The 60,948-nt window shown below is 39.1% G+C and overlaps 5 protein-coding genes across 8 annotated transcripts in view; 3 read left to right on the top strand and 2 right to left on the bottom strand.

Moving 5' to 3' along the window:
• Positions 1 to 1,567: 1,567 nt before the first annotated feature.
• On the bottom strand, positions 1,568 to 20,459 carry LOC119901920 (FYVE and coiled-coil domain-containing protein 1-like). Of its 2 annotated transcripts, none has more exons than XM_038717697.1 (18): positions 20,381 to 20,459; positions 19,564 to 19,651; positions 19,322 to 19,428; positions 18,205 to 18,330; positions 16,200 to 16,306; positions 15,127 to 15,270; positions 13,553 to 13,649; positions 11,021 to 13,447; positions 10,423 to 10,515; positions 9,953 to 10,071; positions 9,542 to 9,709; positions 9,179 to 9,319; positions 7,853 to 8,061; positions 7,566 to 7,707; positions 6,692 to 6,796; positions 4,804 to 5,014; positions 4,167 to 4,276; positions 1,568 to 4,021 (listed from the first exon to the last, which is right to left on the bottom strand). In XM_038717697.1, the coding sequence occupies exons 2-18, from the start codon at positions 19,622 to 19,624 to the stop codon at positions 3,946 to 3,948; spliced, it is 4,443 nt and encodes a 1,480-aa protein (XP_038573625.1). In that variant the 5' UTR covers positions 19,625 to 19,651; positions 20,381 to 20,459; the 3' UTR covers positions 1,568 to 3,945. The 2 variants fall into 2 exon arrangements, with proteins under 2 accessions (XP_038573625.1, XP_038573626.1); XM_038717698.1 differs by having other exon boundaries at positions 20,257 to 20,395.
• Positions 20,460 to 21,930: 1,471 nt separating this feature from the next.
• Positions 21,931 to 25,160, top strand: xcr1b.1 (chemokine (C motif) receptor 1b, duplicate 1). 3 transcript variants are annotated; one of them, XM_038717710.1, is made up of 2 exons: positions 21,931 to 22,038; positions 22,496 to 25,160. In XM_038717710.1, exon 2 carries the CDS (start codon positions 22,520 to 22,522, stop codon positions 23,570 to 23,572), a length of 1,053 nt encoding a protein of 350 aa, XP_038573638.1. In that variant the 5' UTR covers positions 21,931 to 22,038; positions 22,496 to 22,519; the 3' UTR covers positions 23,573 to 25,160. The 3 variants fall into 3 exon arrangements, with proteins under 3 accessions (XP_038573638.1, XP_038573640.1, XP_038573639.1); XM_038717712.1 differs by having other exon boundaries at positions 21,945 to 22,038; positions 22,516 to 25,160; XM_038717711.1 differs by having other exon boundaries at positions 22,035 to 22,119.
• A 125-nt stretch (positions 25,161 to 25,285) lies between these two features.
• On the top strand, positions 25,286 to 27,329 carry LOC119901925 (chemokine XC receptor 1-like). The gene is made up of 2 exons (XM_038717709.1): positions 25,286 to 25,404; positions 25,573 to 27,329. The coding sequence occupies exons 1-2, from the start codon at positions 25,298 to 25,300 to the stop codon at positions 26,549 to 26,551; spliced, it is 1,086 nt and encodes a 361-aa protein (XP_038573637.1). The 5' UTR covers positions 25,286 to 25,297; the 3' UTR covers positions 26,552 to 27,329.
• Positions 27,330 to 29,387: 2,058 nt separating this feature from the next.
• Positions 29,388 to 31,281, top strand: LOC119901924 (chemokine XC receptor 1-like). The gene is made up of 2 exons (XM_038717707.1): positions 29,388 to 29,476; positions 29,670 to 31,281. Exons 1-2 carry the CDS (start codon positions 29,400 to 29,402, stop codon positions 30,685 to 30,687), a joined length of 1,095 nt encoding a protein of 364 aa, XP_038573635.1. The 5' UTR covers positions 29,388 to 29,399; the 3' UTR covers positions 30,688 to 31,281.
• Positions 31,282 to 58,624: 27,343 nt separating this feature from the next.
• neurod6b (neuronal differentiation 6b) overlaps positions 58,625 to 60,948 on the bottom strand; it is a 3,248-nt gene continuing 924 nt past the window's right edge. The window contains exon 2 of the mRNA XM_038717713.1: positions 58,625 to 60,948. This exon is cut by the window's right edge and continues 343 nt beyond it. Within this exon, the coding sequence (XP_038573641.1) occupies positions 60,282 to 60,948 (667 nt within the window). The 3' untranslated portion in view covers positions 58,625 to 60,281.

Raw genomic sequence — 60,948 nt, 5'->3', positions numbered from 1 at the left:
ATAAACAACCACCCCCACCACAAACACTCAGAAATTCATACATGTGCACAGTCACAGGGCAAATCACCGATTCAGTAAAGGCAGCAGGCAGGAAGAGAGAAAGGCAGGAGAGAGGAGTCATGGAGGAGGAGATGGATGTGACATGATTTACAATGAGATCATTAACCTTGAGAAACAGAATGGCCTCTGCGACATAAACACTATCTCTTAGACAGACACTTTGTAAGAACAATACCTCGTGTGAGCACACACACACACACACGTTTGTGCTTCTATCCCTGTGGGGACACACCCTAACCTTAACCATCACAACTACATGCCTAACCTTAACCTAATTCCAACCTGAACACTTAAAACAAGTCTTAACTCTAAAAAAGCAGTCTCTATTTTTGTTCCCATCGGTTAGTGTGCATAAAAACATGAAACACACAGATATACACAACCACTCAAAACACATGCAGGACAGCAGGCATTTATAGTTTAAGAAAGAGCGCACACACATACGCACACACAAACACAATGTTCATAGCTCAATCCTTAAACTAACAAGACATTAGCTCTGTTTTAAATACACCTGACTAACATACTAAATCTAAGCAGGGTTTGCTTATGTAGTGTATTTACACTGGTAAACTTTATGTTGACTGTATTCTGACTCAAAAAAGATTTTTGAGTTTGTTGTTGATACTATTCACTGCTATACATTATTCTCCCACAATGCACTGTCTAAAGGAGCATGCACATCAAAACAGTGAATGGTCTGTACTTGTATAGTGACTTTCTAGTGTTCCGACCACTCAAAGCGCCCTACACTACATGTCCCATTCACCCCATTCACACACGTTCATACACTGACTGCCATGCAAGCTGCCAACGGCTAATCAGAAACAGAAACTGACTATTCACACACACATTTGGGGTTCAGTATGTAGCCTAAGAATACTTTGACATAGTGGATAGGGAAAGCCATGGATCTGATTAGTGGTTGATACGCTCTCTCTTTAAGCCATAGCTGATCAAACACATTGTGGGTGGTGGTGAAACAGCTCCAGAATAGATCCCTGCTAACAACAAAATAAATGACATCTTTCAAAAAAACATTTTGCTTTGCCTTGTGAACAGTGACTTTCCAAAGTTGCAGTTTGATTGATATGAATTGGCATAATGTATAATTTCTAGTTAGTATGTTGATATTTCTTCAAAAATATTCAGTGTTGTTTTTCTCTTAAGTATGGCCCACTTACAGACGGTAGAGAAGGGACAGATTCCCATGTTGACAACTTGCAAACACTCACATCATAAAGACGGTTGTATTATAACAGGTGCTTGTGTTAGAATTAAGATACTTTGCATTGACAAAACCACACCATATATACCACATATCTGTTTGGCTTTGAGGCACTTCTGTATTTTAAAGTCAGATCCATCGGGGCCTAGAGAAGTGACTTTTTTATTATTGTATTATCAGTGTGTTCGTCTCTATGTTTATCGACAGGTTACAATGAAGACAAAAGTATCACACGCTATGATGTATTGCAGATACAGTAAATTAACCAGCACTCACTAAGAGTTATCACACAATCCTTATTTATTTGTCCACAATCATAAATCCATTCTATTAATCTTTAGTATGTAAATTATATTTCAATAAAACATTTGTCAACAATCATTTACAGGTCAGAGAGTGAGAGGTTCCCTCTGACAAATCCAGCATTAAACGTCTACAATCATCCAAAGAAAAAGAAAAGAAACATTCATCCACTGGTACAAAGGCTCATGGGATACAGACTGCCAAAAAGCCCTTTCAAAAGTGCATCTATTGCAATGCCTTTAAATAGAAACTCCCATTTAACAACAATAAAATAGACAAATATGTTTCCCCAATATATTTGGCAATATGTCACTCTTCTTATTCAGATATGTATAAAAAGTGTCATTTGTATTTTACCTTCTTCTTTCCTCGTATCACATTCAAAATATAAATTACAAAATGGATTCAAAACAGTGGAAGACATTTTATAATTTGTAAATGCTCTGACGGAGAGAAAAGCAGTGTTTCAGTATATTCAAGTCAGTATGTGAATTTATGGTGAAAATGTGTAGTGCACGCAGCTCCAAATATTAAACACCGCATCGGTTGTATCAAGAATCCTAACAAACACAATACAGGCACTACCACATAAACGGTCTTCTTGTTTATTGTGGGCAAAAACTCATGTGTTTCAGCTAAAATCAGTCAGTATATTAATAAATGACCAGTGTGAAGACACTCAAAGTAAATGTCAACATTAAAGCCTTCAAATAAAAAGGTCCATATAAGACAAGTAGAAGTACAAAAGTGATTTTTTGGACTTGTGTTATTTAAAGGCTTTGTGCTGAGATTCAAACTATTTCTGTTTGACACACTGCAGAAGTTATTTAGTAACATCACGCAGCAAGTGTACATCTCTTTCCATCTATAAAAGTGCTCCATAAAAAAAGGAATTCTCATTATAATTGTTTTTTTCCCCAAAACAAATGTTTCTTCATCTAAAGGCTTTATGTATCTTAAGACAAAATGTCACTGAAGCTGATGTCTTCACTATATTTAATGCAAAAATCCTCATTTTGACAAAACATGATGATTCAAGTTAAACTAAATTTTTAAAACACTATAACTTACATTTTGATATGCACTCCCTATATTTTAACCTTGAGTGTTAAGTTGTTATGCTTCATTGTGATTGAAACACATGCTGTCATTTCTGACAAAAATCTTGATGATACTGCAACTGTCTGCAAAATGAGCATGAACTTTGAACTTTGCTTTGGATACAAAAACTATGAGGAGTACATCTCTCCACCAATGAAGGCTAATTCTACAGCATGATATCAATACACCAATTAAAAGTTAGTTCATTAAGAGTTAGTTACATGAAAAGGTTCGCTAATGGTAAGTAAAACAAACTCAGTTAAGGTCAATTAAGGTTACATTTTCAAACTTAAAGTAGTTTAGGCAAATTAAACAGCAACATTAACATAAATCTACTGCTTGTTTCCAGTCATGTCTCATTCATGTAACATTTACATGAACGCTTATGTTACATAAATGCTCTTTAACATCTCTGAGCGTATTAGGCCATTGTGGGTAAAGCTGAATATCAATAAGCAGGGTATAATTAATGGCAATAGTGTATTTTTATGTTTTTCTGCATCAATGTGATGAAGTACCTTGATTTGATTTAATTGCCTAGATGATTCAAAAACAGACATTTCTGTCTGGTTCTTTATACAATTCCTCAATTGATTTTCTGGGATATCAATAAATCATGATAAATATTGATATCACAACATAAAATAACACATACTGTGACAGGATTTTGACCGTGTCTCCCACTCGTATTGGGAATGTACTGTTCAGAGAGCACATTAATCCCATTTTAAAAGCAATTAGTCTTATGAGACGAGGAAAATAAGGAGAACAAACCTTGATTTATCAAACAGTTGCACCTCAGGCTAAAGTAAAAATGTTGCTTTACTTCTGCAAGGGTGCAGAAAAAGTGGCCTACGGGATTTACATCTGTGGGTGAGAAACCTGTATGTGCGCACACAGACACAAACACGCGCATTATTCACGGTCAAGAATCCTCCGAACACCTACAGCAGGAGTGAAGTTTGATACTCTTAATGCTACATTTAAACATCAAGCTTTTATAAAAAGATAGTGCACGCTCACATTCAGTAGTGTAACATTGTTTTACTTAATTGTTTCAGCTTCTGTTCAGCTTTCTCAACGCATCGAATGTGTAACACCTCAAGAAGATGTTTTTTAAAAAAAAGAAATTTTTTAAATGTCATAACCTTTTATTTAGGTTGCTAAACGTCAGTAGCATGAGCATGTGCTTAAAACACCCTGAATGTTTTGAAAGTCAGTTTTACACCTGCTTCTCCTGTTTCTCGTCACGATTAGAGGAGGTCAGTTCCATCGTAGACCACAGGCTTGTCTAGACTCAGATGATACAGCACTTTCTTTGAGATGAATCTGATTAACAGGAAAGACAGAGGAACATTTGCTTTCTGTCTACTTGTGAGGTATATGCAAAAAAGTGGTTTGTGCTGAAGACTTAACAGGGTTATTTTTTTAAACAAATGCACAAAACCCTCACATGAGAAAAAGAGTGACTAACCTGGAGAAAGAGTTGTCAAAAATGAGCGTGTATTCTCCGGGGTTTCTGACTTTCAGTTCACCCTGGATCGTCTCTTTGTGGGAGTTACAGCGAGTCAGTGGGATCAAGACCTGTGGAGCGCAAAGGATAGACATCTATCTACATACATTATGTACATGTCTAAAGGGTTGAGAGAGTGACAAGAGGAGGAACCGATAGGGATCCATAGCATTTCAAGGAATCAGCATCTGTCTGAGAATCCCATTTTGAATTTTTTTAGGCAGCTAAGGTGGAGAAGAAAGACATCTTAGTTACAATATGCACTTCTTTTAATTTATTCAGCACCAAACCAAGGAGATTCTACTGTGTATACAAACATGCCACAAGTTCTCACTTTAACATGATGGACAGTAGATAAATATTTAAGCAAGGGATTCAAATCCTCCCACAAACACTGAATTTCACAGTTGTTTGGTTGAATTTGGTTGTATCAACATTTTGGAACATTTAAGGTGAGGCTTTCTGCCATGTTCAGTCAGAAAAAGGGTTTCTTTGTCGTGGAGTATCATACTCTAAATTGGACCCGGCTAGATGAGCCCATCACTAAGAGAATGTACTGTGTATACATGTTCCCTTTATTTGTATACTGGTGTGTCACCTTGGCCTGCTCCAGTGGAGTCTCTGCACTCTCCTTGAAGACCACACTGAAGTAGATGCTCTTAGGTTCAGAGGTGAACGTCCAAGTGACAGTAGGACCAGGAGTGCTCATAGTGATGGGGACGGTGCTGTAACAGCTGGACTTGATGAAGAGCTCTCGCGAGCTGTCCCCAAACCCTGAGATGTCATCCACCGTGAAGCTGACAGAGAGCCTATAGCAGAGGGAATACAGCAGGATACAAGAAAGTTCACAAAACTGTAAGGCTGCAATGAACAATAGTTTTCATGATCATTTATTAATCTTCTGATTATTTCATGGATTAATTGTTTGATTAATGGCTGGCAGCTACAGGGTTAAAGGCTTGCTTCCCCACGCTCTCCACTTCCAAATAGCATTCTGTGATCTACTCACCTTTGTGTAACACTGTAAATAGTATCAATTAAATATCTATAAAGCAGCCAAGGGATCTGTAAAGGTTGGTAATTTTAATCTGATTCAATTAGCTCCATTTTATTTTGCCACCGCAAAGTCAAAATGTCCCTAAATGTGTGAAATAAATAGTTTGAGGCTGGGAAGAGGGCTCAGCTTTCAGGTCATATATATAACACCTATATTTATTTACTTTATTCATTATACATTAAACTATCATAGAAGTCTAATTAAGGTTCAGTGTGTTAATATTTGTGAGGATCTATTGACAGAAATGCAATATAATATACATAACTCTATATAAAGTCCTTCCATTATGAGTCCTTATGTTTTTATTACCTTAGAATGAGTCATTTCTATCGCCGTGCAGCCCCGCCATGTTTCTACAGTAGCCTAAATGGACAAACTGCTCTAGAGAGCACGTTTTGCCACTATGTTGAATATGTATGATAAAAAAAGAAGAAGAACAAGTAACGTAGTAGTAGTTGTCTGTTTTATTAGAAGTAAGAAGAGATGTGTAATTTTGGACAAATGGAGGACCACTACTACAGTATTATTTAGCACAAGAGCCGACAGAGCGTGTCGGCCACCGTTGCTTCTCCTGCGCACTTGGAATCAGAATCTTTTTTTCCTACTTAAATCTTTATTGCAAAAAGAAGAATCAAGTTGCTATGTTTCTTTGCAATTTGATAATTCCCACAGAAGATTAATTGGCAATTAATTAGTTAATCAGACATTTTCAAGAATAATTATTAGGTGCAGCATGAGACAGTATGATTGTAGCACTGTCATCTTGTTAAGAGCGAACTCCACCAATTTAGCATTACACTCAAATCACACTGTCGGACTAACGATGACCAGTTTAAACTCAAAAATCAAAATTGAGTTCACAGAACCAGAAATATCATATTTTTTATTCCGCGCATTCTTCTTTAGCCCACGACCCTGTACGCAGGATAAGCGGTTGATGATGGATGGATGGCATTCTTCTTCCTTGTCAAAACCTGGCGCCTACATTACACACAATGCAACTCAATGCATCCGTCTCAGATTTAAGTACATTATCCTAGTAGTGGCTAATGTAGCCTCAAGCAGAGATGAGGAGCGGGCTACAGAGGTCTAGTAAGCTCACTTCTTTCTGACTCCACACAGAAGTTACCTGCTGACATGAGGCCTTTAAGCTTTCTCCATACTCACTAAACAAACCTGCTCCAAATTACAACAGAAGAGAAACAGAGGTCCCACAACATGTGCCAAGTAACATTTGGGAACGCTGTCCATGCCACACATGGATTCGTTTCATGTTTCACACTATTCTGGAATTTAGAGCAACGTTTTTACCAGACAAATACACAAGAAACTCCCCAAGAAAGCTTTAAGTCTAACTTGTGATTGCATCCACAACACAACTTAGCACTCAGGGTTTTGCCGTCAAACTTTTACTGCATGTAACACTCACGTGAGTTCTCCAGACTTCAGCAGGCAGATCTCTGCATCCTGTACTGCAGCACTGAGGTCCTCCGTATCTTCTGATGTGATGTCTCCTGCACTGGCACTGCTGTTTCTAGAAAGAGTGATGGATATTTTACATTACACATTTATATCAGTTTGTGGAGAATAATTTTCACTTTCACATTTAGGTGTCACAACATCCACCAAGTGTCCAAGTATATTCACTTTAATGACAACATGTTTACAGTATTGTTCATCTCAGGGTGATGGCTCACACACTACATACATACTACACACAGCACATTAAAGAAAACATAGCATTAAAAGCAAGAATGTATACACATAATGCGCCTATATAATGTAATATATAATAATAAACAATAGAAATGTCATATAAACCTTCACTTTACACAGTATTTACAACAAAACAGAATCTATCCCACTAAAAAAGTAGTCTACTAAAATGAACATGTTATTCATAAACACAATGATTATTTTAAAAAACTGTATAGTTTTTATCATACTGTCCGTATGTAAAAACACTTCTACATCACACAGTCTTTTTTAATAGGGAATGTATGTACAAAACTGTTAAAACTGAAAAGAAAAATGTAATAGAATTATGAGTTAAATTAATTTTCAAAGATCACGCCCCTGAATTTCTTCTCACTGCTGCAAAACTTTCCAGTTTTCTGACTGTATTGGCCTAGAAAATGAAATTGGGATATATTGACCACATTGGTTTGAAGCTGGCACGTTGTTAAGTAGCAGAATCTGTTTCTGTGTTTGATATTAATCTCTCATGTTGTGGGTTATTATCACTGACTCCCAGTGCCACAGTCTAAAATCCCCCTGTAAGTCAATGTGTGCGAGATACTTACAGCTGTGCTGCCCCCTGCTGTCCGTGTCTAGGAGAGCAGGCAGTAGAAAAAGAGAGGGAGTCACTGTCGTTCACCCCGCTCACTTCCTCATCTGTGATGATGTCAAAAACCCCATCATCCAGCTTGCAACCTTCATCTGCTCCTAGAAAATAAACACCAGCTACATGTTCATCATTGCAATTTATACTCTACTCTTACTGTACTGCGTCTGCGGTTGAAACCACACCGCAATCTAAAGCAAGGCATTACTTCAGTGTGTGTGTGTGAGAGAATCTATGGTTTATTACCTGAAAGACTGGTCACAGCTATCCCAGCCTGCAGCAGGCGCCTGAAAGGTGTCCCTGGCGTGCTGCTAGTCCCTTCCTCCTGTGGGTGGCGCTCAACTACTGCGCTGTGCTGATTGTAACAGTCCCTGCAGCAGCGCTCTCTGTTGCCGCCCTGCTGAGTGCTCACTGTGTTACTGCAGCAGTAGTAGCAGAAGGGACGCCCACACAGTCTGGAAACAGACATAATATGATTGAGATTCATAGATTGAGTGATGTTTGCTTATTATTTTGAAATGACACATTATTAAGAGTGTAGAGAGGAATTATTATCTAAGTAAGTAAGTCTTTTTATAGGGCATGTATAGAAGCTCAGTGAAGAAAGGCTCAAACAGATGTACTGTAATGTGAGATCTACATCTTGTTGAAAAGCATTTCTGTTTCTAACCTAATGTTAATTGTTACAGCTGCTTTTTCAATCTTACAGTTTTTTTCCCTCAAATTTTAAGCTCAATCCTCAGATTGAATTCAGAACTGTTTTAAAAGATTTTTCTTTTTTCTCATCTGTGTTTTGTCCTACTCATTTTTAACTGCGTCTTTTACATCGTTGCAAATAACGGCAAACTCGATGCTTCTATGACTTTAAAAATAGCTCTGAAATTAAATGAATTGCTGCTTTCCCACAGAATACCATCAAATGATCCAGCAATCCATTAAGTTACAGGTAGCGATTATACTGCTTCACTATTGAACTGTTTAACTCTCAGACATGTTTGTGAACATGCTCATTGTGCGATTCCTCACATGGATATAATATTTGAACCCACTGCTATAAGCTGACAAACATAAATGTTTTATTATGTCAGTTAATTTGGAGGTGATATACAGCTGGATCTTGAAAATTCATCTGCAAAATGTATTGCAACTCATCACATGTTGTAATTCTAATATAGTTTTTTTACTCAAATACATTGACACTACATAGAGTGAGTTTTTCGAAGACACCACAGTTCCTGAACATGGAGCAGCAAACTGACATTTGTCTTGAGTTATTATGGATACCATTCGGTTTGCTGTAGAAGTTATTTGACTTCACTACTGGGCAACAGTTGGCAAGTCTAAATGTGAAGTGAAATACAGAAGCAAACGGCATTGGCAACTCAGTTCCTTTGAGACTGAAACAATCACAAAGCGAATGTCATTTTGGTGGCAGTGTTTTGGAAAATGTGCTTCAGCAATTGAGAAAACCTGTCATTATACTACTAGTTTAAAAGTAGCATCAGTGATACTAGTTTTACTGGATATCATAGTGATATGTACATTTGTTTATTATACTGAGGACTATCTGACCTGCAGGTGTGCTTACGGAGAAACCAGCTGAACTGACTGTGACAGCCCAGACAGTAGTTGACGTCCCTCTCCGTCTCCTCATCCCTTAGTTTCTGCTCAAACTCCAGGGCATCTGTCTTCTGCCAAAGTGCATCTTTCTCCCTGCATGGAGCACCGTCAGGCGTGTTTGTATATGCAATAAAAGCACAGTGTACTGCAGATTACACCATCTAGGTGGTTTGTTTTTATCCATTTGAAAACACAAACCAAAAGACATCAGGCAATAAATCTAAGAACCATGTCTCCACCCTGCTATGTGCATATTTAAATCTAACAAAAAGACAAAAAAAGAACAACAAAGATAATCTGAGCATGAGTTTATACCTGATGAGTTCTACAAGCCTTTCTTCCAAATTGATTTTGGTGCGGTAAAGATCATCAAGTTCAGCAGCTGTTTTAAGATCAAAGCTCTGTTTGTCCTGTGTGACTCTCCGTAGATTTTCACTCATCTCCTGGTAGGCCCGCTGAGCTGCTGCTAGACCATCCTCTGACCTGCATACATACACGCAGGCTTATTCATGATATGTCGGGAAAAAAAGGGGGATTCTCAGGCGACTCCGATTGTATCCATGCAGTTAAAACAGGAAGAACCCCAAGTATGTCAGATTCCTAGATAAGCCATACTAAATAAAATATAAAGATTCTGATCTTAACACACACACAAGATTAGACACGTTTTTTTTCACAGAGCTCTAATTTGGTCCAGAATGTGTGTTTATGAATACAGTATCTCACCTTGATAAATTCCCTTTCAGATGGCTTATCTCGTCTTCTTTCTGCTGGATGAGATTTTCAGACTCGGCCATCTGGATGTTTTTCTCCTCAATCTGTTGGCAATATCTCTGATTCTCAGCCTGCAATCAGTACAGCAAAGCAAGACATTATTTCTGGTTCTTTGTGAATTATCCCTGTGACCATAATGTTATGATGACTTCAACTGCCGATACACAAAATGCAATTGGAATTTGTTTTTTTTCATTTATAAATCCTAGACAAACATAGAGCTGTACATACATGCAATTTGTCAGAGGCCATGTTTAACAATTTCACTTCCTTGCTCAAAAACACTTTCACTAAACTAACTCAACTCTTCTTTATTTAAAACATTCTTCGACTGCTTTAGTGATTAGACGGCGGCCTGAATAACCCGCTTATGATGGCGTATCAAACTTTTTGGCAGATCTGGATTCAGGGTCTCCTCTCACCTCTAGCTGTTTGAGTTTGACCTCCAGCTTAACCACTTTCTCCTGCTCAGTCCTCAGCTGTAATTTCACTTCCTGTAGCTCTTGATTCACAGTCTGGATGAGAATACAAATCATAATTTCATCAACTTATAACTCAGTCAATATGGTAAAAAGTCAGATACAGTAGCTTAAGCAGATTTCTCTCCACAGATTAGCTTTTACTTACAGCACAAATGTATCTGAATTCAGTGATGGAAACTGCTTATTTAGACTAGAAACTACTTTAAGTTACTTTGACTTTCAGTTTGACTTTACGGGAATGCATTTTTACGGTTGTTATGTTATGGCTTCTCCTTCAGATAGGTATATATTATTCATATATATGTGTTACTTTCCCTCTCTGAAGTCTGAAGTGCATACTACAAAGGCCAATTAGAAACGTGACAGAGAAATCAGGTTACTCCAATCCCTACCTGGATTAAGAAAAACCAAGTTTCTCGTTTATAAGTTCAACAAATCATCTTACGGGAGAAAGCCAAGTGCAACTGAGTTACTTAAGTACATGTAAACGCATCACAGCATACTACATTTTTTTGTGATTCATGTGTTTGTGGCTGACCTGGAGCTGGCTGCCGTGGCTCATGGCTTGGCCGCTAAGCTGGAAGCGGAGGGCCTCAATCTCCCCCTTACTTGTCTCCAGCACAGCTTCAGCCTCATGTTGGTTCTTGCTCAGCTCTTGCTGCAGCTTCTGCTTGGTCGCCAACAAACCCTCCTCATTATGGAGCTCATCGTGGAGTCGCTGGTTCTCCTGACGTAGCTGCTCCATGCAGGTATTCAGCCTCTCTGCCTCCTGAGTCGCCTCCTCCTCCAGCTCTTGCAGCCTTGTTGACAAGCCCTCCCAGCGCAGACGAGCCTCTTCATTCTCGGCGGTTAGCATACACACATGGACGCCGAGTTCAGCTGTTTCGGTGTTGGCTCTGTGGAGCGCCTCCCTAGATTCATTGTTCTCCAGACACAAGGCTTCGTAACGCAGCTTCAGTTTATTGAGCTCCTCTCTGGAGGCCGTCACCTCCGCAGCCAGACCTGCTCGAGCCTGAGCCTCGCCGTCACGCTCACGGATAAGAGCCTCCTCTCGTTCCCGGGATCGAAGAATCTCATCCACATGCCTGCGGTTTAGCTCCTCTACCTGAGCTTTGAGTTGTTCTGCTAAGACACGGAGGTCTTCTCTGGAGGACTCTGTCACCTCGTGCAGTGCCTGAGCCTTCATCCTCTCCTCAGTTCCTGCTAGAAGCTGAGCCCTGAGCTCCACCACCTCTTCTTGGAGCCGGTGCACCTCCCGTAGGTTGAGTTCTAGTTGAGCCTCAGCCATAACTAGCCTGAAAGGGGCCTCTTTGGTTTCTACTGAGGACGTCTGATGCTCATCGTGAAGCTTCTGCATTTTTTCATTACTCTCTGCAGCTCCTTTTTCATCGTTCAGCTCTCCAGTCCTGCTCTCCAGCTCCTCTGCTCTAGCTTGCAGAAGCCCACATTTAACAGTCTGGTCTCTCAGTTTAGCCTCAGTTTCCTGTAGTTTTTCAAGTAACTCTGCTTGGCTTCTTTGGGACACTGTGAGGTTCTTGTCCAACTTTGCAGCTTTGGCAGAGAGCGAGTCCACTTCTTGTTGCGTTCTGGCCAACTGTTTCTTCAAAGAGGACTGAACCTCAAGAAGCTCCCTGTTCTCGTGCTCTAGCTTCCTTAGTTGAGCATCAGATACTTCCTTCTGGACAAGCGCCTTCTGGAAAGTCTCCTCCAAATGCAGGTTTTCATCCAGAAGCTTCTTCTCCCGATCTTCCACACACATGTTGGCGGCCTCAACTCTGCCTGTTAAATGCTTCTCGGATGCCCTCAAAGAAGGTAGCTGGTCTAACAAGGCTGTCCGGCTTTCAGTCAACTCTGTAATGGTCTCCTCACTCTTTTTAACTGTTTGGAGAAGCTTAGCGTTTATTTCCACAAGACTACTGCATTGGGTTTTGTAGTCCTCAAGGTTCTTGGTTTGATCACATGAAACATCCTCATTATCAGCAAGTCTAGAGGTCAGACTTTCATTCTCAATGTTTAGCTTCTCCAACTGCTCCTCTAAATGCTTAATTCTCTCTGAACTAATGGTTAGCTCTTTCTCTCTGCTTTTCAGAGTCTTTCTTACATTGAGGAGCTGGCTCTCGAGTTCCTCATTCTGGCTATTGCTCGTGCTACATCTCTGCTCTTCCTCCTCCCTCTCCTCCTGCAGTCTTTTCCTCAGCTCCTCTGCCTGTCGCTCTCTGCCCTCCAGTGACGCTTGTAGATCCTGAAGCTGGGCTCTCAAATTCCCTGTCTCCTTCTCTTTCAAAGTCAGCGCCCCCTGAATTCGACTGACTGCACTTTGGAGCTCCTCCAACCGTTTGAGCGCCTCCTCATGCTCGTCATGGGCCCCGGCTTTTACTTCAGCCAGCTTGCCCTCACTGTTCCTCAACTCTTCTTCCCTGAGTTTTAGTTCCTGGGACAGACGCTCAGAGTGCCTGGCCCTGTCCTCAGCCTCTCTCTTTGCCTCCAACCTCTCCTCCTCAGCTGTTTTAAGTTTATCCAGGAGTTCCTGGATTTTCCAGGCTGAGTCGCAGTAGCTAGCTGTTTGTTGTCCCTTTTCTTTAAGAGCCTCATCCAACTTAGAGAGAAGCTCCATATTTTTGTTCTCAGCAGCTGTGAGTCTATCTTGAAGTTCACCGTTTATTGCTTCCCTACAAGTTTGAAAGTGATTTGCTCTCTCCTGATTATCAGTATATTGGTTTCTTTCGCCTGCCGGGTGGTCAGAGGACCTCTGAGCTGCTAACAGCTGACCTTGAAGGTCTTTAACCACGCCCTTCAGCTCAGCAGCCTCTCTGTCTAACTCCTGAACCTGTACCAAAAGCTCTTGCTGTCTGAGCTCGGACTGGTCGAGCTCAATGCGGAGGTTCTCTGCGATGCTGCAAGGAGAGGGTTCTCCCAGTTCAATAACACCAGGACTCAAGTCTGGGATTGGGAGAAACTCCTGGGCCTGGTCAATGAATGGAACAAGAGAGCTGTGGTCAGGTGCTTTAAAGTTCAAAACATATTTACTCAAATATTTATACATATAAAATATATATAAGTACGTGTGTACCTGTGAGTGTGAGTAGCTGCTAACAAGACTGTTGATGCTGGAGCAGCGACTGGGAGGCTTCCACAGGTAAGCCGATGAGCCAGTTCCTAACGTTCGCCTTTGACATAATGAGAGAACAAAAATTAGGGTCATTAAAATGTAATAGTAAATGTAAGACAAACATGACACGAAACTGATGAAAAAAAAAAAACTACAACACTTTCAACACAAAAGAGGAACTTAATTTGACAGAAGTGAGTCTTTAGGTGGGTATATAGTAACACCAGGTACAACAAAAACAAAACGTACCAGGAAATTATAGTTACAGTTAGAGTATGTACCTGTGTTAAATTTTAAGCTGGTTGTGGATTTTCAGAGGAATTTGTTTGAAAGAACTGATAAATGACTTAGTGACCGATAACAATTCACTTCAAAGCACAAAAACATTCATTTATTTGTTGGAAACCCATTTTACTTTGTTTGCTGCTGCACAGAAAGACATGTTTAACATTTCTGCATGACCATTGCTTTGTCAAAAGATTATGCTATCAATTCATTGAAATAAATTCAAACTTTTTTAAGCAGTAACTTCACTGAAATATCTTAAGAATTTACACGTCACAATGTCACAATGTACTATTACTACTACATCTCAAAAAGGGCAAGGCTGTCACTAACCTATTTTCAGAGAAAGCCTATTTCTGGAAGTAAATGAAAGCTAGAGTGATATGTTGTCACTTATTTCTCTTGTACAGTGATGAAACTGTTTCCTTTGAGTCACGCAGTCACGATTTGTGTGAAAAAAAAGTGTAATGCACTGTGTGGGTGTGTGTATCAAATAATTTGAGGCTACTCAAAGAAAATGCAAAACAAATATTTGCGTTTAAGTACCAAAAAAACAACTAAAGAATGCATGGGGTGTACACCATAATTATACAGTTTATACTGTCTAATGAAATGCTATACAATAACTCACTTAAGAAATCCTTCATTCATAATCATCGTCATTTTGTGTTTATAACATGTGTGGCAGGTTTCGATTCAACCCTTTTTGGGTAATCTTGTGTTGCTGCACTGCATTTTACTGTAAAATTTAAATAATATTTACAATAATGTAAACAACATAAATTATGCTTTTAAAAATGAGTGACCGCTGCCTGTAGAGTGACTGCAAATTGATGATAATGAAGTGGAAAGATTTGGCAAAGGTGCTGACAGCGACCAACCCTCACACTGTTGGCACATTTACACGCATACACGTCCAAGACACACACAAAAAAAAAGAGCTGTGAATGTGCAGAGTGATCAGATAATTAAGTGTTACTTCAAGTTGTGAAACCCCCAAAACTGCTTTACCACAATTTTGCATTAGCTGCACTAAACTGGAGTGTTATTTCAAATTACTTCAGGTCTCTCTCCAATCAATTTACAAATCATTTACAACCCCAAAGTGGAAGACCTACAGCTTTTATTTCTTTAATAAGTGTCTGTTTTCATCAGAAGAACACCCAGATTCAAGCTTTTTTTTCCTTCAACAAAAGTTAGGAAACTGACAATTGTGAAAAGGTCAGCAATTAATGGTGTACATGGGTTACCTCGCAAAGGAAGGCCAATCGGCATCAAGGTCGTAACCTCTGGCTGCCACATCAAATTGGATTTGATTGAGCTCATAGAGATAGCTGATTATGTCAGCAGTGAGGTGAGACTTGAGGAAAGGACTTCGGGCATAATACCAGTCACTGCATGGGAAGAATACAAATTATAAAAACATAAAACACATACAAGCATCTTTTTTATGCAATAATGTTATACTATTAGTTATGCAAGGTGTTCTAAGTTAATATTGTGCTATATATGTAAAGACAAGATAAGATATGCTTAATCTCATGTAGGGACACAGCACAGCAACAAAACTCGATCCATGGTTTCCAATTCAAAAGACCTGCGTCTGGACAGCATTTTGGATAACAATGGCTTTCACCGGTGCTAACATTATAGCTACTTTTTTTGTCAAATTACTAAGACTAAAACTAAATCAAAATATAAAAGGTGCCACAACGAACACTTTTGATTAATGAGCTGTAGAGGTGCTAATAGGCAGATTTTGTTACCATTGAACACAGCCAGGCTGCTAAGCTAAGTGGCTGCTGGCTGTAGCTTACAATTTATCGTACAAACTGTAGTACTGAGCTTCTTGTCCAACTCTTGGCAAAAAAGCATATTTACTAAAATGTCAAACCATTCCTTTACATACAAAAATTACAACAAAATACAGTCTATGACACACGCATGCGCACACACACACACACCCACCCACCCACCTACACACATTCACACCCACACTCTACTGAGAAACGGACAGAGATAGAGCATCCTGGTTAAATGAAGCAAGAACATAATAGACATTTGGTTGGAAACTCTGAGGAAGTGAGATGTGACTGTAGGTCACTGTGGTTAGGCTGTAAGGCTGTTGCGTTTTCTGATAAAAACAGAAATAAGACATAAATCAGGAAGGGAGAGTCGTACTTCCTAAGAACGGACACCGTCAAACTGTGAAGAAAACACAACATGTCTATGCAACCTGATAGGAACAAAAGTCACAGAATATTACACATATACATTATATGTATGTATGTATGTATGTATGTTTGTGTGTGTGTCCTCTAACCTTGTGATTTTCTCGTTTATAAGACACTGCTGCAGTGTGTCAGCAAGTCGCTGGTGAACGAGCGAGTAGCGGATGAAGGCCCTTCCTTTCCCCAGTGATGTCTTCAACTGAGGACACACAAAATATACATACAGACATTACCCCACTGATGTGTTCTTTTATAGTCTAGTCAGTATCACACAGGTCAAACTATTTAACAAGTGGCTCCTGCTTTCTGGATAATCTCTATTTGTCACAATAGCAGGACATTAACCGTAGATTAATCTCCCCATTATTGTCTCTCTTAGTTTATTAACCTGATTTCAGAAAATAACAAAAACTGTCCATCACATTTTCCCACAGTCCAAAATTATGTTTTCGAATGTCTATTAAAATCCAAAGATATTTGTTTCACAACAATATAAAACAGAGAAAAGCAGAAAATCCTCACTTTAGAGAAACTGCAACCAGGGAATGTATGGGGTTTTTTTTGATGGAGAAATGCCTCATGATAAATAGTTTCTGCTGATCGATAAACTGATTGGTTAATTTCATCTTTGATTGACCCCAATGTAAAAATGTGTTCTTGTGTTAAAATGTGTCCTGGCACTGAACATTTAAGGATTTCTCAGTTTAAAGGTAATCACTGCATAGGCGCTAAATTGACAGTATTTGTATGTAAGCCCAGAGTCTCCAATACATTAGCAGATGGAGGGATTTAAGTCAGACAACAGACCCGCCAGAAGGACACCAGCTGGAGACCGACTTACGTCAGTTACTGACCGACATGGAGAAAGAAGAGTAAAAGTAATATTTTAAGTAAGAGGTATTGAACTAGTAATTTGCAGTCAGCTGGTATTGACTAACAATGTGATTTTTAAAGAAAACCATACTGACTGTTGTAAATCCCTGAGGAAATTTTAAACCACAAATATGTTTTGCTAATGATTGCTAATAAGCCTAAAATCAGACATGTGGTCTTACCATGCTTATAAAGCAGAAACTATTCAGTAATTAGCTCTCTCATGCTAGAATACAGCTTACTTACATGTCGAACATTTGTTGGTTTCAGCTTCTCAAATGTGAAGATTTCTTGCTTTTCTTTCTCATAGATACAAGACGATAGTAAAATGAATATCTTTGAGTTTTGGACTATTGGTCAGACAAAACGAGAAATCAGAAGCTATAAGAACACCTTGGACTCTGACAAATCGTAACAAGCATATTAATCAACTAACTGAGAAAATAATTGTTGGATGAATTGATAATGAAAACAATCATTTGCCCTACACCGCACCCCAACATGCCTCTCTGGCTATATTAATCCACTTCCAAATTCAACTGTTGGATGTGTATTAACAAGCAGCACAATATAAAAATATGTCAGCCATGCACTTTTTTAAATGTACCAAAAGGACATTGGGCTGGCAGACACTGAAGACAAGACATTACAGTTTTGATTCATCATATTTCATCGATTCACATCAGATATTCAGTTACTTACTGACTTTTTGGCAAATTGGCAAAAATAATTAAGATAACTGATTCATTGTTAAGAGAGAACCAAAAAAGTTGAATAACTGCTGGTCGTTGCTCCTCCAATGTGAAGATTCGCTGCTTGTGTACTCTTTAGAGTACACTTTGAAGCGTTTTAAGCACAAAAGACCTCAATATCAGGCACACAAAAGGTTAAACAAGCTACAAATTATACTATACATATATAATTTATAAAGAAATTAATTAAATATAGTCCAAATTAGGACTAATTCAACTACAGTTATTCCAGTATGAATCTCACCCCTGTGACTTCCCAGGATAGAAGGTGAGGAAGAGGAACAGCACAGTACAGTAGGTGCAGGTGTAAGGCAGCAAGTAAATTAGAGTCTTACCGTTCCTGGCCAAGCAGGAGATTAGTGACATTATTGTACAGTCACTGTGTATTTGTGTGTGTGTGCATGTGTTGCCAGCCATGGCAGGGCAGAGGCACAGAGGGTGATTGTGTGTGTGTATTGCAGAGGAGGATTACCTCAGGGATGGATTTAACAAAACGGATGCCATCGTTAGCTCCCTTGATCTTAATCAGGCAGTCGCAGAAGTAATCCCAGTAGTCTTTTCTCTGACCGAGAAACGTTGTCTTCTCTTTCTGGTCAAACTAAGAAACACACACACCTGCTTATTATTGCATTACCTAACACACATTGTACAACAGGTCTGCCTGACAGTGCTGTGTGTAGCTGAGAGTTTGGGTCACATTGCAATCAATGTAATTCCTATGAACTTCCTTCATGTTTCACCTTAGTATTTCTAGAACTGTGGTTCCCAATAAGGGAGTTGACACCTCTCCAAAGGGTCACGATTTAATTGGTCACACACATATTTATATTATTAAATTGTTTCTACTGAAATACTCATCATTTCAACTTGTCTCTAACAAAATAAAACAATCTCAAGGGTTCAGAGAAGAAAGAAAAATCATATTTTGGTGGAATTGCTCACAACTTGTAGATAAATAACTTGTGATGAGGGGTCATTGGTGCTTCATGTTGAGGGTTCACTGGTATAGAGGACTGGTTCCCAGTCTTTTTAACTTATGACTATTTGTAGTCAAGCAATGCAGAGCAAAAGGGCAAGATCAAGTAGGCCTACATACTTTGTGGTGACATTTTTACATTCACTAACATTCAGTAGGCTACCCTACTTGCAACACATTGCCTCCACGGAAATTATGTATCATAGCAACCACAGCGTCTCGAAAAAAACACTGCGCCTCCAAAACGCAACCTAGCGCTCCCAGCTAGGCGTTTTCAGAAGAGCAGGTGGCGTTTTCAGCTGGCAAAAAACGCTTTGGTGGACACAGGCCCTTAGGATTTTAGAGGCCTGAAAAATTATAACTCACAAGAAAAAAACAGATTTAGGGAGAAGACAAAACTTTTAAATCATCTCACAACCCCTCTCAAAATGTATCTTGAGAGCTCTTTAGGGGTTTTGGAAATACTGGTCTAGAGAGTCAGATGAGCAGCGTTGGCACGTTTACAAACTCAAACAGGATCATCCTGCCAAACCCTAAGTAAAACTTTGCTTAAATTGCTTAAATAAAAATTTGTTGTACTAAATGTTTCATGCTTTGATATAGGCTACCATACCTGTAGCAGGTATTCAAGTTTATAGAAGAACTTCCGCAGGTTGGCGCTGTCATCAGTTACGGGTTCACCGCACTCCTTGTGTTCTTTACTCAACTCTAACACAGCGTCTAACCAAGACAGTAAAACCATTATTACCAGATACACGCACAAATATCAACACACATATATCTATATATAGCATGGCACACAGAGCAATATACTGTATGAGATGGTGTTTACTGTAAGTGTGAACAGATAATTACCATGCAGATCCCTGATTATCCTCTGCAGTTGATTATCTCCAACTGATGAGGAGGCGGCCATGGTGGGGAAAGGGCAGCAGAGTCAGGACTGTATGTGGGATTTAAAATACAAGAGATTATGTTAAATTTTTTTTTATTATTTCCCGAAATGTTATGATATAAACAGTGTTCCTCATTTCCTTGAATACTGTGCCTGAAAAAAAAAAAAATATAATAATTACAGCATGTGACTGTTAAAACATGCCAAAGCTGCTACCACTACGAGGTAAACATTAAAATAGTCCTGTCCTAAATTACTTTCCCGCTGCTGTAAAAATATTTCATAAAGACGGTGTTGAATTCTGCACAACCCAAGAAGACTATAACAAATGAGACGATTTAAATATGTCGGAGGGGCCCATTAATTTGTTTTGGTGACGCACAGAAGGAGTCACAGTAGCTCAGTAAATTTAGCAACGTTTGCCTGCAGTGAGAGGAGATAACGTTACAACATTTACATCAGACAACATGTGACAGTGTCGTTGTTTGTAGCGACAGTGTCCTTATCAGATCCCACTGAAACAAGATGTATCTACTGTTATCTGCCTAAACCAGCAAAGCTGACTTAAACCACTTTCAATCTGCGTTAAAATGCAACAAACCGCGACATAAACATGGATTTGTCAAAGCTGGCGAGCGCTTAGGGACATGCACCTGTTCTCAGCTCTTCATTTCCGCATCGTGTTAGCTGTACATTTCTGTTACAAACCATCACGGTTTGGTTGTAAATAAAGCCAAACGTTTCGATATTAACTACATACTAAAATAATAGACGTACTTGATGAATAAAATTGTCCAGAGTCTCCAGTTTGTAGGTGATACAGCAGAAACTTGCTACCGCTGGGGGCGGGAACTGTGGATGATTGACAGGCCCAACGGACAAATATCTGTCTGCTAGCGCTGAAAGTTTGGTTGAGAGACAAATGGTAAATAAACAGATGAACCTAATATTTCTAATTTAATAAACCTAATATTTCTTAAAATACAATAAAAGAATACGAATATTTGTTTAAATTACATGTACATTTTATTGTACATGGCTGGACAAGGTTATATTTTGTGAATTTTGAAAGAATTAATGGCATGAAGATGGATTTTGAAATACACAAGGTCCCTAAATGTCTTAGATTTTAACCTAATTTTGTTATTATATTTTTGTGAATAATAAAAACAGAACATAAAAAACCTTAATAAATAAATGCACAAAAAGGAGAAAAAACAACCAACCAACAACAACAAAAGACAGTTCTTAATATTTAGGATTCTCCAGGGGGCCAGAACAAGAGCTGACCCAGAAAAATAATGACTTTGGTGGTAGTGCAGTAGTTTAAGATCATTCTCAATAACCAGTCTGCCTGCAGCTGCTTTTACTGAGACTGTAGCTTATTCACTATTTAACTTTTATTTATTGGCTCTTAAGTTCCTGTTATCCTGCTAACAGGACGCTGCTGTAAAAAAGCTGGTATTTCCAGTCAACTTACCTTGTTTAAATAAAGGTTAAATCAATTAAGTGAAAGGATGTAAATGCTCCATATTTGTTTAGCGCCTTTCTGACCACTCAGAGCACTTTTACACTACATCTGCATTCACCCACATTCATTCACTGAGCCTACACTGGCAATTTGGGGTTCAGTATTAGTAGGAGGAGCCAGGGATTGATCCACCAACTTTCCCATTAACAGGCAACCTGCTCTAACTCCTGAGCCACAGCCGCCCCGAGGACCAAAGGAGACACCCATCTTATAAATAATAATTTTCAGACCAACTGTATAGGCAAGAAAATAAGGAAAAGACATACATACACACACGTTTATTTTGTTTTACATGTTTATTAATCCTTAGTAATTCAGCAGAAAATTAAGTACTATTTGGGATAATAGATTAGTCTAAGTTATATATTAAGCAAAAAACAAAAGATTCACTAGTGCTACCAGTTCCATTACATTTTCGGTTTCATAATAATATATTTTGGTGTTGGACTGTTGGTCAAATAAAACAAAACATTTGAAGTGGCATTTTATAGGCTATATGATGAATCAATTATTCAGTAAAATTATCCACAACTTGTGTTTGCAGCACTATTGGATTGTGTTCGCAGTTATTGTTAGTTTATTTAAAAATAATGATTAATAATAATCGTTTTTTATTTGTGGTGGAAAGTTGCTATTGGGAAATTAAAATAGTTAACTTGTACTGTTACAGGTGCAACTGTCACCTAACAGTTACACAAATGTAAAATGTTTATTTCTTGAACCTCTAAAATACCTTTCACTTCACTAATGTAGTGGTCAACAAAAACATACTTTTACGATAAAAGAGGACCTGTCTTGTCACATGAATTGATTTCTGTTCACCTTTGTGGTTGATACTTAAGGAACAATTCACCAAGTCTTCAGTGATATCTTCAGGAAGGACTCCAGTGTGTGGACACTGCAGGTACAGTATTTGTTTCCACATTAGTCTTATTTGTTATCATAAAGATATCTCATATGGTAGGGTAGGTTTGCAGTACTGAAGGTAAAGTTTACAGTGTTTTGTATTTTGTTATAAAACAGAAATAAACTATTATCATGTTAAAAAAAGTGTTTCACTGAAATATTTCTAATGTGGATATAATGACATAAAACAATAGCAGTCTTTTTCCCCATTTCATCGCCAGTGTGATAAGAAACAAAGAATGTTGTATTTCTTATTTTGAAAGTCTAGCTTTAATGCATAGTTATCTAATGATATTAGATAACTATGTTTCCCAGACAAAATGTGTTCATGTACTTAGACAATCATGTAATAGTCTAGTCACACATTAGAAATCTATGAAAAACTTTTTTTATAATATAATAATCATTAAGCAAGTTTGATTTACCCCTCTAACAAAACCTTTTCATAAATTCAGACTTTTTCTTCTTGCTGAAGGAATATGGCTTCAACTGAAGACTTTACAGCTACCTATGACCTCACCACAAACTCCACTTATGATTATTACGACTATGAAGATGAAGTGTGCAATAAAACACGCGTTGTGCAGTTTGGAGCGAGCTTCACACCAGTGTTCTTCTCCATTGTGGTGGTCCTCAGTCTGTTTGGCAACATCCTGGTCATTGTGATTCTGGCCAAGTATGAGAATCTGAAATCCCTCACCAACACTTTCATCCTGAACCTGGCTATATCGGATCTCTTCTTCACCGCAGGTCTGCCCTTCTGGGCCTACTACCACATGTATGGATGGACTTTAGGGGAACCTGCATGCAAAATAGTCAACTTTGTCTTCTACGTCGGCTTCTACAGCAGCGGTATTCTCCTCATCCTGATGACTGCTCACCGTTATGTAGCTGTCATGAATCCTCTGTCTGGCATTGTGTCTACCACGGGCTTCTACAGTGTCCTCACATGTGTGGTCATTTGGGCAGTGAGCATATTGGTTGCCAGTCCAGCCTTCTTGTTCATCGAAGTCCAGAACCAGAATTTCTGTGAATACAGGAATTCTTACTGGACTTTATGGGGAATCTACCAGCAAAATGTTCTTTTCATTCTGAGTTCGGTGGTATTCGTGTTTTGCTATTCTCAGATCATGTGCAGGTTGCTGCGTCCTACTGCCCAAAGAAGAAAGAACAAAACTTTAAAACTCATTTTTACCCTCATGGTTGTTTTCTTCGTTGGCTGGGCACCTTACAATAGTGTTATATTTCTGCGGTCATTGTATTCCTGGCCTAAACCACCTGCAAACTCAAACGATGTGGCTGAAGGTTGTGACACATCAGAACTACTGGATTACGCCTTTTACATTAGCCGGCTTTTTGCCTTTTCACACTGCTGCCTAAACCCTGTGTTTTACGTGTTTGTAGGTATTAAATTCAAAAACCACTTGAAGAAAATGCTGAAGGGCTTGGGCCACACCAATAGCAGCATCGGCAATAGGCAAAGCCGAGTCACAATCACATCGCAGACAAGTGGTGAAGAGTTTTCGATGTAGTTGAGAGCACAAGTGAAACTGGAATGACGAAATAATACCAAATAAAAAATCTAATATATAACGCAAACAACAAAAACTCCAGGCTTAAAACAGTAAAGGACCGGAGGGCTCTGCAGCGGGAGATTAAAACTGCTCAGAAGATCATTGGTACTCATCTCCCGAGCATCAGTGATATCGGTGAGGAGAGGAGCCTACGCAGAGCTCAAAGTATACTAAAGGACTGTACCAAGGCCAGCCACAGCCTGTTCACCCTGCTGCCTTCTGGGAAGAGACATAGTCGTTTCTACTGCCACACCACCAGACTGCAGAGCAGGTTTCTATATTAAATATTAGAAGCTATCAGACTCTTGAGCTCAAATTCCTCCACAGCACTTCCATTGATGATAGTTAATTTCTGTTTAGGGCTGGGAAAAAAACTATAATGATAATCATAAAATCAGCCTTTAAACTTGACATTTACCGTGACAATTATCGATATCAAATGATATGATTTTTTTATTGTAATATCATTTTTGGCCTTGTCGCCCAGCCCTATTTCTGTTTATTTTTATTATTGCTTTGATATTGCTGTATATTGTCTGCTTCATAGCAGAAGGGAGTTACAAACTCAATTTCAATTTACAAACTGTTGTAATGAGACCGTTTTTTGGTAAACGCTGTAATATAATTGTTTATTCTATATCTCTGTTTTTAACAGCCATTAATGAACACCATTTTCCACAAGCCCTGGACCTTCAGGGCTCCAGCTGCATTTATGCCATGTGACACATTAGACCCCTCAACAACTACTGATTCAGTCATATAAATGCCACAGCCTACCCAAGTATTGCTGCTACCTATCTTCTAATGGCTACTTCCATCAGTATAACACAACATGTCACAGAAAACACATCATCTCAAGCTGGCTGGTAACAAGTTCAGTGTTTTCCAAAGTCACCAGGTCTCAATCCAGTTGAGCACTTTTGGTATGTGGGACAACTAGAAGCAGCATCAATGTGCAGCTGACAAATCTGCAGCAACTGTGTAATGCTGTCAAGTCAACATGGACCAGAATCTCTAAGGAAGGTTTCCAACACCTTACTGGATCCGACCCATAAAGAATTTAGGTTGTTCTGGGGCAAAGGTGGGGTCCTACCCATTATAATGAAGGTGTAACTGATGCACTGAGTGTATATGTATGAGGCTTTTATTTGACAAAAGTGATATGTAATGTATTGTATTTCATCCATAATTTTATCCAATATTCTTGTAGTTTTCAATCACTATTAATCAAGAACAATGAGCCCTGTGTCTCTGTCTGCTTGCACGTGATTTCAAAAGAATGCTGATAAACTGATGATATTATTATATTGTATTATGGATAAAATGACTGTATGTGATGTGATTCTTTGAATAACTGTGTTACTTTATGTCTTCATACCAATCATTTCAATCAAATATTTAATATTTTTATTATTACTGTTTTCCAGAATCATGCAAGTAAAAGGGAAAATATTTTGCTTTTGATCATTTAGGTAATTGATTTGTTAAAGTGTTTGTTTTCACATGATAATATGCTTTACAATGAAATAAAAATCACTCCGTTTAAGTTCTGGACTGTCTCTGTTTTGAATAGTGAATAACTTCATAAATCACTGCTGTTTCAAGGTAACTTTACAAAAGACAAACCTATGACACCCATTTTGCTTGAATTCAAAGTGTGTTAATGCTGAAACTAGAATACTGATGCAGCAATGTGAAACAAAAAGAGGAACCATGAGGTTATCTCTTGTATTTCACAATCTTTCCTCCACAGTGCAGATCAGCCTAAGACGTGGCCGCCGTTGTTCAGGGTAAGTTGCTTATTTCTTATAGTAATTGCTCTCCATATTTTAACAGTAACCTTCATATTAAATTTTACAATGAAATTTTGTTTTTAAATCACTAATTACTAAAAGGGTGTAGATGTACTTATTTTTTGTACATTGTGCCAATTTTAGGTTTGTCTTTGTGTTTTCTAGAAAACCTACAATGGGGAACAACACAGACAGTGGTGAAGTGGAATATTTCTGTCCTGACATATCTGACTTTACAACCATCAGTGGTGCTTTCTTTATTTTGATCTTTATCTTCAGTGTCACAGGCAACATTCTCCTCTTATGTGTTCTTGTCCTCTACGAGAAGCTGAAAAATGTCACAAATCTGTTTGTCCTGAACCTGGCCTTCTCTGATATCATCTTCACTGTCACACTTCCATTCTGGGCAGTTCAGAGCCTGCACCACTGGGTCTTTGGTGACTTTGCCTGCAAATTTATGACTGCAGCATACTTTGTTGGTTCGTACAGTAGCGTCATTCTGCTGACTGCCATGACTGTGGACCGTTTCATAACAGTGGTGCTGCACATCTGGCCGAGCAAACCTGTAAGGAGGCAGATGTGTGCAATGGCCGCCTGTGCAGCTGCATGGACCATCAGCATTGCTGCATCCATAAGTGATGCTATCAAAGTAAAGGAAACTAACTCACACAAGGGGTACGTGTGTGATTCTCCCTTTGATGACTCTGATGTCAAACTGGGATATTATCTCCAAGTGTCACTGCTCTTTTTCCTCCCATTTGTCATCATTGTTTTCTGTTATTCTGCCATCCTCAAGACCGTTTTTCAGGCTTCAAACAGAAAAAGGCACAGGACTGTAATAGTGGTGTTATGTATTGTTACAGCCTTCTTCATCTGCTGGGGACCTTACAACATCTTACTTTTCATTGAGTCTATCTATAAACCCAAAGGCTGTAACGCGCTTGAACGCTTTGAAATTGCCTTTTCGATTTGTCGTATACTTGCTTTTTCTCACTGCTGTATGAACCCTCTGCTGTATATGCTCTCGCAAAAGTTGCGAAGACATCTCTTGCAGCTTTTACACTGTGATTGTCCCCAGAGGAAGAGCAGGGAGCGAAGCACTGGCCAGAGCACTTTTGAATTGAAAAATTTGTTCAATCTGTAAACGCTTTCATGTGATAAACTGTAGTTTGTATTTATTTAATTTTAAAGTTATTTTTTTATGTTATGTACATTTCCTTAAAATACATCATTCAGTTTTAACTTTCTTTTAAATGAACCAAGTAATTGATAATATGTTTAAAACAAGTTAAAGCATGTGATTATATGATGATGTGAGAAAAGGCTTTCAGTGCACTTTCTCAGCCCCTATGAATGAAAATTGAAATTGTTACAGTAATATGTTTTAAGAAAAGTAAGCTGAAATGTAGTTGCTGGAGCTGTTTTCACTTCTTCCTTTTTTAAAACCAAATGTTGCAAAATAATAGCATGGGCTGGATTTAAGATAAGGAAGAGGATAAGGTTTCCTTTTGCATTTTATCTCTTTGATGTGTATAATATGTTACAGCATATTTATCGATGTATCTATTCAGTGTGGTAAATTATTTATGTAAAAAGTGAATGGGGAAACTAAAGAAGACCTGCTCTTTTTCCTCCCATTTGCCATTAATGTTTTCTGTTATTTTGCCATGCTCAAGACCGTTTTGCAGACTTCAAACAAAAAAAATCACAGGACTGTAATGGTGGTGTTGTGTATTCTTATAGCCTTCTTCATTTGTTCAGTCTGTTAATGTTTTCATGCAATATAGTTTGTATTTATTTAATTTTTAGATATTTTTTAATATTTTGCACTTCTTTAAAATATATGGTATTATTTTTATGTCACTTTCTTGTAAATTAACCAAGTAAATGATAATATGTGCAAAAAAAATAAAATAAAATAAGGTAAAACCAAATGTTGTGACATGGGGGCATGACCTGGATTTAAAATTATGAGGAAAGTCCAAGTGCAATACATAAGACACGGACAATACAATTACTCATAAAAACAGCAAATAGTACCTGGAGGGACACTGAACGCATGCTCAAGATAAGGTTTCCTTTTGCATTTTACCTCTTTGAAACATGTTACAGCATATTTATCCATGTATCTATTCAGTTTGGTAAATAATTTATGTAAAAAGTGAATGGGAAAGCTAAAGAATTTGGATGAAATTAAACTTGAGATTATTGATTCAAATTTTGAGAATATGAAATGAAATTGAATAAACTAAATAGACAAACCTTGTAAGTGCATGTGTATATTAATGACATGTTTGCTGTGAATTTTTTTTTTTTTGAAAAATCAAATAGGGATGATTTTATCCAAGTTAACAAAGAACAAATTGCGAATAGTTGGTTTTGTCGATGCCTATTCAAAATGTGTGACAAAAGTAGAGACATAATCTTCTACTTCCTCAAACATGCTGGGGGGATTGGAGAAATGTTCTGTTTTTCCATTTGCCGTAAGCACTTTTGGTTATTATGTTATGCAACGGCTGAAATGTTATACTTTCATTATTAGATCTTTGTCATCACAGTTCTCTTTGACCCACTTATTTAAATACACTGTACACTACATATGACCAGTGTAGTAGGCTAACTTTAAAATCATTTACATTTCTGAAACAAAATGGTGTCAGTATGATGTCATTATTGGCTTTGACTACATATGTTTAATTCCACATTTTTGGACGTTAATTCAACATTATCAAGTTTCAGTCAATATCCATCTTTTCCATATTCAGGTTTCCATTACAGTTTAAATGTCTTAAATGACATGATATGTGCAGAATATTTACGTATCTATTGATAAAGTCATAATGAGAGTTGTTTGCAAATGCAAAATCTATTTTACAGCATTGGATGGAAAAGACATCAACAAGTAAACAATTACCCTTGGCAGTAACTGTAACAGTGTCTTCTATGATATGTTTTATAATGACAGTGAATTCTGCCCAGAAATAAAATCAGAACAAGTGTGTTTGGAGACAGGTTCCTTCATTGGGTTCTTCTGGTGGAACAAGCTTGGAAGATCACCCCTGACCTTATAATTTCTCATACCTTTAATTATTACTACATTCTGCTATGTCCGCTATGACCACTTGAAAATTGATTGTAGGGATGGTTGTTGTTTTTTTCCTTTGTTTGGTACCATATAATGTCTTACACCTTATAGTGTCCTTTATTATGGTCAGCTGAATGAATGAGTGACGCTAATAAAAGGCCCAAAACGGCTCAGGGTGCTGTGCCCTGAACGTACAATCATTGTGGAGAGCATCAAATCTAACAAAATTACTTTTCTAACGGTCCAATGGTTATAATTCCTCCCCAGCAGACTTCTTTAGCAAGTTTAATTTTTTCAGTGTTGTTAATTTACAATCTGCTCTAGCTTTTCTAACTTTTTGTCCACTGATATGGTAATAATAATGGTCCAAAATGATGTGAAATTGCACATTTCTTTATTGGAAAACATTACATTTTCTTGGGGGTGGACCCACAAAACACCTGCCCACCTAAATTTGTTTGCATACATAGATGTTGTGTTGGTGTTTTATATCCAGATATAAAGCAGGAAGCACTTTGTGAGCACACACAAAACAAATTTGCTTCATCTCTACTGCTACAACTCAATCCTAGGAGAAACACTGAATAGCAATTATAGTAAAGTAAACCCACTGTTGCAGTCATCATGTCTTCAAAGCTGAAACCAGGCACAATAACAATGAGGAACAGTTCAAACATAACTTTATTTTATTTTCAGAGTACACCTGAATTTTTCGTTTACATGTTAAAATCACAAAATAATTTCTGAGGGGAAATGCCCCCAGACACCACCTACAGGGGTTTGTTTCGCAAATATGTTGCCTTTTTCACATAGTTTGCATGTCTGCATTTTGCTTTCATTGAAAGCGTACTAATGCTGAAACGGGAAAACTGATGAGATCGCTTCATAGGAAACAAAAACAGGAACCATGAGGTTCACTCTAGTACATCACAACTTTTCCTCCACAGTGCAGATCAGCCCAAGACCTGACCGCCGTTGTTCAGGGTAAGTTGCTTAGTTCTTACTGTGATTGCGCTCCATATTTTAACAGTAACCTACTTAGTACTTAATTGCTCACCATTTTAATCAATTTTACAAAGAAGTTGTTTTTTTAAAATCACAAGTTGTTAAAAGGGTCTAGACGTGCACAGTCATAAGTATGTTGTGCCAATTTTAGGTTTGTCTTTGTGTTTTCTAGAAAACCTACAATGGAGGACAACACAGACAGTGGTGATGTGGAATATTTCTGTCCTGACATATTTGACTTTGCAACCATCAGCGGTGCTTTCTTTATTTTGATCTTTATCTTCAGTGTCACAGGCAACATTCTCCTCTTATGCGTTCTTGTCCTCTACGAGAAGCTGAAAAATGTCACAAATCTGTTTGTCCTGAACCTGGCCTTCTCTGATATCATCTTCACTGTCACACTTCCATTCTGGGCAGTTCAGAGCCTGCACCACTGGGTCTTTGGTGACTTTGCCTGCAAATTTATGACTGCAGCATACTTTGTTGGTTCGTACAGTAGCGTCATTCTGCTGACTGCCATGACTGTGGACCGTTTCATAACAGTGGTGCTGCACATCTGGCCGAGCAAACCTGTAAGGAGGCAGATGTGTGCAATGGCCGCCTGTGCAGCTGCATGGACCATCAGCATTGCTGCATCCATAAGTGATGCTATCAAAGTAAAGGAAACTAACTCACACAAGGGGTACGTGTGTGATTCTCCCTTTGATGACTCTGATGTCAAACTGGGATATTATCTCCAAGTGTCACTGCTCTTTTTCCTCCCATTTGTCATCATTGTTTTCTGTTATTCTGCCATCCTCAAGACCGTTTTTCAGGCTTCAAACAGAAAAAGGCACAGGACTGTAATAGTGGTGTTATGTATTGTTACAGCCTTCTTCATCTGCTGGGGACCTTACAACATCTTACTTTTCATTGAGTCTATCTATAACCCCAAAGGCTGTAACGCGCTTGAACGCTTTGAAATTGCCTTTTCGATTTGTCGTATACTTGCTTTTTCTCACTGCTGTATGAACCCTCTGCTGTATATGCTCTCGCAAAAGTTGCGAAGACATCTCTTGCAGCTTTTACACTGTGGGAGTCCCAGGAGGAAGAGCAGGGAGCGAAGCACTGGCCAGAGCACTTCCGTTACTCAGAATGTGACTTTTATAGCACGAAACTCTACTGTTATTTTGGAACTACCCTCCAACTAGACGTTCACTTTTGAAATTAAACAATGCAATATAGTTTGTTTTTATAATTTTATTTCTACAAAATATATGTATTATATAGGTATTATTTTTATGTCACTTTCTTGTAAATTAACCAAGTAATTGATAATATGTATTAAAAAAAAAAAAGGTAAAACACGTCAGTTTATATGATGATGTGTGGAAAGGCTTTCAGTGCACTTTCTCAGCCCCTATGAATGAACATTGCTGTGCTGTTACTGTAATATGTTTTAATAAAAGTAAGCTGGAATGTTGTTGCTGGAGCTTTTTTAAACCAAATGTTGTGACATGGAAGCATTACCTGAAAAAAGTCCAAGTGAGATACATTAACTATATAAGAAACGGACAATACAATTACTCACAAAAACAGCAAACAGGGGTACTGAATGCATGCTCAAGATTAGGTTCCTTTTGCATTTTATCTCTTTGAAATATGTTACAGCATATTTATCCATGTATCTATTCAGTTTGGTAAATTACATGTGTAAAAAGTGAATAGGAAAGCTAAAGAATTTGAAATGATTCAAATTTTGAGAATATGAAATGAAATTGAATAAACTGAACAGACAAACCTTGTAAGTGTATGTGTAAATTAATGATGTGTGATGTGAATTATTATTATTTATTTTGACAAATCAAATAGGGATGATTTTATCCAAGTTAACAAAGAACATATTGTGATAATTGGTTTTGTCCTGCCTATTCAAAATGTGTGACACACAAGTAGAGACATAATCTTTTACTTCCTCAAACACGCTGGGGGGATTGGAGAAATGTTCCATTTTTCCATTTAAAGTTAGCACTTTTTGTTTATTATGTTATTATGCACTGGCTGAAAAATTACACTTTCATCATTAGATTGTTGCAATCTAATGCACTTGACTCACTTATTAAGATACACTGTACACTAGATATGACCTGTGTAGTAGGCTTGATGTCAGCAACATTTCAGTCACACAACTCACATGAAATGTTTAATACAGCAGGAATAATAGTTACAGTTTGGCGTGTAGGCTCCGACCTCTTTACTCCCCACAGATATGTTTACATGGAAATATTTAGGTAGGGATGAGTACAAATACTAAACCAAAAATCTGAATCAGAATCAGAATCGGGTTTATTGCCAGGTACATTTTCACACACGAGGAATTTGCCTTGGTATACATTGGTGCTTACAGTACTTAAAAAGTAAGGAGATCAAAAAATTTACAAGCATCCAAAAAATAATACAATGATATTATAATGTGGGTGGTGTCATCCACAAACTTCAGGAGCTTGACAGACTGGTGACTGGAGGTGCAGCTGTTGGTGTACAGGGAGAAGAGCAGAGGGGAAAGAAGCCCTGAGGGGAACCGGTGCAGAGGGTCCTGGAGTCAGAAAGATGTTTTCCCAGCTTAACATGCTGCTTCCTGTCCGTCAGGAAGTCTGTGATCCACCTGCAGGTGGAATCAGGCACGTTCAGCTGAGAGAGCTTGTCCTGCAGCAGGGCCGGGATGAAGGTGTTGAAAGCAGAGCTGAAATCCACAAACAGGATCCTGGCGTAGGTTCCTGGGGAGTCCAGGTGCTGGAGGATGTAGTGAAGGGCCATGTTTACTGCATCATCTACAGACCTGTTGGCTCTGTAGGCAAACTGCATGGGGTCCAGGAGTGGGTCTGTGATGGATTTAAGGTGGGACAACACAAGGCGCTCAAAGAACTTTATAACCACAGAAGTCAGGGTGACGGGTCTGTAGTCGTTTAGGCCAGCGGTCCTTGGTTTTTTGGGGACAGGGATGATGGTGGAGGCTTTGAAGCAGGCTGGCACATGGCATGTCTCCAGTGAGGTGTTAAAAATGTCTGTGAGCACTGGAGAAAGCTGATTGGCGCAGTGCTTCAGGGTGGATGGGGAGACAGATTCTGGCCCAGCTGTTTTGCAGGGTTTCTTTAATTAAATTCATTTGAAAGTTGTGTGCAAATGTAATATATTTTACAGCATTGAATAAACATCCTATCTCCATGTATTTGTCGGAGCTATTATCACTTCACAAGACATCAACAAGTAAACAATGGCTTCTATGTTATGTTTTACGATGACAGTGAACTTAGCTCGGAGATAAAATGTCATGTTAAACGTCATGTCTATGTTGTGTGCTTGACTCTCATCTTCTGCACCAGTGTGCTTGGAAACAGATTCCTCCTTTGGGTTCTTCTGAAGAAACAACCTTGCTTCTGCAACAGATCATTTATGATCTCTGCCTCACTCTGATCCTGCCTTTTTATGTCTGCAATATACTCCATGACTGGATCTTTTGGCACTGGGCACATAAAGTCTTAAGTTGGGATTTTTTTCTGAGACTGGACTCATGACTGTTAGCTCAGCCCCGTCTCCCTTAGTTACTGACGCTAAGCCTGTAGCGCCTGTTTAACGTTGCCTTTGTAACATTTCAGCTGACTCCAATAGCATCCATGACAAGGTTCCACTCAGTGGGTGAATACAACAAAGTGATGTGCCACCAATGCTAATTATATTCTAATTCTTAACCTTGGTAGTAATACTAAGTAGGATTGCAGCCTAAGTTAGAGTTGTAGAGTTTTCTTTTGTGTGTTTGCTTGTGTAAAGAAAAGCAAAACACCATCCAAACATGTAAAGATATACAAAGCTTGACAGACAGACCTGCCTTGCCTAGTTACAGTTTCTAACCTATGATTGGACAGTCCCTGTCCGGGGAAGGGGGTTGGCAAACAGTCAATTGCAACTGAACAGTGAAAATAGAGAGCAGTTAGAAACCAGAAAACTGATGCGTCATGTGGTGGCGTGAACTACTCTTGTAGATTGTGGAAGATAAACAAACTGGCTCTCATTGAAGATTAGATTAGATTCTAGAAGAATGTGTTGAGAGGATGACTGATGTGCTGTAATTATTTTGGAGGTGTTATTTGTGATGCGTGTAAATTTGTTCTTATTGGTCACAGTGAGTATGTTGAAATAACAGATTGAACAGTAAAGAAGGATGGGTTGAATTATGCTTTTGTAGAGCAGCAGTAGAAGGTGGGTAGCAACCGAAAGGGATTTAAGTTTACGGATGGCAGAGAGTCTTTGAAAGACAACAGTGCAAGCAGCAAAAACTATATTTGGTGGTTGCTGTTGCAATATTGGCTTGTAAGAAAGCAGAAGAGTAGCTGAGAGATGTGAGACTAGAAAGACACTAAACTAAAGAGACCAAACAAGACAGGCCAGCTTGTTCTCATTCCTGGGGCGTCACATACCTACACTTTGTCAGGTCCTTCAGCATCTGGTTCCAACTCACATGGCAACCTTTAGCCTCATAGTTCAACGAATCCCTTTAGCGTAAACGTAACGTAGTAATGTAGTTATCTTAACCATGATCTTTTCCTAAACCTAAGTACTTTTGGTGCCTAAACCCAACCAAACTTCGATGTTTCACAATGTTTTAATTTGAAAGTCAAACCGGATGTTGCATATTGTTTCTTGCTAACTTGACAGCAGAGCCCTGCATGTGCAAAAACTATGCTAAAGCAGTACCCAGGGCGTTAATAAGGGGTCTTTACCAAGAGTCCATATATGACACAATGGGATGAGAACGGGTTGGACAGGCTGAGTAGGCACACAGGAGTCAGCACAACTGTTATCTAAATAAGCTAACTTTGTTTCAAATTATGAAGAAAAACAACAGAAAAAAATCGTGGGCTATCTATTTATAGGCTACATCCATTAAAAGATCTAATTGTTATGATGATTTCACTGCACTGAACAAATCAACCCTCAAGATGGCAACAAAAATAAATGGAAGTAGGGCCGGGGGCAATGTTTTCAGGTCAATTTTTAAAATGAGAAAAAAAATCCCTGTTAGGAAACTATGTGACTTGCGGTTATTTTGCTTGTTGATGTCATGTTTTGATGTCAATGTGATGAGAGTTGATTTTTTATAAAGTGAAGTACAGGGTGGACTTGTCATGCCATGTAACTGTTATAAGAAAGACTGTTGTTGATACCATACTGTATATCACAATATTTAATTCAAGTCTTATGATATCTCATTAACACTTACACACTCTATCTAACATGGGTTATATGTTTTTAATGTTCCATGTTATGATTATGTTAAATCATAAATCATATTTGTATGTAAAACAACCCTGTTTTTTTTTAACTATGATCTTATTTTTAACTCAAACCTTTCAATGACTTATGCAAATATACCATATATTTCTGTGGCCAAAAATTAAAGATTAAGCATTAAAACATGTTATAAATGTATTCCCAGGACAAATAGGTTTTACTTACAGATGTTATATTTCTGTCCACACCTGGTTTGTTCCTGTCTTCATATGTGCAAGCACCAATTAACCAGGCAATGTTTCTTGGGCACCCACTGTAACTACAAATAAAGTGATTCTACTTCATTTTTTCCCCCATATCAGCCTGGCCAATATGTTCGGGAATATTTTCCTATATAGTGACCTTGTGTATGTGACACAGAATAAACAAATTAACTCTCAGCAGCAGGATCAATAAAATATAATATACCAGACTGCATATTTGTGATTAAAATCATAGCCAGTCAAGTATGTCTAACTCAACAGTCCATGTGCTTATGGTTGCTTTTCTTTAAATCATGTGTGCCAGAAAATCCGTCAGTAAAGTCATTTAGCTGTATAATTTCAGTAATATTTCATAAACCTTTTTTTTCTGTGGGCCAAATCTTTTAACTCTATTATATGTAATGTGTTTCTCCAGAGTCCTGTCAGTGTACCTGAACATGGTTGAGTAGCACGGCCCTGATGGCTCCACGGGGGGTCCAGAGAAGAGTGTATAGGGACAGCTCAGTGGGCCACTGTAACAGCACACATATCTGTCTCTGGGGGTAGATTAAGCTTAATTAACTAAACCATCCAGCATGCTTGGATGAGTGGATACAAGTCAAGGGCAGAGCAGTCAGTGGTGTGCTCACACATTCTCTGGCAGGGAAGGGATTTTGTGTAGAATTTTATCTCACTTTATGAATATAGCAGATACTGTAGCTATGATAAAGATGTTTGTGCAAATAAATAATAATAGTGATCTGTATTTAGTCTATAATTTGTCTTCATGTAGTCAGTAAACATAAAATACCAGTGACGGGGAGAGCAGAGAAGATAAAAACCTGCATTACATCTACATGTGACGCAGTCTGTTAAATAGCCATTCCACAGTTTTGCATATGGTTCCTCATGTTACAAAATGCACGGGTGGTTTTACAAGTATTAGCATATCTAAGAAGGGAGTGATCAAACCTCTGTTAGATCCCATTAGACCTTATTGTGGAGTGTCAGCTGGTATTAAAATGACATATTTTTAATAATGCAAATACAACAATATGCAGGAAGTTTACTGTAAGAATGAATAACATCAAAGACCACAGAGAAAAGACCGAACTAGACAAATACAGTAGAAAGCCCACCCCACAGAGCTCAAGCAGAAAAGATAATCCAATGCATCCCATTTCTTATCTTCAAGTCAGAGCAATCTCTTTTCCCAGATCATTTTCTCAGCAAATGGTGTTGTTGTTCAATCCTGTTTTTAGCCACAAGCTAAACAGCTGTTGCTGTTTTCTTATGTAGTCTCTGCTACTAGCCCTCCGTGGCCCTAACATTCACTCCCTGCTCTCCTTTTCTCCAAGGCAACTCACCCTCCTTTTTCACATTGAAATCGCCCTCTTTAATTCCAGTTATCTATAACGATAATTACTCCAACCATATGTGAATTGAATAGATGCCTTGCAAATGCGTAAATGTGTGTGTAGTTTGTGCATATTGCTAATAAAGTCTTATTGCTTGTTAATCTGGACTGCCAGGGAAAGGCGTACAAATCGATTAAGTGTGTCAGCCTTATCATTACAAACAACTGTTTAGTGAACAAATATAGATGACTTAATCCTCGTATGACATACACAGGCAAGTATGACATTTCACTAATGCACCTCATCCTGATTGAATTTGTCATGGGAATAAAATGTTTTTAAAAAAGGATTAGATTCACTGTTTAACACGCAGTCTTACCTCACACATAAATTACGAACACACACATCTTTGTCGTGAATCAAGGAGGGTGACATGTGCATTTGATAGATGATAGATCAAAAAACAACTCTCATGCTGCATTTTGGCCTTTAAGTTGTCACTGCAGTGCTAAATTTCTCCACTAGAGGGGACATGGGTATTGGCACATTGCTGTTTCACTATTACTGGGACAGATTATTGATTACAATCTGATGTACTTTCCACATTTAGATGGAGATGTACTATCATATACTGACAAAAAGATTATTAGCCCCTATAAAGAAGTTGAAGCGCAGTACTGCTTTGAATACATTTTCATTTTTCTGTTGGGTTTTCTGTTGTTATTTTTAAAGCAGCAACTTATTTGGCTGTGTTTTCAAACACAAATGTTCACCACAAAGAACAAGTGCAGCTTGTCTCTGCATATCCCACACTATCATATCCCTACACTTTAGGGTCATCCTCCTGTATTTTCAGATAGACAAACACAGTGATTAACTACCATGGAGACTTAATTAACAAATCAAACATCTGGAAATTCAGACTAGGCCTACTGCAAAGGCTTAGCTGCCTCTTGTAAGACTGGCCATTTGATGAATCAAACAGTGTGTCCTGATACTAAATTTCTCCCATCTGGCTTGTTCTGTATCTTTACTTTTAAAAAAAATCACATCTCACTTTATGGATATCAATTTTAATATTGCTCATTTGCAAGTATTTCATTTATCTTTTTTGGGAAGACTGGACAATGATTGGAGAAGGGCTGTGGACAAGGACAAGGACTTTGAGACAACATAACACAACATTACAAAACATTACATTATACTAGAAATGTACCATGGGAATACCTGAAATTCATGTGGCTTGAAATTATACATAAGGCCTCCAATAAGAGGAAATGGCTGTGTTGCCTGGCATTTAATTTAATTATTTTAACCTATACATCAGATGTTATGTTTCTATCCACATTTGTCAAGCAATAACATCACATCGCACAACATCACATGACATGAGATAACATGTGGCCAAAATTACAGATGTGTGAATATGAATGATTTCCTAGATTTATGATAAAACATTTTTATATTATTATTTTAAATGTGAACATGTAGGTGAACTATTATCATTTCTTAATCATGACAATCCAAATATTCACTCATCTGAGTAACTTGTAAAAATTACTGGAAATGCCAGTAGCTATGCTGAGACACCAATAAAACAACATCTACTGCATGTCCATGTCCCCAGTTCATGCTTGCAGGCTTAGCTTCATGCCCACCTACAACTACAATCATTGATCAGTGATCGCCACACTGTTTTGACTTTCTATGCTTTATGCCATTATTTCTAATTAAGAGCACACAAAGATTAACATATCAATCCTCTAAAAACATTTTAAGAACCAAATTAGGTGGATGACAGGAATTAATAATCAATTTAGCCTGACAACATCTTAGCTTGAAGTAGTTGAGCCACATAACAAAATAACATAACATGACATGACATTACATGACATGGTAATATATCTTAAATGTATGTGGCCAAAAATGACAGATTAGGCTATTAATAAAATGCTAGCTGACATTTATTTATTCATTTTAGCTTATAAGTTGTATGTCAAATATTTTAACCTCCACATCAGATGTTATATTTCTGTCCACAACATAACATAACATAATCTCACATCACATCACAAAACATATACATTTTAGTCCAAAGTGCTTTGCAGTACTGTGAATGAAAACAGTTTTTGAATAGTCCCAATGAGAACTGGACCTCCACACCTGGCACTGACTCTTCAATGCTCTACCCACCAAGCTAATATCCTACAGACCATGCTTTTTGGCTTACCCTTCCTTATCCTCAGGCTGCACCAGCTGCCGTCTACCTCCGACCACACTCCACGCCCCTGATATGTTGTCCTCTACCTGCTTAGTCCCTCCTCCGTCTCATTTGTAGGTGTTCTATCCCCCATTTTGGCTGCAACTTTCCAAAAGGTGAACAGAAGTGATTTTCAATAGCACCGTGCATGACTAATGGTGGAAACATGTTAAAATCATCGCAGAAATGTCCTTGGGAAGACAAATGAATTTTCAGCAGAATAATTAACTTAATTAACAAATTTGCATGCATATTCATCAGGGCCATTGAAGTCTTTCCAGCTCAGCTTGATGAACGTTGCTGTGTAATAACCAGCTCATTTACATTCTGCCATCCACTGCCATTTGTGTGGATTACTGAGAAAAGGCAAAGAGTGTGTGTGTGTGTGTGTGTGTGTGTGTGTGTGTGTGTGTGTGTGTGTGTGTACATGTGTGTGCATGATGTTAGAGGTACATTTTATGTGCACCCACTTTTCTCATTCCCTTAACATGTCACAGAAAAAAGCATGATGAATTGATTTGACATACTGTTTTGTTGGCTATACACACCAATATCAGACCCAGCTGCCACTCCTTACACACACTGAGATAAAGTAAGCATTCATAAATGCACATATTCAAACACACATACCTTGCGTGAATGTGACTGATGGAGGCCTAACTCTGTGTGCGCTCCACACCCATATCTCCTTGCATCCTCCCCACCCCTCCTCTCCCCTCACCCCCCTTCTCTCTGGTGGGCAGTTCTTGGCACCGATCCTGAGTCGTAAACCCTCCTGGGTTGCCAGACTGTGCGTTGTTAAAAACGTGAGGCCCTCCGTACCCCCTCCTCGTCTCTGCAGGGCAATCTTTAAAGGCAGCAAGGTGTGACGGCACAGACTGGCAGCTTGGCAGCCATGCCCGAGGATACCAACACTCCGTCAGCCGTGAACGGGCACCATCACATGGGCTCGCCTAACTAATACGCTCGCCGTACATGTGCCTTTCTCATGCCTCATCTGTGCCAGTCAGAGACAAAGGAATTCATTTAGAAATTTCACAAAGCGTTGTTTTTGTGATTTTGCTGGGATATGGTTAATTGTGAATTTCACACAAGCTAAGGTAACTGACGGAGAGATTATCCAAATGAGTTTGGAAAAGTTAATTACACTCACTTGGCTGTATGTGCCCTTGATCTGGTTGGGCACAGAACAGCAGAGAAAGTTATTTTAAGCTTGTGCAGGATATTTCTCTAGCAATATGTTTCTCATTCTCATCATGGATCTTTCCTCCATTTGAGGTGCCACTGAACACTGTTAGAAAAAGACACATACCAGCAGGTTACTTACCAGCCTGTCAGAAAACTGCTGCACCAGTAACATTATCATGCGAACATAAAAAGGAATGCAAAGCAAATGATTTTGCACCTTCAACATAACCAATATGTTGCACTGGCCTGAGATTGTGCAGGAACAATTAACACATTTATTCAAGGGGGAAAAAACAGGCATTTACATTTTTTTTTTAAAACAGCATCACCTGACATAAAAACTTGTGATATTCAGCATACTTTCTTCCCATTGCCTCTGTGATACTTTCTCCTACGCTTTTTCTGCAGACATATGTTTGACACTTGAAGCTGTTATCATAGCTGGAAGTGTGAAAGAGAATTGTTGCAGTAATATGCCGCTCTTGAGTGTTGTGACAGGAAAATGCTTTTCAGATACAGAATTGGCATTTTCAAGACTTGTCTGACACAACAGTGTTTGTCTTCCATACTGATAACAGGGAAGCCAAGTTTGCAAATTCATTTCTCCAGAAATGCTTTGATAGATTCTTTGGAGAATAAGTTGTGCGATAAAAAAAGACCACGGTTATTGAAAGACTTATTGCATTTTTAATGACATGTTTTACTCATAAAAAAAATCTCATTTATTGCGTTGTCTGACCCTCTTTGTTTTGAAGCTTCCACTGAAGCAAGACGAATACAGAACACAAATGGACCATTAAACTGACCTTCAAACTGGGCCCTATGAAAATCAAATGGCTGTCACCACACGGATGGGGAAATTTCCAGAACTACAGCTTGTTTCCCTCCAGTGAGAAATATGAAAAATAGACATCAGATGCTCGTTTTCATGATCCTCCTTTTTGATGTAACAACAACTCACACAGCTCAAGTGAATAAATCTATGAAAACTTCGATCACAGAACATGAAAGGAGTTTTTTATGGATGGAAACAGCAGACTCTCCCCTGCAGACTTGCTTTGTTGGTGTGTTGATGGGATTATTGCTTTTCTATAATAGCTGCAGTACATTATTGTTCAAACTTGTCGTCTGATCCCCGGCTAAGCCACACAAACACACACGCTCACAACCATACACAGTCCTGTTTTACTAGAGACATGTATGAAGATAAAACAACACCTGTATTTGCCAGGAAGGGATGAGGATAGGGTAGATCTACTGTCTGTGGGGTCCACAAACATAACAGAAAAGAGTATTTTCAACATTAGCTACACAACTTGGCAGAGTCTATCAGAAAATAAAATCTTATAACTTTTTGTGTCCCTTCTTTTGAGTTAGAGGGGGGGATGTATTTGACGATGGTTCTGTTTGATGGTGCAATTGATGAGAAAGTTCTGAAGAAAGTCCCAAAGCCTCAGAGGAATTTGATTACCTCCATCCATTATCTGCACAGTGAGCAATTGCGAGGCTCACCATCTGTCATCCGTTTCATTTGCATCGTCAACACCTGCCCTGCCTGTTTATGCCTTCACATTTTTTATAAGCTGTCTTTCATGGCAGGGAAAAATGTTGACTTCCTTCTAAATACATTAATTCCACAAGTTCAAAGAACATACTGAATGCAGAACAACTTTATGTCTAATAGAATTTGAAAACTCTCCTTTTTATTGCTGCAGATTTTTTCTTAAAAAAAAAAGAAAACCTTCAAGCTGCTTTTACAGCTTAGTGAACAATGAAGTGTTTAATTTGGAATGTAATAGATAAATAGCTGTAAGATAGATAGATAGATAGATAGATTCGCATATCACACATACACACACCCCATCCTCCTGTTTGTAACGCATTGTACAGCATGCACTCCCTCTTCTCTCCCTCCCTCCCTCCTGAGTCCTCCCCCATCCATCCCTTCTCCCATATCCCCAGGTGGTGCCGACGGCTGCGGGGCCCATTAGCGACAGAATTCCTGCCTCCAGCAGGCCATGCGTGTCCCGAGTGACACATTTTTGGACCGACACCAAGAATCCAACCCTCCGCAGACAGCTCACTTCCCTCTGCAGTCACCAGTTTGTAATATGTGTGTGTGTGTGTGTGTGTGTGTGTGTGTGTGTAGAGAGAGAGAGAGAGAGAGAGAGAGAGAGAGAGGGGCTTTGCGAACACAGCATGAGTCCCACAGGAAATGCTTGAAAGGCAGTATGGGACAGATTGGTGATGGCGCAGAATGGACTTGAATACTAAGAAGAATTGCAAAGATACTCTACAGTAGAGAGATCTTACATCAATAAGATGACTCTCCTGCCAGGTTGGGACATTTGTTACAGTCATAACCTCCACAGAAATCCCCCATTGTGCGTCTACATGTCTTACAATGTAAACTGCGTGGAAATATTCTCTTCCATGAAAAAAATTAATTGGATTTTGCTGATGCACATAGCTGTTTGTTGATGCTTTTTTGCCAGCTGATGCTTTACAAACAAATCCTGCTCAGGGAAGAGAACTACTCGAGATGAATGTGATTTTTATTAAATTTTGCGTCCATTGCATACAGTGAAAGGTGGCACTGTAGTGATTACCTCATCTGAATTGATCTACACGAGTTATATTTGATGGTCGATCAAGATTCTTATTAATCATAAGGAGGAGTGATTATGAAACAATACGTTAAGAGTTAAGAATGAGCAGTAAGTCATTTTTAGTATAGATATTATGAATGGATTCTTTCTTCATACTAATAGATAGTTAATTATGTACCTAATGACTCCTCACAAAGCGCTATATAATTAGTCTAGATGAGCCGAGAAAGTTCCTACTTGTTCTTACATGTTTAATGTTGGTGATTTCTCATTTCCAAATGGGAATGTGGCGATGGTGGTATAATAACGTCAGTGGAGAAACAGAAATGTACTGATATCTATCTATCTATCTATCTATCTTTTTCTTTTCTTCTAACTTTATTAAACCCGAATTGGATAGAATTGAAGTGGACATCCCTCCCTTTTCCACAAACTTGAATGGCACATTTGATGAAGAAATATGGAAATAATCATGAAGTGAAATTTGGACAAAGCGGCACCAAAGTTGCCAGTTTTCTGCTGGACAGGTAAAGTATGTGGAGCTGTCTGTAGCATATCTGTTCTCTACAGGGTATGTGGTCGGGATTCTTTAACAAAGGATGTAGCGATGAAGTCACATCGTTGTCCCTGTCTCTCTCCTCTGCTCTCTGTCTGTGTCATGGATGTACAGTATAAAGAACTGCTGGTCTGTGTATCTGTTTGACCGAGGGCGGAGCTGAGCTACACACAAGCAGAGCAGAGAGGCCACAGGATGAAGTGGGAGGTTTGGCTGCATTCATACAATATCCGACAATAGATATGATTATTTTAATTTGAGAATTACAGTCCGCCCAGGATTTTGCAGACCTAAATCTAACCCTATCCCTGTAAATTTAAACCAGCTTGCCTTGATTCTTTCAGCACTTGCAATTGACTGGGATGCAGCAGCTTGTGTCACAGTGATTTGTCACTTCTGACTTCCTCTATGCCTTTCTGCCACTCAGTGTGTCAATCACAATTTCCTTTTATGTTCAACCACAATACTGCACGTTTTGAAAAACAGTTTACCCCCGCTTTTTTGGCAAATGGCAATTAAAGTAAAGCTTGCGCAAAAGTTGCGATGATCCATCAAAATTGCATGTCACACTGAATCAACAGATATAATTAAATGATTTATTGATAAACAAACAGAAGATGTATGATGCTTGCAGTAGCTGAATAGACATTCGAAAGCATTGTGGGGAAGCTACGATAGGGAAATCCGCCGTAGCGACTGGGCACGATGAATCCCAAAAGGCTTCCAGTTATTTGAGAGAACATTGGGTGATCTGGGATCTTGACATCTGAAGTGTAGTGATGGTACGCTTGGTAAGACCAGCAGCGCATGATCTGTATCGGGTGGTCGGGAATGACGCCGCGGTATGCTAAATGGTAGCTCAGATCCTGGAGGAGTGACCGAAGTAATGGATGGGAGAAATGCCTTACGAAAGAGTACTTTGGCAGAACTGCTTGTAGAACCGGAATCGATTAGCTACTAGACCGGTCTCAGACGATCTGACATGGTTGTGCGCCGGGATTCCCTATAGTTCATGAGGGTCTTAAAGGGCTCAGAGATAACTGGACTTGGCCCGATTGACAGATGGTGTGAATGCAGACGAACAGCGAGTCTGCTGTAAGAGGAAGGCTGTAGGGGTCTTGAGATGTCTCTTGATGCTGAGGACCTCTAAGAAGTTGGGTTATATACAAATGCGTTGGAAAGAAGCCAGTGTTTCCGCTAAAATGGACTTCAGTGGGTGTGTTGATGAAATAAGACGTGGTGACGAGATCGAATGACAGGGAGGTCATATTTCGCTAGTTGTGTCAGTGGTTGAACTCAATCCCTCTGGCGAAGATTGAGCCAAAGCGAGGAGGAATTGGAGATTGAATGCTGATTGAATAAGCTTTCAATTGAGATTACAGTGTGAAACGGATTGTGTTTAGAGTGAATCCTAGAAATCTAGGGTCATGGGAAGACCTGCTGTTTCACTGCAGACCTTGGAACCCAGAGGTTGGAGAAAACCAGAGAGCTTGGCGCGGCGGCAATGGAGCCGAAAAGCAGGATGAGACCAGGTACCACTTGGGGGGCATGTTAGAGCTGCGTGGTTGAGTGGGCCCTGATTACACCACTCAAGCAAGCTGTAGCTTGGAAGCAGTGTGGATGTGGATTTTTGGTAGAACTGTGCCTCTGACTTGGGGACCCGATCTAGAATAATGGCCATGTAATCGTCTTAGTGTATGGAGAAAGTGTACACAAAATTTTCAGGAGTGAGTTCTCTCAACCAGGTGAATGTTCTCCCTTTTGGGTAGAGGTGCCTTTCGAGGGATCATTTAGTAGGCGGTTAGTGAGGAAAAGGTATGATAAGAAGAACAAGATCTCATGTAGTCTACGATGTGTTTGAGTAGGCAAATGAGCTATAGAACATGAGATAAATGAATTAGGATGACGAGTAAGAGAATTAGCTGAGGCGGCGTGATGGGTTAAGAGGAAAGACCGAAATTAGGAAATGGAATGGAAATAACGTGGCGCGGTTCTAGCTATAGTTGCTGGACTGGTAAAGATGAGATGCTTGAGATCCTAGCATCCCAGTGTCAGAATCCCAGACTAGAGCGACCGAGATTGATGGATGTGGGCTGCAAGGGGTTTTGGCCTAATGACCCGACTAAATCTAACCCGAAACGGTTTCTAACAACAAATTGGATGGTTCTATGTAACGAACTGACTGACGCAGTCAGGTTAGTGATGACTGGGAGTGAGCGGCATCCTGATGCCAAAGCCCCTTAATTTTGAAATGATCATTCACTCAAAACAACTTTAGTTTAAATTGTTAACGACTGTTAGCTAGCACAAAGTTAGCTCGAAATGACTCTTAGCTCAAGTTAGCTCAAAACGACTTTTAGTTCAGTAAGCTCAAAACAGCTGTTAGCTCAAAGTTAGTGAAGTTAGCTTGAAACAGCTGTTAGCTCGAAGTTAGCTCGACATGACTGTTAGCTCAAAGTTTGCAAGGTTACCTCGACACGACTGTTAGCTCAAAGTTAGCAAAGTTAGCTTGAAACAACTGTTAGCTAGCTCAAAGTTAGCTCGAAACGACTCTTAGCTCAAGTTAGCTCCAAACAATTCTTAGCTCAAGTTAGCTGGAAACGGCTCTTAGCTGGAAGTTAGCTTGAAGTTAGCTTGATGTTAGCTCGAAACGGCTGTTAGCTTGAAGTTAGCTTGAAATGACTGAGCTCGTAATGATTGCGAACTCGAAACAACTGTACTTCAGTGGCTAGCTTGTATGCTGCTAGCATCAGTTATAACAGAACTGGAGATAATTATTATTGAAAGATTGAAAGAACAGCATGGGTGTTTCCGACAACGACTTTTCAGATAGTTCTGTGTAATGGACCATCTTGTGCGGTCAGGTTAGTGGTTGATGGGAGAGGACGGTGGGCATCCCGGTGCCTAATGCCCCTACTGAAATAGGCTGCTGATGTTACTCGAGGTTTTCGACTGGGGTCGCTAGCAGAAAAGTTGCTGTATTGTATGTTCTATAAGTCAGAATTATTATTTAAGAGTGGCTATAGTTTGTGTCTAGATTGTTCATGAAGACTGATTGCCCGTCATTTCCAGAAATTACCAGTAACGTCATTGATCGTCCCACTCCTGAAACTCTGCTGGTAGCACCACTAATAGTTGCGGTCGTGACACCGCAAAAACCTGGAGAGACTTAGTAGCTAGCAATCTATCAATCAATCTATCTTTGAAATTATTAATTAATTATTGTGAAAGCACCGGGTACACATCTGCAGCTATAAAACTGAGCATTTTCAAATTCTGTTAGATATAAACCATGCATCATCTTTAGTATCTTCCTCCACCTGCAGCATAAAATTGTGATTGGCCAAAATGCAATTTTTTTCTTTGCCTCCCTCTCTAGCCCCAAACACAAGCGCACACTCATGCACACACACAAACACACACACACACACACACACACACACACATTCAGTAACAGACAATTACAAAGCAGACAATTGCTATGTCACCATGTAGAGGCTTACCTCAACTCCCATCCGTCAAACCAACCTTTCATCTGCACCACAGACAGCTATCAGCAACCTGTCTTGGGCCCTGTTTCATAAAACAGGTTTAACAAACTTTGAGCTTAACCCTGAGGTCTGAGTTGACAGATCGTTAAATAAACATATGTTAACCGGTTACCTTGGTGTGTCTAACTTTTGTTGTCACAGTTTCACAGAGATGTGAATCTCCGCTTTTCGGTTTAAGATCAGCTGATGAGAATTAGTTCAGTCAACTCAGAGTATGTTGAACCTGATGGAAGCGCGTGCATGGGGATGAAAAAAAGCCATCATCAATGGAGCACTGATGCTACGATTCACCATGGCAATGGGTGAGGCAGCTGCTACTGCCATATGCACTCAGGACGATACTAATGCTAACGCACCAGACAACTCTCCACATCAGGCAGCGGATGCTTTGCTCCTGAATGCCATTAACTCACTACGCTCTGACTTTCAAGCCACTAAGACTGAGATATGCCAGACTCCCGGATCTCGGAGGTCGCTCTCATCATCAGGGGTGAAATCTCTGCGCTAAAAATGCAGACTCAGGCTGCTATCTTAGCCCTGCAAACCACGAGTGCCCAACATAGCTCAACTATCGAAGATCTGGAACACTTGGCCTCGCAATCTTCAGACGCGATAACCAAACTCCAGTCGGAGGTGAAATGTCTGTGTACAGAAGTTGATCATCTTACAGAGAAATGCACAGACCTGGAAGGGCGCTCCAGAATGTAAGAATTGCTGGGCTGAAGGAAGGGTCTGAAAAAGGTGTGGGGAGACTGGAGCTTTTATTACGGAATTCTTAAAGGAGGTTTTAACGCTGGAAGACAAGCCATTAGTGGATCATGCACACAGAGCACTACGCAAACACCCAGTTGATGCTGAGCCACAACGGTACTTAAAAGAGCTGTTAAAGTGAAATATTTATACTTCAATGGACAGAGGGTTCGTACATTAAGAATATGTTCAGATTTAATAATGGTGGGGTTGGTGTTTTTGCATTTTGACTAGACTACTTGTGTTCTTTGAAGCGGAGTGATCAATCAGAATAAATAGATTAGTATTGTGAGGCTATCTTAAGTGAAACTTCTTGTCAGAAGTGTTAGGTATGGAAGTTAGCATAAGTGTTCATACTTAGTTAGTGTTTGCTATTTCACCTTTTGTTTTGTTTTCTTCTTTGTAACTTACTTAGTGGGGTCGCACCTAACTGAGAAGGTCTCTGTTAGTATAGGCGAGACGCTGAGTTCAGTTCTTTTTGCACTGTTTAGGATTATTTACAGAGCTGGTATAGCATAAAATGGTTCAGCTTGAGCCTGAATTGTGCAGGATAACGTAGGACATTTGGAGAGCAGTTACATGGAACGTTAAAGGTCCGAATCAGCCAGTTAAAAGGGGCAAGGTGTTAGCACATTTAAAGACACTGTCCAGTTATTTTTTCTCCACGAAACTCATCTGAACAAAAATGAATACATAAAAATACGATGTAGATGGATTGGACAGACATACCATGCTACATGTGCATTCAGATCGAGAGGCGTACATCTATTATTTAGAAAGGGTACTCCATTCACTCACAACAACTATTGCCGACAAAGAAGGTAGGTTTCTTAAAGTGGCAGGTATATTGTACTCACTGCTAATATCCATGGTCCCAACTCAGACTCATCATTTTACAAGCATGTCCTCTCCCAGATCCCTGACTTTTCTCAAACCAACTTGCTTTTAGCAGGTGACCTGAATTTAGTATTGGAGCCATATTTGGATCGGTCATCACCTCGAAGAGCGCCACTCTCAAAATCGAGAGAATTCCTAACAAATTCCAATCTTTTAGATGTTAGGAGGATTTTTTATCCACAGGAAAGGGCCTATTCTTTTCACTCTAATGTTCACAATGCTTATACCCGCATTGACTACTTTTTGGCAGACTCTAAATTGATGACACTTACAAATAAGGTTGAGTATCATGATCCTCTCTCATTTTCTTTGAAACTTGATGATCTACCAGTGCAATGGGTTATGGAGATTTGACCCGCAACTTCTGAAGGAGCCAGAATTTTGCACATTTATTGGGGAACAAATTATTATTATTATTTTTAAACAAATTACTTACCTGAACTGGCGACCTGTCCAGGGTGTACCCTGCCTTTCGCCCAATGTCAGCTGGGATTGTCTCCAGCCCCCCGCGACCCTGTACACAGGATAAGCGGTTGACGATGGATGGATGGATGGATGGATGGATGGATGCAAAATGAAACACTGCGGTCTATATTGTGGAAAACTTTGAAGGCTTATATTAAAGGAGTCATAATATCGTTTCAGGCTGGGAGAAAGAGGAGGAAACGGGCTGAACTAGCACAACTTGAACAACAAATTCACCTTCTTGACAAACAAAATGCTGCATGTCCTACCACGGAGACAAGAAAATACTGTCCCTGCAGTTTAAATATAATCAGATAGTTATGGAGCACATAACCAAAGCATTCATGTTTACGCAACAAAGATATTTTGAACTAGCTAGAAAGCTGAGGAAAATGGAAAGTGATCGCACAATTAGTAATGTGAAATCAGAGCATGGGCAATTATTAATATCTTACAAAGAAATCAATCATACATTCCATCAGTTTTATGAAGCATTATATTCTTCCAGGTCCTCTGGGGATGACTTGTATTTGAATGACTTTATAGACAGCTGCAATCTTCCGGCCCTAGATCAATGGGACCATGATTTTCTTAATGCCTTGAATGACTTTTTAGACAGCTGCAGTCTTCCTGCACACATTTTTTTAGGTACTTGTAGATTAGGGATTATGTGAAAAAGCACATGCCAAAGATTGGAAGTGTGGAACCTGTTATATTTGAATTCTTCAAACTTACTTAATATCCTTACTCTATACCTCATTGTTAAGCAGATCCTTACCATCTATGCAGGGTATTAGAACACTTTGAACACATAATGTTTTTCAGACATTTCTTCCCACTGTGATAAATGCAAAGCTGATGAAGCCTGTCTTCTTCATAGCTATGCTCTCTGCCCCAACCTAGTCTTATTGTGGGCCGGGTTATTCCACATCACACATCGGATATGTTAGGCTTGGTACTGGAACCGAACCCACTCTTGGTGGTGCTTGGAGTTTCTGAAAAACTAAGTCGACAACTGCTATCATATGCTTTAATTGTGGCAAATAAACTTATTCTATAGTTTTGGAAGAAACTGGAGACCCCTTCTGTTAAAATGTGGTTGGAAGAAATGGTTAAACTATTGCACATGGAAAAAATAAGATTTGCCAAACAGAATGGAACACTTTAACAAGACCTGGGATCCCCTTTTCCAATACCTTGAACAAGTAGGTTGAGTTGCCCATGATTACTAGTTATTGCCTCACCAATATTATACTGCAAAAAGTCCTGGGGGGTGTTGGTATTGGATTTTTATTTCATTTTGTTGCAATTGTTTCTTATTCTCAAATTAATCAAATTAATAATTCCTCAGTAAAAACATTTGAAAGAAAATACAGGAGTGGAGGAAGGATCAATATGTTAACAATATTACATTTTATACAGTGTTGCTCATTCATCATTTACCACACTGGGATTTCCTTGATGAATGATAAAGTGCTGGAATTCTCCTACAGCCCATTACATTCGATTTTAAATAGGAAGGCTATATTTATTAAGTAACCTTACGGGACTAAATGCTGGTGGCAATAACTGAAGTTGAAAATATTAATCAAACAGATTAGATATAGTTAAGGCTACTCACGGGCCGATTGTACAGTCACAGACCCAGTAGGTTAGCCTATTAATATAGTTTTTGCAGTGGAAAATGTGGGAAAAGCTTTGCTAGTTTGCCTAAAAGCTAGCTCCTCACCTTTGCCTGTCATACATAGGCTACATACTTGTTAACACTTTTTTTGGCCAGACATTTAGCCATTGCCTTCCTATGATTTTATTTTTCTCTGTGTGGATTTGGATTTTCAGTTTTTTGGGCCCCTAACTGGCTGCAGTGTCCGCTTGAAGCGACTCGCTTTACATTAGCGGGTCCTGCACATCTGAATGGCCAAATGTTTCGAGCTTTTCATTTTCACAATAACAGCGGGGGGTGGGTTATCAGATGACAAGTATGAAATATGTTTTAATGATAATAATACATTTATTTACTATGTTAATACATCTAAAAAGTTTTGTTATTCATATAATAAAGTAAGTAAAGTGTTGCACTTGATCCCATTTAAAGGTCAACCATAGACCTTTGCATCTGATTTGGGTCACTTTGGCCTGCAGTCATAGCCTCTGTGACTCAAGCTTTGCTGTGTTTTCACCCTTAGTCAATCTGATGTTTGTTATCCTTCTGTGGAGTTTGTGTTGGAGTCGGTGTTGTGCTGGGAGCCAGTTGTTTATGGACTGGTTTTCAGAGGTAACAGAAAAACCTGGCAAGTGGATCGTTTTTATGTGAGATTACAACCCCTTAACACACAGGCAATAAAAAAAGAGATTCACTATACACATAGCCACTTTAAATATTGGCTGTGAAAGTAGCTTTTTTGTTTAAATCTGCAGCAATAAAAGCTAATAAAATAAATAAATAGCTCCTAATTACTGTAACGTTAGTTGATGACAACCACGCTCGTTACTGTAAGTACGTGCAATAAAACCTTCGTAGGTAAAAAGACAATACTTTATCAATACACCTGTCTGTAATGTAACGTTAAACATGTAGATATGGTTAATTTAATCATCTCTGTCCTCAGTATCTCATCCTGTATGTTTTATACAAACACTGCTAACGCTAGCTTGGCATCAGCCAAATTTTAAAAACAAGCTAAATAGAAATCTGTCTGTCTGGAGCACAGACAGGTCTGTAGTCTTAAAAACTCAGCTGCTGGCTGAGACAAACCAGCCGCTCCTCCTCCTACCTGGTAGTTTACCTGCAGCCAGCGAGAGAGGAGGAGGGACTGATACAGACTGATGTCATTCTTTCTAAACGTCACTCACTACTTGTGATGTCAGATAAAGTAAATGAGTTACTTTGCTGTTGTAAACATTAATGTTGCTGCTCTAGAAACAACATTGAGCTGTATTTAAAATATTATATTAAAAACAACCAGGCAGTTAATATGTACACTTCAATATATGTTTATTTATTGCAAGTGTTATGACCTGGCTCAAAAGGCCACAACAAAAGGGAGACACACCAAGGTAACTGGTTAACATATGTTTATTTAACAAAAATAAGCCAAATCAATAGTTATTTCAAATGAAGATAATTAAAGTATGAGGTATATAGTCTGTGGTTTCTGTAGTGTCTGTGCAGGATGATGGTTGTTGCATGAATGTACGTGTGAAGGTGCAAAACCACGATAAATACCACAAAGCAATAGTCCAACCAAAGAAAACCAAACTAAAGGGGAAACCAGGGAGCAGGTCCGCAGGGAGGTCTGACCTGGCCTCGACAGCAGCTACCTGCAGAACGAGAGAGCAAGGTTACAAATAGCCTACACTCAAGACACAGGACCCAGGTGCTTTCAGTTAACACAATCAGCTCTTGAGCTACAAGAAAGGGGGGGGGGAGAGAGAAACCACACCCACTCATAACCCCACAGGGCATCACACAAGTGATATGTCCTCTCAATATATAACGTTCTTGCACATTGAATATTCCATGTGCAGGCCTACCTCATGCCTGTTGGGTCTGGTCTTACCAAATAACCATCACTAAAAAATAGTAGTAAAAATAGTAAAGTATCGATGAAGAATCGGATCGTTAAGCAGTCTCAATAAGGGTATCAATATCAATAAAAATGAACGATCCCCATCCCTAGTGTCTACACATAGAGCTATCTAGCTCTATCCACCTCAGTAGCTTTCAAGTTAGCATAAATTAACAATGAAATCAAACATTATTGTTCACTAAGCTGTGAAGGCAGCTTGAATGTATTTTTCATATTCAAAATATTCTTTGAACTTGGAATTAATGTTAATGCCTGTATTAATTTTATTAATGTATCTATCTAACTAGCTAGGGAGCTAACCAGGTATTGTAGACAGGAATGTAGCTAGTAATCCATGAAATGAAACACTTAATTGCTCAGTAAATTTTGAATTTTTTTTATGTGCAGCTATATAAAAAAGGTTTCCAAATTATATTAAAATCCATGTTTTTCACATTCAGTAGCATATACATCTATGTAGCTAGCTAAGTAGATCGATCTAGCATCCAACTCGATAGTTAACTGTAATCAAATTATCAATGAAATTAGACACCTTATTAACCAAGCAGCTTGAAAAGTTTATTTAATGTATTTTTAAAATTTATGTTCAGTATGTCAGGATTGAGGGTGTGCAAATCAGGAGAGAGCCCAAATGCTCGACAGTGAGAGCAAAGATTTAGTTCAAGGGTATTTAATCCAAGGCAACATCCAAAAAGCAGAACTGGTAATGCAGCAAGTGGTAAAACACACATCATACAACTAAAAGACTGTGGGGAAACAAGCAAGCATATATAGACAGGGTTAACGAGCTGGGAGGGGATACACAGGTGAGGAACATGAGACTAACGAGACACAGGCAGGTAGAGAGAGCAAGGGAAAACAGAAAGGCCAAATCCCAATGCCCCCCCTAGTAGACTCATAGACTATGAGGCGCGTTCCCGGGAACTCCGTGAGGTCTTAGGGCTGTCCCACTGTTGTCCAAGTGTTCAAGTACGCGAGGGCTCTCTCGCGGACATTTTGAGCCCTTTATAGACCCTTTTCGTAAGTCCACATTTCTGCAGACTTTGGCTGAGGGAATTGCCCACAGTTCATAGCGGTATGACGTGAAACACGGCGGTTACCAGGGGAAGCCCAGAAGCAAGAGAAATATCACCGCAAATCCGCGTTATTACAGAAGAAGAAAACAGTAAACAAACAAGCATCAACACCTACACTGATGTTAACATTGTTGAAAGTTTTCTTAACTTAAGATGCTGCACAGAACACATGAAGTCAGAGGAATGCAATCACCTTATTACAAACTATTTTAGTTTTTGCTGTTTTGAACAATACAAATAGTGTATTGATTATTGACAAATATATATTGACATTTACCTCTCGTCCACTCTGTAGGGTGAGAGCCTGCAGTACTTAAAAATACGGCAAAAACATAAAATATAAAGTGTGCAACGTCTTTCAGCGTCGTCAAGGTAACGTGATAAAGTGGCAAAGTGCTGTCCCATTCCTGTGAACAGCATTTTGAGACCTTGCAGCCTCTTGCACTCAATGACTTTCCAAGTGACATCAGTAAAGTCTGTGAGAGTTCAGGGGTTAGAGCTTAGGGGGGACAGACTGGCAGGCAGGCAGATTACTCAGGGAGAACAGACATAACACAAGTTCCTGAACATTAAACATATCAGAGTAATATAAATAACAAACTAATACAGACACAAGCAGACAGATCACAAATAAACTTATGACCAACAAGGAACACAGACTGAAGCTAAGATTAAACAGAACCAAGAGCCAACAAAACCAAAATAACACAAGGCACAGAACTTAATGCAGGGCTAACCTAAAATACAAGACAGACAGGTACAAAGTGAGCTAAACAGACCCTTTAAATGAACGATGAAATAAACAAGGCTAAGACAAGAAACAAAACTCGGAAACAGAAACCATGGCTGGAGTAGGGAACAGAGAAAAGGACCAACCAGAAAATACCAAAACACCACTAAACACTAGCAGACAGACACTAACCAGATAAATAATAACCCAGACTAAATAACAGACAGACAGATGACAGAACTAAAAAGTAGATACAAAACCCAAACCTCAAAATCAAGAACCAAAACCCAGAAACAGAGAAACCAAAATCAAAACATAGAGAAGGTATGGCCAAAATAATATAACACACACAACCTCAGGACAGGATTGTGACACAGTATGTTATTTGAACTTGGAATTAATGTTAAATCTCTATAAATATATATAATTTTGTCTCTCTATCTGACTAGCAATCTATCTTGCATAAATGTATCAATAAAGTAATAACTTATACTGCATTTTTTAATCTGCAACAATAAAAAGGAGAAATTCCAAATAATAAAATAAAAAGACATAAATAAATTGTTCTCATTAAGTAGCCTGATATCTATAGGCCTACATCTATGTAGCTATATATCTAGCTCGATCTACCATCCAGCTCGAGAGCTATCCAACTACTCTATCTAATCAAATTCTATCTATCTATCACACCACAGTGCAGTCATGCCTACCAGATGCTCATGTTCACAGTCGGGGGAATCGAAACTCCACCCAGAAGCAACCGTGTCTCTGAGCTTTGCCTGAAATAGGGTGTTGCTGGGGTGTCAGAGGATCACACCCCTGTATGCTTCCCACCTGCTCCAAAACCCACCCTATACTCCCTCATACTGTAGCCACACACACACAGTCAGAGTAGGCCTACCCCTAGACAAAGAGCACAAAGCACAAAGGTGATGTAGTGACAGATGCTCCTGTCACATACTTAGCATATCTCCACCTCCAAAATAGCGCAACTGCAATAGTCAGTCTGTCTCTCTCACAGCACTATTCATAACGCATTCATTTCCACTCCCCGGCGGATAAAAGCATCTCAAACCACAATCTTTCACCCAATATTTATCCAATCTGACCAAATAGTATAATTAATGCCTCTGTCTCTCCTCTCCTCATCTCCTTCAGGCCAATATATTCCCTTTATCTCCCTTCCCTCCCACCCTGTCTAACCTATCAGTGCCAAGTTCACAGATAGAGAGAAAGTACTTCCTGTGAGAGGCCCGGGCCGGCTGCCAGAGAGACTGATCCACCAATCTGACACGTTAATGAGATCCTGGCCCATAGTACTGGAGTGTCAGGCCTCCTCTGCTGCAGCATCAGCCCTGCCATGACCTGCAACACACACACACACACACACACACACACACACACACACACACACACACACACACACACACACACACACACACATATACACACACACACACACACACACACACACACACACACACACACACACGCATGTCTTTACTAATATGTATATTTTTTTCACACGTGCATACACACTCACGTACTCAAGTACATGTGAATCTGAATCTCTCTCTCCACACACACACACACACACACACACACACACACACACACACACACACTTTCAGAGGGGGGATTCAGCTCCTTAAATCTGTCTAATTAAAACACCAAATCCCTCTACTCCCCTCACCCACCAACCCAATCCTCACTTCCCAGCCACACACACACACACACACACACACACACTTGCACCCCACCCTCCTCCATCCCCACTGCCACCACCCCCGATTCCGCAGGAGAAATGATTATTAGGAATTTAATGGGGGAACGTTTCCCATCCCACACCATCTGGGGCTTGGGAATGGCACGAAATTTGAGGATGCTTGCCGACGTGGCGGGGAACATTATTTTCATTTTTCTTGACTGGTGCTCGGATTTTCAGACATTGCAGGCAAAGGCTCCTTATTATAATAAATTACCATAAGATATTACAAAATAATATACATATAAAGATGAATTTGTTTTTGTTTTCTGTGTTTCCTTTATAAGTGAAAACTTTTCTCAACTTCTGAGATGATCATTGTCATTCTGCAAGTTTATCTGTATAGAAACACAGTGTTTGTTTTGCACTAATTATGACACCATAGCTCAGACTGCAAACCTACCTCTATACGATAGATATCCCCCATTCTCTTCCCTCACCTCCCACACAGAGCCAGGCCATATGCTTCCTCTCTCTCTCTCTCCCTGTACTTCTTTCTTCCCCTCTCTCCCTCTCGCTCTCCACACATCTTAATGAGCTGCATGAATGTAGGGGTACGTGCGCACGTTTGACCCCATGCTAAACTGCTGCACGCCACCCTGTGGACCCTGTGGACCCTGTGGACCCTGTGGGCGTCAAACACCCCTCTCTCCCTCAACTCCTCCTCTCTGTGAGGCTCCAAGAGGGATTTGAATCTGCTTCACCTGCACACACATGCGTACATATATGAAATGAGAATTTTAGTGAATGAGATAAATAACGCCTGGTGATTTTAGGGCCCTCCAGTAACACAGTCTTCCAGTTTTATGAGATGGATGAGTGAGGAAATGAAGACAGGAAAACAAGACCTTTTTTAACTTTATTTTCTTCTAAGAAGAACAAGTTGAATTTGTGGTTTCCCAGATCTGCTGAATGTTCCTGTCTTGACTGCTGGAGACACAGTTCTCCAAAAGCAGCAGCATGTACTTCACGATCTAAACCAACATGATGCAAGTCCCAACAGAGTTTGAAATGCTTTGCAGTTGCACCAATAAAAGAGGAAATTAAGATGTTGTGAAATTTACACGGTATTCTGGTTTCTGTTAAAACTGATTCATTCTTCCTATGAAAAGCTTCCATTAGATTCACTTTGTGTTTCCTGATTTTCTTTTGTTGTTAGCTCTGTTAACTCTCCATAATTACATTAGAACTTAGTTCAAATGCTTGCAAAGCTTGTAATTTAATTTTATTCTCATTTGCAAATACTGACATATATATATATAGATATCTATATTTATATCTATCTATATATAGATAGATAGATAGATAGATGGCCCTGAAATTACTCTCTACAGAAGAAATTAAAGAGAGAAATCTGCTTTCATGGTCTTTGTCTTAGTTCAACTTCTACAGAATTGAATGAATACTGAAATAAATTTACTCCTGTTCCGACATGCTTTCTACACACGTGTCTTGTCTATGGGATACACTGAGCTGCAAAGATTATAATTGCTCAACAGGGCTCTGAAAATATCTTCTTTGTGTATTAGAATAAAGTGTCATTCATGTGTTTGCTATTGTTGTGAACAAATAGGCTATTATCCTTTCTCTCAAGTAAATAGGCTAAAGACAGGCCTGCAGGCCCCTTCTCAAACTCAACTTTTCCTAGATCACATACTATTTCAAAAAAACAATCACAGTCTATTACAGACTACTGCTAAAAGTTAAGGTTTTGCATGTCCTTAGAGGTTTTCTGTTGCTGTTAACTTTAATTAATTTTTTTTGCAAGTGGGTGTATTAACTATTAGAACCAGTTACAGCCTAAGCCTTGTGATTTTCTTCCTGTGTTGTTTTAAAATGTACATATAAATAAAGGACACATTTTCTTTGTGACATGGATAAAAGCCTCAGACAAATGTTTCAGTGATCAGACTGTCACACTGGAACTTAATACTCCAAAACTTAGCGTGGACTGTCAACAACTGTGTTTCAACTTCTGATCGTCTTGATGGTCTGGATCAAAAATAATGATTTTTTTCCCACCAGCTTTTGATGATTTAGGAGAAGTCAATCATAATTTATAACAGTGAAAGCTAAACACAAAATAAGCATTGATTGTAAACCAGTTCAAACTGACACCGATATAAATACAAATTAATTACTTTCTCCACGCAGTTTAGGTAACATCGGCTTAATCTTTCTTCCACTGATCATTTGACATTATGTCATATGTAGGCCTACCCTGTAAACAGCTGATAAATCGTGAGTATCCTAACTTAACAAATAAATTATAACTTACACCTTCATTTAAATCCCGATTTTTAGGGAAAAAAATACAGAAAAAAGAAACGAACTTTCATTTTATTTAATTTAGAGCATGTGACCACCTTTTACGGGAGATGCTACATCTCCAGGGATTTACCAGTTTCACACCTCTCCTATAACTGGGAGGACTGGGATCAGTTGTCTGCTCTCTCTGGCTGACATCCAACACCCCGTGGGCATTTTTTTTTGGTGACAAATAAGCCTGATCTGATTGGCTGAAATGAAATCAAATTATATCACAAGCCTCTTTCAGATAAATAATTTTAAAAACTGCGCAAGATTTGCGTTAAATGTTTAATTTAAAATTAAACACCTTATGTCGTATTAAAGTGCATTTTTCCGGTTTAAAACTTAACATAGCCTATATTCAAAACTAATATAATAATACCAATAGCATACACAGCCTTAGGCCTATATGTTATGTGTCACCACAATCTCAGATGTTATGCAAGATTATTAAAGGATTCAATTTCAAAAATAAATAAATAAAATTATGCCTTGGGCGTTTTTATCTTGATTTATTTTTCTAACAATTAATGTATTTTTAATCGCCAGAAAGCTGAGAAGCTGGTCTACAACATACAGCCTCTTTCATTTTATTGCGACAAACACATCACAAAACATTAACACATTACTTCACGAATATTTCGATCCATAACGAGTTTTCAGGAGTGTGCGCGAGCATGTTTATGTGTGTGTGTGTGTGTGTGTGTGTGTGAGAAGGAGAGAGAGAGAGAGAGAGAGAGAGAGAGAGGAATGAGAACTATCGTCCAATAATCATTCATCATTCGGGTAAAGTTACAAAAGCAACATAATTTATGAGACAGTCACCAACATTGTGCAGAAGTACATGAAATGCATCACAGTTGCTCTTCAGCAGCAACAAGGAAGTGTAAAAAGTTCAAATCAAACTATTCAAAACTATCATTTCGTTGCATATTGGTGGTCATCGTCTCTCTTTTTTTTAAGGCATGTTGTTCGGATTCATATAGTTCTGAAACATTTGATCACTTCACACAAACTGATTTTCCTTCCAGTCCTCGACTTTCAGCTGCGGTGAAATATACAATGCAAACGTAAACAAACTTTAAATGTATGGAAATTCACATAACATAAGGTAACACTGTTGAATTTTACAATAGTTTTATAATATATTATTCACATTCAAATTGACGGACTTATCATAAATAAGCTTAAATAAATACAATAATTAATATACATTCACCTCGTTACCACACTGTATACTTCAAATACAAATGCATTTTAGTTTTTACGTTTTTTCCCCACAACTTCCTGTATTTATAGGACCATTTCAGATGACATCATCACCAGGTCTCCTAAACACATGCAAGTCTCCAAACTGTTTTTAAATAATTCTTTTTGTGTAATTGTCACCATTTTAATTAGATATTATATTATGAGGAACGCCCTGTGAGAGGAAATATATCTTTTTTTTTAATAAGTGAAGATTGCATTTGGCTGACTTGCATAGCTCAATTGACCTTTATTGCTAACAGACTGAATCTCTGGACTCCAATCGTGTCTCAGCAAACTTCCCTGATGAAGTGAAACGTCTTTATATGATTCTTTATATGATTCTTTTTCCCCGGTTGTTTCATTTAGTTGATTTTATTTCGGCAAGAAAATAATTTTACTGACTGCTGTGAACCTAATTAATTAACCAGAAAAATCGAATTAATGATCCACTATAATCGCTTTGTCTAACCCATATCTTGACCGACACCTGCAGAAAACAGCCAATGACAAACAGATACAGTGTTAGTGTAAACAATTTGATCTAAGCCTGCACCTTTAACGGATTAGTCTACATTTTTGGTTTTCCACTGGAAACAAGTGAACCATTAAATCTTGATTTTCTTTAAATTAATGAAGTTATTTGTTTCCGAAGCAAAAGCGTCCTTGTGGTGTCTTTTCCCGCCTTATATCGGCAAAAAAATAACTGGATCAAGAACTAAGAAAAAGTGAAATCATCATATCTGATTTGCTGATTTTTACCATGTTTCAAAGAAAAACAAGACTGAACATTTAAAACAAAAATGACTTGTTGAAACTGGCATTTTCGCAGTGCATCAGCGTGTCATTTCCCTCCACTCTCGACATCTGCGGGGGGAAATTGCATCGTTTCTGAAACTTGAACTGTGTCCAGCTGATTGACTAATTGTGGAAAGAGCCATTAACTTCCCCTTGTGCTTGGAAGGACTGCCTGCGGACGTGCAGCTCGTAGGGAAAACGGGCCTCTGGGGAGACTCGGTACATGGAGTTGTGCGCAAGAGCCGTGCGCCCTGGCGCACCGCAGTAGCGCATGCCATAGTGGCTGCTTTTGCCGTAGTCTGGGGGATCGTCGTGTTTTAGGGAGAAAATCCCGTTAAAGTTCATCGGGGGGCTCAGCTGGCCGTCGAAATGTGGGCTCCCGCCCTCTGGGGACGGGTTCTCGTAGTAAGGCTCATACGCGTTGCTGTAGCTGTAGTGTCTGAACGGCTTGGCGCTGCTGTCCAAGCTGCTCCCGCTGTGGCCGGGGGGCGTGTTCATGTCTGAGCCTGGGTACGAGTACATGGCATCGTATGGCGATCTGCCAGAGAACATGACCTCCCCGTTGTGGTCTGTGAGGAAATTTCTCGCGTTCAGCTGCAAACAACCGGCCACCAAGTTGGTTGTGGGCTGAGATAATCCTTTGCACAAAGTCTGTACGAAGGCGAGGAGGTCCGGTCTCTTGCCAGTGCTCAGAGTCTCTGACAGGGCCCAGATGTAATTTTTAGCCAGTCTAAGGGTCTCAATCTTGGACAGTTTTTGAGTTTTTGAGTAGCACGGCACAACTTTGCGC

The sequence above is a fragment of the Micropterus salmoides genome, unplaced genomic scaffold (assembly GCF_014851395.1).
Source record: "Micropterus salmoides isolate LMB-PRFRI ecotype aquatic unplaced genomic scaffold, ASM1485139v1 Ms_hic_scaffold_14, whole genome shotgun sequence".
NCBI lineage: Eukaryota > Metazoa > Chordata > Actinopteri > Centrarchiformes > Centrarchidae > Micropterus > Micropterus salmoides.
Note: the sequence above shows the minus strand (reverse complement) of the source record. Positions and strands in the feature narration are given on the sequence as shown.

Coding starts and splice junctions, on each gene's coding strand:
- LOC119901924 (XM_038717707.1), top strand. CDS start 29,400: ATGAGGTTCACTCTAGTACATCACAACTTTTCCTCCACAGTGCAGATC. Junction 29,477..29,669: donor CCTGACCGCCGTTGTTCAGG/GTAAGTTGCTTA, acceptor TGTGTTTTCTAG/AAAACCTACAATGGAGGACA.
- LOC119901920 (XM_038717697.1), bottom strand. CDS start 19,624: ATGGCCGCCTCCTCATCAGTTGGAGATAATCAACTGCAGAGGATAATC. Junction 7,708..7,852: donor AGCTGTGACCAGTCTTTCAG/GTAATAAACCAT, acceptor TTTATTTTCTAG/GAGCAGATGAAGGTTGCAAG. Junction 6,797..7,565: donor CAGCAGGGGGCAGCACAGCT/GTAAGTATCTCG, acceptor CACTCTTTCTAG/AAACAGCAGTGCCAGTGCAG.
- xcr1b.1 (XM_038717710.1), top strand. CDS start 22,520: ATGGCTTCAACTGAAGACTTTACAGCTACCTATGACCTCACCACAAAC.
- LOC119901925 (XM_038717709.1), top strand. CDS start 25,298: ATGCAGCAATGTGAAACAAAAAGAGGAACCATGAGGTTATCTCTTGTA. Junction 25,405..25,572: donor CGTGGCCGCCGTTGTTCAGG/GTAAGTTGCTTA, acceptor TGTGTTTTCTAG/AAAACCTACAATGGGGAACA.